The 72,089-nt window shown below is 32.2% G+C and overlaps 2 protein-coding genes and 1 pseudogene across 2 annotated transcripts; 2 read left to right on the top strand and 1 right to left on the bottom strand.

Moving 5' to 3' along the window:
• Positions 1-4,424: 4,424 nt before the first annotated feature.
• LOC146888700 (uncharacterized) lies at positions 4,425-4,994 on the top strand. Its single transcript, XM_085665838.1, has one exon. It carries the CDS (start codon positions 4,425-4,427, stop codon positions 4,992-4,994), a length of 570 nt encoding a protein of 189 aa, XP_085521964.1.
• Positions 4,995-21,402: 16,408 nt separating this feature from the next.
• On the top strand, positions 21,403-22,806 carry LOC114188206 (aspartic proteinase CDR1 pseudogene; annotated as a pseudogene).
• Positions 22,807-38,290: 15,484 nt separating this feature from the next.
• On the bottom strand, positions 38,291-40,953 carry LOC114162847 (uncharacterized). Its single transcript, XM_028046829.2, has 5 exons — positions 40,157-40,953; positions 39,977-40,034; positions 39,796-39,879; positions 39,572-39,707; positions 38,291-39,174 (listed from the first exon to the last, which is right to left on the bottom strand). The coding sequence occupies exons 1-5, from the start codon at positions 40,794-40,796 to the stop codon at positions 38,884-38,886; spliced, it is 1,209 nt and encodes a 402-aa protein (XP_027902630.1). The 5' UTR covers positions 40,797-40,953; the 3' UTR covers positions 38,291-38,883.
• Between the last annotated feature and the right edge of the window lie 31,136 nt (positions 40,954-72,089).

The raw sequence follows: 72,089 nt of genomic DNA, 5'->3' as shown, positions 1-72,089 counted from the left end.
TATCTTAATAAATATTTTTACTTGATTTATTATTTATTAATATTAAATTTTGTGTTATAAAAAATTAAAAAAAAAATACCTATTTTAATTTGCACCAATTTCTAATATATAAACTACATTATACTTTAAAAAAAATTAAATATATAAATATATTAATTTTAAAAAATTTTGGACGGGCCATGGCCCCCTAGTCTGATAAGTATTAAAAATACTTATTATTCTTATTTGATTGGACCTCTTAATTGTATTTATTCACGTGTTTTGTGGAAAGTTTTAGGTTGTTTTAAGGTTTCTTTTAGGTTAGATATATTTTGTGTTTTATTGAAGATTATTGTATAGGAGAATGAAGGATTGGAGAACAAGTGTGGTTGTTCTGTCAGGACCCAGTTGCCCAGCGAGCATGCCGAGTCGCCCAACAAGATAGCCCTGATCGCCCAGCGATTAAGTCATCTCGCCCAACGAATGGACGGTTTTCTGAAGTGGTTATAGTTTCGAAAGTTACACGAAGCTGCAGTGTGCTAGAGTGTGTGAATGCAACAAGAACAGGAAAAATACGAAAAACGCCATTCTAGGCCAAGGAGAACTCACATCAATTCATCCATTCCATCAAATTCATCCATCCTTCATTCTCTAGATGCCTAGGAGTGACTAAACTTCTCTTTCATTGGGGTTGGATGTAATGAACTTATACTCTTTGTAATTTTCCTATGCAATGTGATCTCTTTCGTTGTTCATATGTTCTATCTCAGATTATTAATGTGCATGAAGGAAATCCTTGCTATTTGGTTGTATCTAATTATTGGAAAATGAATTGGAACTTAACCTTGGATAGAACAACCATGAGATTGGGTTCTAGGAATAGACATAATCTCTAGGTCATTCTATATATCAAATCTTAATGCAAGTTATGTGTTAAAATAATTAAGGAATTAATGTTTTGACATATTGGACTTAAAACTTGCTTCTAAGGAATTAGGGGCTAGTATGCTTATGATGAGGATGTCTAAGCAAGATAGAGAAATTGTGTAGGAAATATTGCGTTAGTATGGTTTATGAAATCCAACCTTGGTGAAGTCTTTCCTAAATTCTTCTATAACTTTAGTGTTTATTAAATTTGCATGTTGTTCTTAACTTAAATCTTGCTAAAATTAGTAAATAATCACACTTAGACAAACGAACACAAATCCCTTGGGAAAAGGGTACTTGGACTTTCATTTTTACTACTTGTAACGAATTGATATACTTGCCAAAGAGTTAACAAGTTTTTGGCGCCGTTGCCAAGGATCGAACCAGGGTCATCCGCGTGACAGGCGGAAATACTTACCACTATACTACAACGACCCGGGTTTGATCCCCGGCAACGGCGCCAAAAGCTTGTTAACTCTTTGGCAAGTATACCAATTTGTTACAAGTAGTAAAAATGGAAGTCCAAGTATCGTTTTTCCAAGGGATTTGTGTTCATTTGTCTAAGTGTGATTATTTACCAGTTTAGGCTTTTACATTCATTTATACATTCATCTTTGTTTATAGTTTGTATATATTTAGTTTGTCTATGCTTATTTGTCTTTTCTAGCGTTTTTGTTCTGTATGAGAAGAAGGACTCGAGTTGATAATTTACTATTTGATCCTGAAATTGAAAGAATAGCTCGGAGGAACAACAGTAGAAGACGAAGAAGGCAAATCCAAAAAGTTAAAGAAGAGAAAGAGGCAACATCTACATCTAAACAAGCTATCTTCTCCTCAACTGATCAAGAGGAGGTAGAAATGGCTGGTGAAGGACATGGTGAAAGGCATGTTCGACGTACTCTAGAAGATTATGCTTCATTCTCTGTAACGTCCCTAAGGAATATTACTTAATTAAATAAATAAAAAGGAAAATGAATTTAAAACGTCGTAATATTATTATTCCCAAAACGAGGGAAAATTTAAAATATTTAAACATCGCACCAAAATTTATAAACAGTAGTAAGAGAAAACATTACAATCTCCAAAATCCAAAAATCATATATAAAACATAGTAAAATCTCCTAGCTCTAATCCCAATTAGCCCTCACTCTATCGCCTGAGCATCCTCAGCATCACCTGTATCATCATCTGCTCCCGTGTGACGAATCACACGATCATCACCAATCACAAACAGAAAAGGTGAGTTGATAAAAATAGAAATAACATATATAATCACAACATAGAAGTATGACACCCATCTTATTTACTCCTAATAAGTTCTTGGCTAAGACCTTAAACCCCAAGGCTTTTCAACCTTCAATCACACAAATAGTTAGCCTTGGACTTAGGAATATAATGCTCACACGAACTTTCCCGCTCGTGGTCCTGCCTCTACGAACGTCCCCGCTCGTAGTCCTGCTCTACGGACCTGCCCACCCGTAGTCCAACACATGTGTTCCACCAGCCACGTACCTCCTCGCACGTAGCATCTTTCAAGTGTGAGCACGAAACATACGAACCTACCTCGCTCGTATCCCCACATGAGAGTAACTGGATATGAACCTCCCCGCTCATATCATCAGATGTTCACCACCATCCATGAACCTACCTGCTCATGGCACAACATCCTCTAATCCAAGTATAGCATCATTGCTTAAACGCAACACGCACACACAAGTCATAGTCTACAACATTATCGCCTGGCGCAGCCCCAAGCGCCACCAGGCGAAACTAGTATAGACCGCTTGGTGGAACCTTCTCACCGCCAGGCGCCAGACGCTTCCCAGACCCACTGTTTTACAAACACCGCCTAACGAAGCACACCTTGCCGCCAGGCGCCATGCGGTGCAGGGACCTCCCACACTGTTCCTATCGCCTGGCGGGTATCAGTAGGCTGCCAGGCGCTATACTAGAGGGACACTACTGCTGGTTTTGTCACTCAAATTGGTTGGTTCTACAATCCAGATTGCTCTAAGGTATATTGCGCATTTGCTTTTCAGGACCTGCTAGTTTTCCAACCATCCCACCATCACTTTAATTTCCTATATCTCATTCATAGGTTCTTTTATTCTCACCATTTGATTCACCAAAATCTCCCCTCAAGTATAATTGTTCAACCAACTTAATAAAATTTCCTAATCCATGCAATTGAACTTACTCAATTATGAAAGATATAATTCCTTCACCACATTAAGCTATACAACTCATATCAAATAATTTGTTAACTCCACAGTCACATACGTCCATTTAGCTCCAATTCCTATGCTTAACCCATTTAATTCATTCTTTCATCCTTCAATCCTTATTAATCATCATACCAAGACCCAAGAGCTTATAACTCGCTATTTAAATATGGTTATTCTCTCCTGCCACCATCTTCTTATATAAGATTATCTATCACCACCAAAGTTTTCATTTCCTAATTGACATCAATGCATTGCAATTTCCCTCTCCACATCATGCACTACCTACGCCATCACTAGTTTCCTATTCCTTCACTCTTATCGTCTAGTCGAACGGGAATTCCTCCCATTCTGGATTCACCACTCACCTCTCTCACAGCCACTACTCCAAGCGGTACATCAGAACATGGGTACAACTCCCAAATTTCTATACCTACGACGATCATCAATTTCCTCAAAACTTGATCCAACATCCAATTCTAACAGAATACAACCAGTCCCACATGGTTTACTAGTATCATTCCCAAAAGTATTATACTCTACACATCAAACACTTCTAATCACATCTTAATCTCTCATAAGAATCCAAAATTCAGAATGACCTCTTGGTCTTAACACGAACCCTCCTTGTCCATATTCCCGTTATACTCGCAAGCATCCAGACAGTAAAGATACCATGGCTTTATGCAATCGCACAACATAGTAAAACGATGGGAAGTTCATAACACAGACAGGGGAAATTTTCATACAATACAAATTGTGCAATGCAGTGCATGTTATATACGATAAAAACACACGAAAAACAACTCCCCTTACCTGGAATTCGTGCTCCAATTGAGTCTCTAAATCCAAGAGTTTCCCTTTTGTTCTTCACACAAAACTTCACTCTACCTCTCCCCAAAACGCCAATGAACCCACAACCCTTTAATCACAAAGTAAGTGTATAACCAATTCAACCAAATCATGTTTCGTGATAATTCCTATAATTTTAGGATTACACTATCACTACTCACATTCAAGTATATCAATAAAATAATGCATAAATTAAATAACACAAAATTGACATACATAGGACTTGAACCCAAGTCTTCTCACACAATAAAGTACTCTCAACCACTTGAGCTAGTACTTTTCCACATCATAGCATTATGCATTAAATGCCTTAAAGGCTTCTATTACCCGCATTTATTAAATAATTATTTAATTAACTATTTAATTTTCTCAAGTCTTACATTCTCTACTCCTCTTAATTTTAGCAGCATCGCACGACCTGTGGTGAATGCTGCCAACATAGAGATGAAGCCAACTTTGATTCATTTAGTCCAGAGTAACCAGTTTGATGGCCATTCACATGAGAATCCGTACACACATTTGGCTACTTTCTTGGAGATTTGTAACACAATGAAGATTCACCAAGTGCCAAATGATGCCATCAGATTGAGTCTTTTTCCTTTCTCTTTGGTTGGTAATGCTAAGGTTTGGTTGAATTCGTCCCCTGAGAATAGTTTGACTGATTGGGATGATGTTATAGCCAAATTCTTGAACAAGTACTTTCCAAAGTCCAAGGTTAATAAAGGGAAGCAAGAAATATCATCCTTTCAACAAGAAGATTTTGAGTCATTGAGCCAAACATGGGATAGGTTCAAAGGCTTGTTACGAAAAACCCCTACTCATGGTTTTGACATGCCTACGCAACTTACTCTCTTTCTTGGAGGATTGCAATCTCATACTATATTAATGTTGGATGTCTCGGCTGGAGGCAACATCAAGTGGAAGACACTCGAGGAAGCCCATGAAATGATTGAGAATATGACATCTAATGATAATGAAATGCAGAATGAGAGGGCTACTTCACAAAAGAAATGAGGTATGCTAGAGCTTCAGTCTCAGGATGCAATATTGACTCAGAACAAAATAATGACTCAAGAACTTGAATCAGTAATGAAAAAGCTTTCTCAATTGCCTAAGGAACTTCAGAATGTTTCAAAGGCTCAACACCAACAACTTGTGCAAGGATATGAGTTGTGTGGTGGAGATCATTCAAATGGACAATGTGTCATGAAGACCAATTCCCAAAAAGAGGTTAACTATATGGGTAACCAAGGCCGTCAGGGTAATTATGGTAACTACAACCAAGGTTGGAAGCCTCACCCCAGCATAGGCCAGCCTGGACCTTCTAACAAACCTCCACCTCAATCCCAACCATCTTTGACTGATAGGACCACTAAGCTTGAGGAAGCAATGCAACAGTTAGTGCAAGTGTCCATTTCCAATCAAAAGAGCACGGAGGCATCTCTCCGTAACATGGAAATGCAAATTGTGCAACTTGCTAAGAAGTTGGAGGACAAGCCAGAGAAGAACTTTGGGGCTAATATTGAGGTTAACCCCAAGGAGCAGTGTAAGGCTATTGTTACAAGAAGTGGTAAGGTGTTAGTGGAGAGAAATGTGATAAAAAAAGAGTGAGAAAGAAAAAGGAGAGATGAGTGGAGAGAAAAGTGAGAATGATGGAAAAGTTGAGGGACAAGATGAGAAAGAAGTGGAGAGAAAAAACAGTGAGGAAAAAGAAATTGTGAAGCCACTTCCTTATCCTAAAACCCATTTTAGAAAAGAAAAGGAGAAACAATTCTCTAGGTTTTTGGATATTTTCAAGAAACTAGAGATTACCATTCCATTTTCTGAAGCTCTCCAACAGATGCCTTCCTATGCCAAATTTATGAAGGAATTGCTCACCAAAAAGAGGAAGTACATTGAGGAGGAGACAATCGAAGTGTAAGGCAATTGTAGTGCAATTATTCTAAAGCTCTTGCCTCCCAAATTCAAATATCTAGGTAGTTTCACTATACCATGCACCATTGGAAAGGCATTAATTGATTTGGGAGCAAATATAAATTTGATGCCTCTTTCCATGATGAGAAGAATTGGAGATTTGGAGGTCCCACGAGGATGACACTTCAATTGGTTGATCGGTCTATTAAGTGTCCATATGGTGTTATAGAAGATGTATTGGTGAAAGTTGATAAATTCACTTTTCCACTGGATTTTGTCATCTTGGATATGGAGGAGGAAACTAAATTCCCTCTCATATTGGGGCGCCCATTCATGAAGACTGCTAGGGTGATTATTGATGTGGATGATGGTCATCTAAAAGTTCGTGTGCAAGATGAAATTGTGACTTTCAATGTTGTAGAGGCCATGCAACATCCAAGTGATAGTGGCAATTGTTTCAGAGTGGAGGTCCTTGATGAAGTGATTGACATAGCTAAGAGTCAGATGCATGTAAAATCCTTTCTTGAGAGAGTTTTGACTGATTCTTGTTCTAATTTGACTCTTAAAGAGGAAGTTGAAGAGGAAGAAGTCACTATGCAGTTGGAAAAGACTAGAGAAGTATCTTCCACTCGTGTTAAAGTGGAGAATTTGACAAAGGAGAAATCTGATGATCAAGGCAAACTTGAGTTGAAAATATTACCAGATCATCTCAAGTATGCCTTCTTAGAAGAAGATTGTGAGAAATCGATGAAAATTAGCAATGCATTTTCACAGTTTGAAGAGTAGAGGCTTTTGGAGGTTCTCAAGGAAAATCAAGGGGCTATAGGTTGGCATATTTCTGATTTAAAGGGGATAAGCCCAACCTATTGCATGCACAAGATCATGTTAGAGAAGCACTACAAACCCATTGCACAACCACAAAGACGTTTGAATCCCACTTTGAAAGAGGTGGTGAGGAAGGAGGTGCTGAAATTGTTGGAAGCAGGGATGATATATCCAATTTCTGACAGTTCTTGGGTAAATCCTATGCACATTGTGCCAAAGAAAGGGGGAATGATTGTTGTCAAGAATGTGAAAAGTGAGTTAATTCCAACTCGAACAACCACTGGGTGGAGGATGTGCATTGATTATAGGAAGTTGAATCAAGCCACTCGGAAGGATCATTTTCCACTCCCTTTCATGGACCAGATGTTGGAACAGTTAGCTGGGCAAGCTTTCTACTGTTTCCTGGATGGTTCTTCAGGATATAATCTGATAGTAGTTAATCTAGAGGATCAGGAGAAGACTGCTTTCACATGTCCTTATGGTGTATTTGCTTATAGGCGGATGCCTTTTGGCCTTTGCCATGCACCAATTACCTTTCAACGATGCATGCTAGCCATTTTTGCTGATTTGGTTCAGAAGAGTATTGAGGTATTTATGGATGATTTCTCAGTTTTTGGTCCATCTTTTGATTCATGCCTTGAGAACTTAGATGTGGTTTTGAAAAGATGCATTGACACAAACCTTGTGCTGAATTGGGAGAAGTGCCATTTTATGGTGAGAGAAGGTATTGTGTTGGGCCATAGAGTCTCTTCTAGGGGAATTGGTGTTAATCATGCTAAGGTGGATGTCATTGAGAAATTACCACCTCCATCAAATGTCAAAGGCGTTAAAAGTTTTCTTGGTCATACAGCTTTCTATAGAAGATTCATCAAAGATTTCTCCAAGATTGTTAAACCCTTGTGTAATCTCCTTGTTAAAGATGCTCCTTTTGAGTTTGATGGTGAGTGTTTGCAAGCTTTTAATAGCTTGAAGGAGAAACTAGTTTTTGCCCCAGTGATAACTGCACCAATTTGGACTCAAGAATTTGAGTTGATGTGTGATGCTAGCGATTATGCCATTGGGGCTGTTCTTGGCCAGAGAAAAGAGAAAGTTTTTCATGTTATTTATTATTCCAACAAGGTTTTGGATGGTGCTCAACTTCATTATGCCACAGCAGAGAAGGAGTTTTTGGCCATTGTCTATGCATATTGAAGTTTAGACCTTACCTTATTGGGTCTAAAGTGATCATATATACAGACCATGCTGCCATAATGTATTTGTTGTCCAAGTCTGACTCCAAGCCACGAATGATCAGATGGGTTCTCTTATTACAAGAGTTTAATTTGGAAATTAGGGACAAGAAAGGGAGTGAGAATGTTATTGCAGATCATCTTTCTCGGTTGGTAAATGATGAAGTTACAAGCAAAGAGAGGGAGATTTGTGAGACTTTTTGTGATGAAAGTTTGATGCTCATTCAACAAAGGCCATGGTTTGCAGATATGGCTAATTTCAAAGCTGCAGGTGTTCTCCCTAAAGATCTATCATGGCATTAAAAGAAAAAATTTTATATGATGCAAAACAGTACCTTTGGGATGACCCTTTCTTGTTCAAGCTTGGTGCTGATAATCTTTTGAGGCAATGTGTCACTGCAGAGGAAGTTGCAGGTATCCTATGGCATTGTCATAATTCACCATATGGTGGATACTTTAATGGAGAAAGGACAACCGCCAAGGTGCTCCAATCCGGTTTCTACTGGCCCACTTTATTCAAAGATGCCTACCTCCATTGTACAATAATGAGTATATATTGGTTGCAGTGGATTATGTCAGCAAATGGGTGGAAGCAACTGCTTGCCAAAACAATGATGCTAAGAGAGTTATCAAGTTCTTGAAGAGACAGATTTTCTCAAGGTTTGGAGTTCCTAGGCTCCTTATAAGTGATAGTGGATCCCATTTTTGTAATGCTCAGTTAGCCAAGGTTTTGAAACATTATGAGGTTAGGCACAAAATAGCCTCTTCTTATCATCCTCAAACCAATGGCCAAGCTAAAATGTCCAATCGGGAGATAAAGAGGATTCTTGAGAAGACTGTGGCATCATCCAAAAAGGATTGGTTGGTGAAGCTTGATGATGTTGTCACTTGTGGGGCTGTCACCGTTCCAATTAGTATATGGCAAATCTTGTCATCTGTCAGTGGGGATGGAGCATAAGGCTTATTGGGCCTTAGAATTTCTTAACTTTGATTTATCTTTGTCTGCAGAGAAAAGAAAGTTGCAGTTGTAGGAACTTGAAGAAATGAGATTGACAACATATGACAACTCCAAGAGATACAAGGAAAAGGTAAAACTCTATCATGATAGGAAGCTTTTGAAGAGAGAATTTCACCCAGGCCAGCAATTGTTACTTTTCAATTCAAGATTCAAGCTCTTTCCTGGCAAGTTGAAATCTAAGTTGTAGTCGCTTAGCGAGTATGTTTCTGCAGAATGTGGTTTTAAAAAATTATGCATACTTGCCCAACGACCACCACTCACCCAACGAATATTTGCGTAAATTGACATCTAGAGTAGTAGCTGGGCGAGCCACTCTCGCCCAACGAATCTAGCAATCTGTGAATCCTAAAGTTATACAAACTCGCCCAGTTAGCAGTAGTCGCCCAACGAATTAGTGAAGAAATTTCACTTTGGAACAGTAACTGGACGACGCAACTTGCCCAGCGACCAAGCTTCGAAAAAAATAACAATAAAAAAATAAAAAAATAAATTTGAAATTGGAGGGAATTGGGACACTCGCCCAGCGAGCACCCTCAATCGCCCAACGACTGCGACATGCTTTAATGTTGTTAGGTGGTTGTTGGGTCAAATTTGACTTTTCTGAAAACGAGGTTGCTCGCCCAGCGAGTCGTGTTACTCACCCAACGAGTGCGTCTCGCTGGCCCTAAAATCTCAGATTTCCCCTCTTTTTCTTTCTCTTTCTCTTCTGAAAAACCCTAGCCATTTTCTCTTCTCTCCTTGGGTGTGAGTCGCGTTGCTCTTGTGTGTGCTTACTCCTTGCCATTCCATCTTCTTCTCGCATTCATCTTCATCCAGGTAGGTATTTCTCATCTTCTTTTTCCTTTTTCCTTTCAATGATTTAGGGTTTTAATTAGGGTTTTTTTTAGGATTTCTCATTGTTGATTTTGAATCTATGGATGTTTGTGTTACTAAGTGTAGTTCGAGTTTTGCATTTAGAGTAGTATGTGAGTATTGTGTTTGCAACCTTAATGTAGTTGCGTTCGCCTAGCGAGCTTGCTCGCGTTCGTGCTGCAACAGTGTATTTTCTGTTGTAGATTTAGTCACTCGCCCAGTGAGCTCACTCGCCTAGCGAGACTGCTACTACAGCCTTTATCGTCGCTGCTCGCCCAACAAGTGAACCTTTGCAGTAATGTTGTGTTTTGTTAAATATTGTTTGTTGAATTTAGCATTATTGTTTCTAACCTTGTTCTGTTGAAAGCTCTCTATGCTGGTTCTATGATATTAATTTTGCAGATGGCTCCTCCTAAGGCATCTCAGGATTCTAAGAAGTGGAAACTTGCTCGAGGGTCTACGTCCTGTGCTCCTCCCATTGATTCCATGGACGAAGACGCAGAGTTTGAGTATGATCAGCATAATTTTACATATGAAGTTGTTACAAGGAGATTTCTAGAGACCATGCCTGTCGGTATCTTACCGGAGAGGCATTTCAACTTGAAGGTGGGGGAGTTTGATGATTTCAGGTTGGAGCTGGAGAGACGACAATGGCATAGAGTACTGGGAAACCTTCCCAATGAGGTTGATGAGGTTCTTGTTAAGGAGTTTTATGCCAATGCCTACAATTCTAATGGTTATTTGCCTCGCCAAGCCAAGGTCTAGGGCAAAAATGATCTAGTTTGACCGCAAGGCATTGAACACCATCTTGAGGACTCTTGTTTTTCCTGCTGATAGGAACACACCTTATGGAGATTTTCTGAATGAAGATAAGGAATTTGAGGCCATTGCAACACTGTTGTGCATTCCTGGCGAGTCCTATGTGATTGGTGTTTTTGGAACTCCTGTTCGCATTTTGTGCAAGCATCTGAACTCCTTGGCACAAATGTGGAGTGTTTTCTCATATAACAACATATCTTCTAATACTCACACCTCAGATATCAATCTTGAGCGATCGTATTTGATTTTTGCGATCATGACCAAGATTGAAATTGATATTGGGGTGGTGATATCACAGGAGATTGCCCTCATTTGGAGTAATGCTACCAAGCTCGGGTTTCTAGCAGTCATCACGACCTTATACAAGGCGAAATGTGTTGTTTCAGACACACCAATACTGCTTCGCCTCCAACCCTCCATCAATAGTTGGTTCATTTCTAAACATTGTATGAACCCAGCAGTTGATCATGTTCCTGCACCTAGACCTGTTGCTCGCCCTCGTCCACTCAGTGTACCTCATGCCTCATCTTCTATTTTTGAGGCTACCTTCTAGGCAGCCATGAGTAAAATGTTTGCAAGGCAGGAGGACATTTGGGATAGCCAGGAAGTAGTTTGGCGTGGCACACAATGTCTCATGGACAACTTGCATAAGTTATCTTTGGTTGTTCCAGACACTCCAGATGATTATTTGATGACTGGTGCTGAGTTTGATGAGTATATTTCTTGGCCTCGGGGCAAGTCAGAATCTCAATGGGGGGTGGTGCTGTTGTTGACTCTGAGGATGAGGATGATGATGGTGCTGATGATGCTGATGATGTTGAGAATGTTGTTGAGGAGGAGGTTCCTCCTGATGATGATGCCTGAGATGTGTTGTGTTTAGGACTCTTTTTATTTGTTTAGTGATGTGTAGTTTTGTTATGGGTTTAGTACTTTGTTTTATCTAGACGTTATTGTTTAGTTATGGAGTTGAAGTTCGTGCTTATATTTGTATGACATTGTGATCTCTGTTCATATAGCCTTGCATGATTTTTGGTTATTTGCTTGCAACTTTGAATGATTGATGAAGTGTTGATGTGGTTGCAATGTGATTCAGTCCTTATCCAGAGTGAAATTTGGCTCAATGAATGAGATATTTGAGTGTTGACATAATGTGTTTAGTGAGAATGCTAGGAAGCTATCATTGCTATGAAGTTAATTTTTGCATGATTCTTTAAATGCAATCACACACACTTGGTTAGGGATGAAAAAGGCAATTGTTTGTTGTTATGTAATGAAGCTACTTGGCCAAATAGCTAACCTTTGTGCATAATGTGAAACCATTTGTGAACCCTTTTTTAGCCTTGATGTATTATTTCTCTACCCTAAGCCTTGTGAAATTTTATCTTACCTTACACCATGGAAGAAGAGAACAAGTTTTATGTTGTGAACATGGGTATGAGTTGAGATTAAGTTTGGGGGAAAGATGTGATTAAGAAATGAGAAATTATGATGATTGAAAAAGCTCAACATTCTCAATGAAAAAAAAATATCATAAAAAAAAAGAGAAAAAGAGAAAAAGCAAAGGCAAATTAATGAAAAAGGTGCATGAAATGAAATTGAGAGGTTGAGCTATGGAAAGGATGTGGTGGATTGTATTGTTGGTATATGGGGAGTGAGGATGTTCATGAATGTTTATGCATATAATTGTTCTCCTCTTCCAAGGTGATTTGATTCCATGAAAAACCATAATTCTTTGTAGCCAAGCCAAGTTTCATGCCTAGAAAGACCTTTTGATCTAATTCAATGTGTGTGAAGTGTGTGAATGAGATAATGTGCAAAACTTTGATGGATTAGTTTTATAGTGTGCTAGTTGTGAGATTGTGTGGCTAACACATGTGTGAGGAAACACCGACTTTTGTGTGACTTAGTGATTCTCATTGTAGGAGTCATATCTAATTCTGGATTGAGGAATTGATTTTCATGAAAGCATCATATCACATCTTCTTGATTTTGAGAAATGCAAGTGAATTGTCTTTGATATGTGTAAAAGGGATTATGTTATGAGATCATATGTCTTGTCTTTGGTTCATTTTTAAGTAGTGTGTTTTGTTTATGTGTTTGTACAGTTAGGTTTTCTTTTCACGAGGACATGAAAAAGTATAAGTTTGGGGGAGTTTGATAAGTATGAAAAATACTTATTATTCTTATTTGATTGGACCTCTTAATTGTATTTATTCATGTGTTTTGTGGAAAGTTTTTGGTTGTTTTTAGGTTTCTTTTAGGTTAGATACATTTTGTGTTTTATTGGAGATTATTGTATAGGAGAGTGAAGGATTGGAGAAGAAGTGAGGTTATTTTGTCAGGACCCAGTCGCCCAGCGAGCATGCCGAGTCGCCCTGATCGCCCAGCGAGTAAGTCATTTCGCTTAGCGAGTGGACGGTTTTCTGAAGTGGTTATAATTTCAAAAGTTACACGAAACTGCAATGTGCTGGAGTGTGGGAACGCGACAGGACCATGAAAAATACGAAAAATGCCATTCTAGGGCAAGGAGAACTCACATCAATTCATCCATTCTATCAAATTCATCCATCCTTCATTCTCTAGATGCCTAGGAGTGACTAAACTCCTCTTTCATTGGGATTAGATGTAATGAACTTATACTCTTTATAATTTTCCTATGCAATGTAATCTTTTTCGTTGTTCATATGTTCTATCTCAGATTATTAATGTGCATGATGGAAATCCTTGCTATTTGGTTGTATCTAATTATTGGAAAATGAATTGCAACTTAACCTTGGATAGAACAACCATGAGATTGGGTTCTAGGAATAGACGTAATCTCTAGGTCATTCTATACATCAAATCTTAATGCAAGTCATGTGTTAAAATAATTAAGGAATTAATGTTTTGACATATTGGACTTAGAACTTGCTTCTAAGGAATTAGGGGCTAGTATGCTTATGATGAGGATCTTTGAGCAAGATAGAGAAATTGTGTAGGAAATATTGCGTTAGTATGGTTCATGAAATCCAACCTTGGTGAAGTCTTTTCTAAATTCTTCTATAACTTTAGTGTTTATTAAATTTGCATGTTGTTCTTAAATTAAATCAATCTTTTTATGTTGACATCATTGCTAAAATTAGTAAATAATCACACTTATACAAATGAACACAAATCCCTTGGGAAAACGATACTTGGACTTCCATTTTTACTTCCTGTAACGAATTGGTATACTTGCCAAAGAGTTAACATAGTCCCTCCTAACATCCGCCATTGTATGAGTCGGTCACCACACGAACCTTCAACTCTGATACCTCTTTCGAGAGAGGATCAGTGGAGAGATGCACACCAATGAGACATGAGCCCAATATAGGACTTAGACTCACACTTGAATTTCCAACAATCTCCTTCTCAAGTATGAGTCCCTTCACATTAGTATTTCCCTCTCAAGCAGAAGCATTTCATGCCACAAGTACCCCTTCCTTATATCGCTATTCATCTTAATGTGACACCCTTACCTGACCCTTTGTTAGAAAGACTTTCGATATAGTGACTCGTTTGAGTTGCTCACCACACGAACCTTTGGCTCTGTTACTAGTTATTGGAAATATATCAAAATTAACAGATAAACAAGCGGAAACAAAACCCAAATCAAATTTTCCCTAAATAAATAACATGCAAAATAATAAAATGCAAAGAACAAAGAAGGGAAGAACCCGCAAACACCAAAACTTTTAAAGTGGGAAAACCTCAATGTGGAGAAAAACCCACGAGACCTAGTCCAGTAAAATCTTCCACTAATAATAACTAATGGGTACACCACAAGTACTCTTCGAGATTCCGAGAATCAACAAAGCCATATTTTCTTCACTAACATGGTGGATAACAAACCCCAATAGGTACTTTAAATAAACAATAGAAGGAATCCCACTATATGAGAAACTTTTTTTCTAAGGTAGCTTTTCTACACAGACTTATATAGGACATTCTCTCCAAGGTAGCTTCTGTGCACATACTCGCACAATATTGATTGCTCTTTTCTTCTTCCTCACTCTCTCTGATGGGTTATGTTTTATTTTCTCACAAGAGTCACTCACAACTTCTATCTCTCACTCTATTTTCTCTTAACAAGTGTTATGTAAGAGTTGCATATTTAAATTACATAATGGGCTGAATGGAGTTGCATATTAAAATTGCATAATGGGCTGAATGGGTTAAGAGCCCATACAAAATACCTCATTTTTAAATTTTTCTTAATTAAATCAGTGTGAGCTCAATAAATTAGTGATTCACCTGACAAATCTCTCTCTCAGCAATCAATTGGGCAATTGGGCCATGTAACAACAATATATGTAGAAGATAGAACAACACACTTGGATTCCCCAACAATAATTGTCACTGTCATTAAAAAGACGGTTACTAGATCTGCCAAGCAAATGAAATTTATCTTTAAAATAATAAATGTTTTCAAGGAGAGGACAATTATTATAGGACAACAGTAATGTGACTCACTTTTTTTACTCTCATCTTTTACTCCTTGACGGACGTGGTTTAGTGTAAGTCATTGATTAACATAACATTATCTTTTCTTTTGAAGAATTAATAATCCACACTAAGTCACATCAAAAAATAAATGATGAGAATAAAATAATGGTAATCATAATATAATTTTTCATGTGTCAGGGAAGAATATAAAAACTGAGTAAGGTCAAACAATCGTTACTATTAACCATTTTTAGTTGTTTATTTATTCTGATCCACTTATATTTTTAATTTTTTTTTATATATAAGAGTACAATCAATCCATTCAAAGACTTGCTTATACACAGAACAAGTTGTATAGAGGAGGCTTTTGGGTGAAAGATTTTATGGTACATCTTCCAATGTTAACATGAGTAAGTTGATATTAATTTTTTTAACCATATGTTATTGATCTGAAATATTCAATAAGTTTATTGTTGACTATTTTTATTAAAATTTTGATTAGTTATTTTTAGTAAAGTATTATCTTTTAAATCATATTTTTATTTATAGTATTAGTTTAGTTTTTTATTTATAAATTGATATTTGAGTTAAAGTATTAGTTTTATTTTTTTTATAATTCGTTTAAATCTTTTTGAATTTATATTATTAGCTTTCGAAAGTTGTTATTTGTGCATGAGTTTTGGGTTAGTCCTTCATGTTTTTTATATACTTTTTTCCTTATTTTTATAAAAAAAATATATCTTATTAATGAAACTTTAATGTTCTAACACAGAGATGCCAAAATTTCATAATCTCACATTTACTAAGGTTTATATTAAAATTTTAAGTGTTGTTGAAAATGTGGTTTTCATTCTGTTTTTGGGGTTGTTTTAATAATTAAACATTTAATCTATTTTTTTTTTAAATAAGTTAAGGTTTAATTTTATTCCCTAAAAGTCATGAATGTTACATTAGTGGCTCTTCATAGTTTATTGTGTTACACTTAAAATTTACTAAATATAACTTACACTGCTTCCCCACATTGATTTCTATATGTGTCTTTTAGTTTATACTTAAAAGCAATCAAGTTGGAAATGCCCCTGTTTTGTTTAAAGATATAAAACTGGCTTTTCACATCAATTTACTGATTTTTATGATATAACAAATTTGGCTATTATGTTTTCATGCGACCAGTGGCCACTTTGATGTTAAGTTATTTACTTTTAAACCAAGGATTCGTTTAGTAATTTAGATAGCCAAAGATCGAATATAAGAAGAGTTTACTTTATAGGCAAAATATAGAGTTTTGAAAAACCAATGTACTAATTGATTCATTTAAAATATTGACTTAATGGTTGAGCGTTGAAAGTTAATTAGTTGATTTGGTATACATTTAAAAACATAATTAAATATTTTTTTCCTTAACTTTTAGAAAAAGTTGAAATTAGTCAATTTTCAAAACATTGATCCAATTTACTCTCCTTACTTTATAAATGCGTGAATTTAGTTATTTTAACCAATTTTGTTAAGTTTAGTTGGCGTTTCAAACGTGTTTTATGATAATATTTGAGTTGTTTATATCTTTTAATATATTTCTGTTTCAATGTTAGTTAAAAATGTTTCATGATAGCATTTGAGTTATTTACATCATTTGACACATCTCAGCTTCAATGTTAGTTGAAAAACGAATTTCAAACATCAAATAAATTTAACAAAATTTGATTAAAAAAACTTAATTCAAGTATTTCTAAAGTTGATATTAAATTAGATCAAAGTTTTAATTGCAATTTTCATTAAAAATTAAGGAATAAAATGTAATACTTAAAAATATAAATATATGTGTTTCTAATATAGTTTAAATAATATAAATATTAAATTTTTTATATAATAAAGTACGGGTGTATAAAATAAGAAATAAAGCTAAAGATATATAACCTGTTGTACTTTAAATTTTAAAACATATTTAGTAAAATAACTATTATGAAATAAAGTTATTTTTTTTTTATTCATGTGTTAGTATGTACTTGGACATGTAAAGTAGTGACACTCTAAATCACGAGATAATCATATACTATCACATGAAAATATTATTTGAAGGAAATAACAAAAACGATAAATATGGGGAGACCAAATCAAATGGATGTCAATATACAAAAACTTCCATTAAAACTAAACTATCTTAAAATTGAAAAATCTATGACGTAGAAAAATTAAGAGGGATCCTAAATGATATAATATCATATTATTTATATCAAATTTTGTTCTATAAATCAAAACAAGTCAATTTATTTGCATAATAATTATGTCTAGTAAGTTGAATATTTGAAATTCGTACTTGAACAAATATGCAAACACTTTTTCTATCTTACAAAATAAAATAGAGTCACTCTCCGGCCAAAAATAAAATAGATTATTTTTGCATATAATAAAATTCAACGTCCTAAAAAAGCAGAAAAATCTCCAATATACTACTCCTAAAAAGACCAGTCCATGCTCCAAACCAGAATTGCCACATGTTGCATAATCTGTATTAAGCTCAATCTAACCAACCATGTAAGAATCTCCTGTATAAAAAATGTATATTTTTTTTTCCTGTTTGGTATTTGTATAAAATTACTTCAAAATCATAAGTTATCATTCTGGGTTTATTTATCTCAATTCATATACAACACAACTCCACAAAAACATTTAAACATAAAAAATATATAATAAAAATTAAAAAATAAATTAAAATTTATAGCAGATTAACCGAATTATAGTGTTTTTACTCAATAATATCAAACCGGGTCGATCCTTTTCCTGTTTGAACATCAACTCTAACTGCTCTACCCACTTAGTTTGGATAAAATTAGTTTTAATTTTGGTCTATCTAAAATATTGTTTAGAGGCTTTTAGTCCCTTAAGATTTATTTTTTTGTGTGTTTTGTCTTTACAACACTAAAATGCGTACAATTTGATTTTGGGTAATAATTTAGTCAAAATAGTGATTTACGTGATAAAAGGGTAATTAATAAACATTTGAGATAAAATACGTCTTTCTGTACCTCAATTTTTTATCCTTTTTATCATATAAAACTAAAATATTTGTCAACTTTAGTTTGATGTTAATAACTTTCTTCCTAAGGTCCAACTTGACAATTAATGATGTCATACGAATATTATATTATTACTTATTATATTAGTAGTCCATATTTATTAGTTAATAATTTTTTTTAATACTTTATCGTATATAAGATATCAAAACTATATTTGTTTAATTTTTAAGTTTCCCCTTTATAAGTAATTGTTGAATATCTTTCTTCATAATTTTACTTTAAATGTTTTTAGTGTAAAAGGTGACAGATACAACATGATTAAATTAAGAGGAGAAATAAAACACATACATAATAAATTTTTGTTTTATGTTAGGAGGGTATACAATGAGAGCAATTTATCTTTTATAGACACTGAAATAACGGTATGTTTTATTAATGTGAGAATATAAAAAAAAAATCTCATACCAAATAATATTGTTTAAACTTTGGTCATCGATCGAGTCAAATACCTTCATGTGATTTATATTGTAACGTCCCAAAAATTGGATAACCTCAAATTAATGAAACATCGCGTACATAAATATTTAGAGAGTATGGAGTTTGGAATATGAAGGTCTACATTATACCAAACATATCCATACAAAAAGAGGCACCACACTGCCTAAAACAAGGTACAATAGTTCAAAGTAGCACAAGGTCTTGTCTAGGACAAGGGAATCATAAACTAATAAAGCTCCTCCAGCTGTGGGCTCCATAATGAGCTCAATACCTGTCTATAATCATCAAGCTACAACATCCCTATTGTTATTACCACTGTCAGGGATTCTCACATCTACTCACATCAACAAAATTGATGATCATCGCAAAGGAAAAAAATCACACACAAATATACAAACAAGCAGAAGGGTAAGCTAGTGTAAAAGATTCTTATATCATAACACTCAACATGCAATTTCAAAGTCAAGCATAAATAACAGTCATCCACACATGTGATACCAAACCATTTAAGACTCCAAGACTTGAGTATCTGGATACATAATGAGGCACCACCACGAGATCCGTGGAATTACGTCATAGCAGTGCGGTACCACCACGAGGCCTTTGTGGAATTACGTCCTTACATGAGGCACCACCATGAGGCCTTCGTGGAATTACATCTTGGCCTTGAGGCACCACCACGAAACCTTCGTGGAATTACGTCCTTACATGAGGCACCACTATGAACTCTCGCCACGAGGTTTATGGGATTACGTCCATCTGATGAGGTACCACCATGAACTCTCACCACGAGGTTCATGGAATTATGTCCATTAAATGAGGTACCACTATTAACTCTCACCAGGAGGGTCATGGAATTACGTTCTATCCATACCTTATCCATGTTTCACCAATCAAATATCGAGTTCTCATGCATACCAGCTTTATACCAATATTCAATCAACCAACAAACCTTGATTCACACATTTTCTCATGTTAAGCTCATAAATTCCAGCCCATAACTTACATAATACATGCATTTCACACTTTTCATGTTTTATATAGGCCAAGTCAAATAAATCATGCCATCAACCACTACAAACATGAAAGCATACAATTCTCCAAGCACACTACCGTCAACCTCACTCAAGCCAGCAGCTCTCGCTCAGGCGAGAGGGATCCCTCGCTCAACCTAACAGCTCTCGCCTGGGCGATATTTCGAACAGGGGGCACTTCGAGTTCTCGCTCAAGCTAGCCCATCTCGCTCAGGCGAGATTGCTCTCGCTCAGGCGAGAGGCCTTCGCTCAGGCGAGAGGCCTTCGCTCAGGCGACAACTCGAAAAAGAAGAGGGGCGAGCCACTGTTATTCTCGCTTAGGCGAGAGCTCCTCGTTTGGACGAAAGGCCCACTTGCTTAGGCGAGTTTAACAGGTCTCCCTGTTTTTCACGCGAGCAACATTCAAAACACAGTTCCAGTCATACCCAGCTCAGATTTCATGCAAGCACAACATCAACCAAACATTTGAAACACGATTCACCAATCAAACAAGCAATATACTACAAAACTTAAAGAACTCTAACTTCCCTTACCTAGAAAGGGTGAACAAAGGACTTTGACACCAACTGCGGAGCACAACAACTCCTGGAATAGACTAAAGAGATGGAAAAGTATAGCGGAACAAATTTAAATGGGTTTATTAGTACGAATCCTAGTTGGAACCATGAGAATAAGTTGAAGGGAAAAGAGCATGAGCTGCGAATTGACTAACATGGAGTAGAAAATAGATTTGAGCTAGCTGGAAGAGGACTAGGAACCAAACCCTAGTAGAGCTTGTGAAAGGAACAAAAAGCATATGAGAAGGGGCTGTTTTGCAAAGTGAGAGTTGAATGAGAGACCTTGGATGCTTTAGGGGCCTTGGCACCCTGAGACCTTGGATGCTTTAGGGGCCTTGGCACCCTATGGGCCAGCCTTTAGGCCCAACTGGTTTAAGACAACTTTAAAATATTGGGGAAAAAATAATTGGGCCTTACATATATAATTAACTTTATGCAATGAGATACGTAGTTAGTGTAAAAGCAAAATGATATTAAGAAAAAAAAAACTATAATTTGATTTTTACTATAGTAAAAATTAATAAAATTATATATGGCATAACAAGTATTTTTTGAACATGTACATGCTTATTTATAAATATTTTTTGAATTTTCTAGTATAAGTTTCTTAAATTCTTACTTTAATTAATTTATAAACTAATTTTTGTAGATTATAAAGAAACCCATCTCCTTTCTTCTTTTCTTTTTTACTTATAGAACTGTTCATAGAAAAATTGATCCAAATATATCCAATAATTCGTAATTAAATCACTGTAGAAAATTTCTTCAGGCAGTTTTATTAACTCCTCATTAAAGTAAATTTCTGTTTGCTATACTAAAAAAAATTTCATGATACACCCTTTTCTTTGAATTTGATATCAAAATTCTCTTTTATTTACTTCAATTCTCACAACTTTGTTTTTACAAGACCTAACACCGAAATCGAAGAATCTCACCGCTCGGTGCCGTCCACACAACGAGACAAGAACAAGACAAACTAACTAGTGAACACATTTAAAAAGTCACCGTAAAATGTAACTCAACAATATTGCACGAATCAAAATTTTGTTTCATTAAACTATAAAACTATCTTGTCACTTCGAAACAGAAAAAGCTTTCTTGATAGATACAACTCAAAAACTATAAATAGAAGCACTACAAGGTACTCTTCCCCACCATCCATTTCCCACTTTCTTGCTCTATCAATCATTTTCCTCTTTCAGTTCGCAGACATTATGCATCCCTTTGTGGTCACAACGTTAATCTTTTCATTTTGTAGTGTGTTGTTGGTTGATGCTAGCAAAACCCTAATGGGTTTTAGCATTGATCTCATCCCACGCCACTCTCCCATGTCCCCTCTGTACAACTCCAAAATGACTCAAACCGAGCTAGTGAAAGGTGCTGCAATGCGATCCATTGCAAGATCAAAACTACTTGACTTCATAGGTCAAAATGAATCTTCACCACCATCACCACCATCACCATCTTCACCTTCACCACCTTCCTCCTCCTCCTCCTCATCTTCCTCTGCTGAAAGTGCCATAACTCCTGTTCCTGACCATGGTGAATACCTCATGAGATTCTCCTTAGGCACCCCACAAGTTGAAAGGCTTGCAATTTTTGACACAGGGAGTGATCTCTCTTGGGTCCAATGTTCCCCTTGTAAAACATGTTACCCCCAAGATGCACCTCTGTATGATCCAACTCAATCTTCCACGTACATGGACGTTGCATGTGATTCACAAGCATGCACACTCATCCCCCAAAACCAACGTGATTGTGGGAACTCTAAGCAATGCATTTACCTTCAACAATATGGCGAGAGTTCAATCACCATTGGGAAATTGAGCTCTGACACTGTTAGTTTTGGGTCAACGGGTATGGGCCAAGCTGCAACCTTTCCAGAATCAGTTTTCGGATGTGCCTTTTACAGCAATTTCACCTTTGAGATAAGCAGCAAGGCCAATGGCATTGTGGGCCTTGGCCCAGGCCCATTGTCACTTGCCTCACAACTTGGTGACCAAATTGGCCACAAATTTTCCTATTGCATGGTTCCCTTCAGTTCAACCTCCACTGGGAAATTGAGATTTGGGAGCAATCCAAATCAAGCTCCAACAAATGGGGTTGTGTCCACTCCCTTCATAATCAACCCTTCTTTGCCCTCTTATTATCTCCTCAACCTTGAGGGTATAACTGTTGGTCAAAAAAAGATGTTGACTGGTCAATCTGGTGGCAACATAATCATTGATTCAGTGCCAATACTGACACATCTTGAACAGAGAATCTATGCTGATTTCATAAGTTCTGTTAAGGAAGCATTTAATGTGGAGGCTGCTGAAGATGCTCCAAACCCATTTGAGTTTTGTGTCAGCAACCCTTCCAGCATGAATTTCCCTGAATTTGTGTTTCATTTCACTGGAGCTGATGTTGTGCTAAACCCTAACAACTTGTTCATTGCCTTGGACAACAACATGATTTGCATGACAGTGGTTCCCACCACTGGTATTTCTATCTTTGGAAACTGGGCACAGATTAATTTTCAAGTGGAGTATGACCTTGGAGAGAAAAAAGTTTCCTTTGCTCCTACCAATTGCAGCAGCTATTAACTGGCTTTGTTATCCTTGCAGACCCTACACTGTTTTCTTAATCTAGGTTATTTCGATAAGAAAAAGGTTGTGTTCTTTGTTTTATAGTCTTTTACTTAACTAGGTAGGAACTCTGCTCGTAGGGTGATATGTGATGCCTCTACTTATATGTCTACTATAGTCTGAATTGAATTTTGTGTTAATTTTGGAAATGGTTTTGTTTATCAGCTCCTATGAATCAACTAGTTCTATATGTTCAAATGATTTGTTATATAGGAGTTATTCTTTAAGAGTTAACTTTTAGAAGCAACAAACTAAGCTAATATTGGGTTAATTTCGAACAGAATCCTCTACAATTTTTCTCAATAAGAAATCTTCATATTTAATATTTTATCGTGTTTTGTACATTATTTATACTTTTGGAAAAAACAAAAATATATGTTAAGATATGATAATTCTCTAGACTTTTCATAAAATTCAGAAAATGTATAAACACTTCCTTTTTTCTTTTGTGTTGGGTAATTAATTAAAAATATGTAAACACTTTTTTTTTTCTTGTTCGCTTAATGAAAAATATAATTTTTTTTTTTTAAATTTCTTGTTCGCTAATTCATTAAAAAGATGTATTCTATTAAAATTTAAAAGTCCAAAAACTGCTAATTGTACTTATTGTTTTTAAAACATTTCGTTTCACATTTTTTATTCTACTTATTTATTATTTACATTATATTAGTATATAAAGTAGATATTTTTCTCCTAAAATGATTTATCTCATATTCAAAGTATTTTTCCACATTTTATATTACATAAAAGACTAAAAAGCATTATAATTGCTTCATATCTATGACATATACACAAAAGCTTATAAAAGGAAAACTTTTACTATCGGAATTGAAATATTGCTAGACAGATATTTACAATTGAATTTTATATCATATCTATTTATCGATGTTGTTCAATTCTAATTGGTTTAATTTTTTTTTATCTTATATTTTCATTTCCATCTTGATATATAGTTAAATTTACACATATTATTAGTGCACACACTTTTACAATATTAACTAACAAAAACATTAAATATATTTTTCAAAATAATTATTATAAAAATAAATAAATTCATTCGTATGCCTCATTAAATTGATAAAAAAATAAAATAAAATAAGAGGAAATGTATTTTTCAACGTTTGGATATGTTACATTTCCTGGCCATTGGGAGAGTAACGATCACTCTACTATCGAAACAAGAGATTAGAAAACGCTTATGATTCGATTATGCTGCACGCCAGCTTACGTTGAGCTTAATAATTGAATCAGGGGTCTCTTCAACAATTCTTTTATATATATATATATATATATATATATATATATATATATATATATATATATATATATATATATATATATATATATATATATAAATTTTTAACAATTGGATGTTAATAATGTTTTTCTATGTGGAGATTTACATGAAATTTTCCTTAGGTTTGAAACATAACAAAAAATCAAGTTTGACATTTACATAAGTCTCTTTATGGTTTTAATTATGGTAGTAGACAATGATATGCAACGTTTTTTATTTTCTTTTCACACATAAGTTCAATAAAGCCTATGTTGATTTATTTCTAAAAATTTTTGGCTAAAAAATAACAGCCTTATTAGTTTATGTTGATGATGTAATTATGATAGGAAATGACATTTCTGCAATAACATTACTTTTTTTTCTTTATCAAACTTTTAAAATGAAAAATCTAGGAGATTTAACATATTTACTTGTTTATTTACTTGGTTTTGAGGTGACAAGAACAAGAATGGAATACACTCGCGTTTGAGAAAATACACCCTTGTTCTCAATAGTGAAGCAAGAATGCTTATCTCTACATCAGTTTTTACTCTACGTATCGATTCTAGCACTATTGAATAATTTTTTATTTTTTATTTTATAAAAGACTCATAGAAAAACTTGTCTACATAACTCATGTTGTTCATCATCTTAATTAATTTGTTGCAGCTCCTACTACTTGGAATCATTAGGCTTCTTTTTGCATCCTTTAGTATCTCAAACAAGTTATTGGATGAGGAATTTTTCTTGTTAATAAAGTTCAATTTAAAGCTTTCAGTGATCCAGATTGAATCAAAATGTCCAAATTCTTGTCGATTTTTTAAAGGCTACATCATTTATCTTTATAATTCTCTCATGTCTTAGAAGTTAAAGAAGCAACGAAATGATGAGTTTGATAAATGAATTGAAATGAGTTTTTTTATGCATAAGTCTCACAATTTGATTTAATATTACTTTGTATATTTGATTATATAGTTTACAATCTTTAAATTCCTCTAAATGAATAAGATTAACATCAATACAATCTAAATCGATACTTAATCATTTTACACTCACATATGTCTCATACTTTGTTTAAGATCCATATGCTAGGAACTTGTCACAACATCTTTGCCTGTGATAGGAGTAATATATAAGATTATCTATACATAACTATTAGATCTATAACCTAGACTTTAGGGTCTAGAGTGGCTTGTTTTTTGCTTACAGGTGGTCTTAGCAAACGCATTTTACAGTTGAGTTCATGTTGATGACTTTTACACAATGGGGCTAGAGGCCCCTACATTGTATTAACAAGTTATTTTTGAATAGCATAGAATGAAGCAATAATTCCATGAATTCACTCTGGCTATATTCATAGAGTATCAAGTTGAGTTTTTTTTTGTGAATATTGATTTCAAGATTAGCAAAGATTTGTTTGACTGTGTTGGGATATGTATAAGAGTTGGAGCATCCTAAGTGCTCCGCAATCAATATATTTCTTTACCGATAAAAAAACGATAAAAATTTATTTAACGACATATATGTTTTAATTTTTGTGCAGAAGAATTTATCAAGTTAAATATTTAGTCGGTGGATAAGAAGAATCAAATCACAATATTACTAAAAAGTCGTCCAACATATTAACCGAAGAGAGTATTAATAGAACAATACAAAATAGTGTAAAATCTTTGTATAATCTTGTACGTGAACAATTAACATAAAACTTCTTAAGATAATGGACTACCCTTGGAACGGCATAATATTATTAGCTATGGCAATTTGCTCAAAGTCAAAAATTGAGACGTGTACTAAATTATAGCTTCGGTAGCGTAATTCATGGACAATGCTTTTGGAAGAAACTTTGAACACTATCTTTAAAAATTATCACCATAAATTATAGTGATATAATATAGCCTTCGTTAAATCATTTAGCAGCACGTCCAAAGCGAAAGGATAAAATAAAAAATAATTAAACAAATTGTTCTTCATGGTCTTTTAGAGTTTCGATGGGCTATATCGTTTAATATACAAATTGACCATTCCTTGAGCATGGAGATTGGGAATTCATAAACTGTGGAAACATAATTTATTAAATAAAAGTTGTATATTTTTAATGGAAAGCGTTATTTACGTTGGTTCATAAAGATAAATTCATTTTGACCAAATTTACTTACATTATTTGTATCTTACGTTTATATGAAAATAATGTGGGTCATTGATTTACTGGTAGTCTTATTTAATTAAAGTAGTTAGAATAATAATTTTAATGCATGTCGTCATTCGACTACGATTCAATCAATTACTAAAATATCGTTTTAAAATGTGTGCCTAAACTAATAACTACATCGTGTGAGTTATGATATATTTTATTGGACTGTATAAGTTCAGCACACTCCTTCGCCTTTCAAGATACTCAGCTTGGACAAATACATGTCGATCCTCTAGGATGATATGCATTCGATTTACACCAACTAACCAAGATGAGACCACTCCTATTAAGAACAATTAAACCCAAGATTATTTGCATTAATCCAATTATAAGGTAATTAGTGTTTTGGATCAAAGTCAAACCACGTAAGGTCCATGAATAGTGGTATAAGTAACATGTTTTACGAAGTACACTAATGACGTATCACTACAAGAAAACATGAAAATAACTTTCATATATTAGTTTGGCATGGTGTAGGAAGCAAATAGCATTCCATTAACATGGTTTATAAAGAAGCAAAAGAAAAAAATAAAATACAAAAAAGTTAGCATGGGCCTAACACACCTTTAACCCACTCTAAAATATTATTTAAAATTTTAAAATAATAGAAGAAAAAAGTGCGGATGAAAAAAAAAGTGCACCACGTGTAGTTTTTTTAATGACCTACATAATAAGTCGCACATGTAAATTAAATTTCAAAAAATTCATTATTAAACCACGTGTCATTGTATAAGAAATGCATTATATTAGGGATGGTATAGCGTGGGCTCAACCCACGTTACTATTAATTTGGGTATAAGGGTTTGTCTGACGCAAAAGGGAACATAAAATGGAAATATTATTTTATTAAAGAAAAGCTGAAAGTTGTATTATAGCAAACACGGTGTATTATTTTATTCATGAAAGTTGCACAACTTTCTCTTACTCCTTGCACTTTGCTGCCTCCCATCTTTTCGCATTCCACTCTTTTATCTCATTTTTATTCATGAAAGTTCAACCTTTCCCGCTCCAACTTTTAGTCTTCTTCGCGCAACACAGTCTTGAATAGAGGATTCATGTTTTGCCGTAGTAGGTCGCAGCTTCGAGTTTCGAAGACTGGTTTACGAGTTGTGTCGTTGTGATGTATCAGTTTGGGTAAGCATTATGTCCCCTAAACCCTCATTTTTCTTTTGTTTCTTTTGGGGTTATGATGATCAACCATGAATCTGAATGTTGTTTTTCATGTTTCGAAATTATTGTTTGAAGGTATTGTGATTACCATTTTTTTAAGGGTGTGTGGTTTGTGTTTGACAATGTGCGAATGAGAAATTTAGTGTAGTCTTGCATTGTTTCTCCGTGATAGGGAAAAGTTTAGGAAGTAGTTTCAAAAAAGAGAAGATTTTTTATTTATTTATGGTGAATGAATGAGTGGGTATTTAGAAAATCGAGAGGAGTTGTGTGGATGAAAGAGAAAAGGTGTGAGACTTATGTACGAATAGTGGTGTGATTTATTTCATTTGTTCTTACATATTCCAAACTAATAATTGTGCCATTTCACCCACAAGACTATTGATAATGTTAATTTTTTACCATTATCTAAGTTACATTTTATTAACAAAATCAACTCTTCTATGACTTTTAATCTATTTAATCCTCAATTTTACCTTACTTTTGTAAATAAATACATTTTGGGTTACATTGATCTAAATATACCACTAATCTCCATTTTTTTGTCTATTTATAGATTAGAAGCTTTGTTCCAAAAACCCAGACAAATGAGTGACCCATAATAGCAAGGAGAAGATAAAAAATGTCATAAAAAGAAAGCAACATGTAGTGTTGGGTAGTTTAGGGCCAGGGCCAGGCGCTAGGCCACTTCCAGGCAGTCAACGCCTAACGGACAACGTTCAGCGCCAGGAGCTAGAGAGCTCCAGGGGCACACCGCCTGGCGGCACCTGGGGGCGACTCCTGCATGATTTCACTTTCTCCTTCTTTGCTTACGCCTGGCGATGGGAGGCTTCCGCCAAGCGCCACTTTCGCTGATGTGGCAAGTTGGCCCTTTTTTCTTCTGTTTTTGTAAGGGGAAAATCATCTTAGACGTTTTGGAGGTCGAGCAACACATTTTGGAGCGCTTGGAGGTTTGCTTGGGCTAGTGAGAACTATCCCTTCTTCCTCTTTGTATCTCCTCCCTCTTCCAATTCCATTTTGTAAGCTTGGGCGCTCCATGATTGTAACATCCCTGTCAGGGATGTTACAATGATAATGGAGAGCTAAACCCTTTTTTTTTTGGAGTTAGATGTAACCACTGAACTTTCATGTATCTGTGGATGATTTATATATATATATATATATATATATATATGTATATATATATATATATGTATATATATATATATGTATATATATATATATATGTATATATATATATATATGTATATATATATATATATATGTATGTATGTATCTATATATATATGTATATGTATATATATATATATAGATACATACATACATATATATATATATATATATATATATATGTATGTATGTATATATATATGTATGTATGTATGTATGTATGTATGTATATATATACATACATACATACATACATACATACATATATATATATACATACATACATATATATATATATATATGTATATATATATGCTTCTTCCATTAATTGCTAGTATTTTTGTTTCTTTACTTAATGCTTGCTTTGTTTTAACCATCCATTGCATGATATTTGGGTCATTAGGTATTGAAAAATATATCTTGAAACCTAGAATTGGAACAAGATACTTAATGGAACTTGTACCTAGGAATGGAGCTTGATCCATTAGTATTCTTAAACCCTAGTGCATAAAGCGAGTTTGCTTATTTAGAGATTCAAGGAATTGACTCTTAATAAGGAAACTTAGGCTCATTCAACTAAGGGATTAGGGTTTGAGTAGACTTCTGAGTTGACATTAGTAATTTAATGGAGAAGAATTTTAGTGTTTTATATACATGATAGTGAATTCGGTGAAATCTAACCCCAACAATTTCACTCAACTTCATTTCTAGTCTTTTCTAGTTTCTAGAGTTTCAAATATCCAAGTTCACCTTTTACTTGTTTATGCAATATTTACTTTCTTGCACACAAAAACCCAAATTATGAATTCATTCTTTAATTTAAATTAGTTATTAATTGCACGATTATTTAGTATACATGAGTCTCTTGGGAAACGATATCCTGGTCTTACCGGTTACTACTTGCGCGATCTGATATACTTGCCAGAGTCTTAACATTTATTTAATTTGGTCCTCATTTTCGTTTTGTGTTCAATTAGGTCCTCATTTTCGTCAAATTTTGGTCAATTTATGTCCTTTTTACTTATGATGTTTAAATAGTTAACGTTTTTGAACAGTACATGCCTCGTGTCAATTCCTGGTTTTTTGCTTTTTTTAATATATTTATTTTTTTAGTTTAAAAGCAATTCAGAAACAAAAATCTTGATCAAATTGATTAAAAGCAGGTGATTTGAATACAAAGTTTTTCCACATGACAACTACATGGAGGACAATGAAGAATATGGTTAAGGGAATCAGAATTCAGGATGAGTAGTGCGAGGTACCAAGAACAGTCAAAATAGAGGTCAAAAAGTGTTTTCAAAATAGATTGACTGAAACTTCAGGGAAGAAAGTCACACTGAATAATATGTTTCCCACCCTTAGCGAGGATTATAATGTTATTCTCGCAAGAAGATTTTCTGAAGAGGAAATTAAGAAGGAAGTTTAGAACTGTGAGAGTACTAAAAGTCCAGGACCTACTGGTCTCAATTTCAGTTTCATAAAATTTTCCTAGGATATTATTAAAGATTAAGTGGTAAAAGCAATAAATGTAACATCGTAGGTGGATATTACTTAATAACAAAAAATTATAATTTAAACTAAATCTAAACATAAATATTATTCCCAAAAAAGCGAGAAAATTTAAAATCTTTAACCGCGAATAAAGTAAGGATACTTCAAAAATGCTTTATTACAATCTGAAAACTAAAATCCAACATAAAGAAAAATTATAAAATATCCAAAATCAATTTCCTTATATAAAAGCCAATAGCTATCCCTCACTCCATCTCTATGCATCGCCATCCTTACCTAGAAAATCACATATGCTCCTGTGTGACAAGTCACACGATCATCGCCAAACACAACTAGAAGGTACATAATAACTCCAATCTCATAACCTATATAAGATTATCACATACTCAATCATTGTCTTAAGGATTCAATATGCTTCCACAAACCTGCTCGCTCGTGGTCTAACTCTACGAACCTCTCAGTTCATAGTCCAACCTTTACAAACTTTCCCACTCCTAGTTCAACATGCATGAACATATCCTGTTATGAACCTCCCCGCTCATAACATCCTCGAGTGTGAGCTCAAAACATACAAACCTCCCTGCTAGTATCCCCACACAAGAGTACATCCAATACGAACCTCCCCGTTCGTATTAATCACGCGTTTCCAACTCCATCACGAACCTCCCTACTCGTAATCCATGCAAGCATATCCCAGACCAAGGACCACTACCATGAGGCATGCAAAACTCAACACAAACATACACTGCCACTGCATTATCGCCTGACACAGCCTAAACGCTGCCAGGTGAAGTTGTAGTGCAGACCGCCTTGTGGTCCAAACTCGTCACCGAGCGCCACACGCTCTAGGGACATCCTTGGTTACCCTATCGCTTGACAGTTTCTTCTGCACTACCAGGTGCTACACCAGTAGCATGGCAACTTCTAGTTTTTTCACTTCACCACATGTTTCAACACCTCAAACGTTCTAGGCACACATCCAAAATACGAAAAAATGTCCATAAAGTTAAACATAACTCAACTTACACTATCATACTTCATATGCATCAATCCCATATATTTTCACTACTTATTAGATGCCAAAAACTGACTTTGACAAGAAATAGAACATGCTAAAAGAACTTTCAAGACAAAAGCTAAACAATGCATACAACTCATGTGAGACCAAAACTTATGCTAAACATCACACTACAACGTTCCATTTATTTTAATACTCCAACCCCTTTCAAGACAACCATCATCACGCCTTCAGATTTCATGTTTATAAATCACATATTAAACACACCACTTCACAATTCCATACATTTTATCATCATACCTTTTTTCATGATTGAGAATGAACCCCAAGAGAACCCAAACCAACAACCATCACAACCAACACATAAAGTGCCTCTATGCACTAGCTGTCGCTTGGCAACAAACAGGTGTTGCTAGGTGGTGGATTAGTTCCTGGGTAAAAACTTAGGCTTTCCTACACCTACGAGAATCCTAATTTACCCAAGTCTCGATCTAGTTGTCCAAATGCATAAAATCACATCAAACCACGTTTCCAGCATACACACACTCAATTAAATCATACAATGATGAAGGATTGACCCCAACCAAGGATGAAGGCACATGCTTAAGAAGACTAAGCATGTTTAGAAAGGAAGTTCATTAATCCTTCATCCCTTTCATTTGTGTTTGTTATTTTTGATTCCCTAAGTTGACTTAGTTGAATCAACTTTAGTTGACTTGTTGACTTTTGACTAGGTTTGACTTGTTGACTATAGTTGACTTGATTTAAGCCAACATGCTAATCTATGTTTATTTGCTTTGTAGGTTAATTAGGAGTAAGAAAGCAATGCTAGGTGGCGCATGGTGATTGGGGAGCATAAATGATGTGGATGAGAGAGTAAAGCAAAGGCATAAAGCATAAAGTAAAAGGCATAAAACAAGTGTACCTATGTACCTTTGGTCTCCTTTGTTTTTAGCACACTTTGGCACTTTTTGGAGACATATGAGACACATTCTTTATCTCCTTTTGTGCTAGAACGAAATTAGCCTTGCACACACCATAGTTGGCTCTTTTGTCTCTCATTTTTGTAACCTTATTTGACCTAGTTTCTAGAAGCTAGAGTTAGGTTTTTGTAGAGACATGCTTAGGTATCTTTTATTTGCTTAGAGGCCCCTAAACTCTTCTATATACGGGGTGCTCCTAGACATGTAAAAGGGTTGAACATTTTGAAGTAAAAACACTGTTGTGTCTCAACCATTTGTGAGAGTTTCCTCCCTTGGGAGAGAATACTTTTAAGCCTCATCTTGCATAGCAAGTGGCGGCACACATCCACTCATCTTCAAGGTTGCCATGGCTTCTAGCCTAGCCTTGTAGTGGCGTGCTTCTTACATTTTTACCATTTCTTTCCTTTCCATTTTATGTTTTCTTCTTCCTTTAATTGTTCTTGGTTTTCTATGGTTTATTTGCTTTCCATTTCCTTTTTGTTTTGAATCAATCCATCATCTTCTTCTCTTGAGCTTTGTGAAAGAAACCTTCACATCTAGATAGCTTGCTATCTTAATGTCCATTGGGGATTTCACTTAGCTTTCTTAATCAACTCACACCATATTCAATAATCTTAAAAGAACAAGATAATCCTTCATCATACAATTACAAAAATCACCATCATTGGTATCTGAAAATCATATTTCATATTCATCCCAACCCTTATTGAAACCACATGTTGATATAATCATTCAATAATCAAATCACAATCAATAGTGGAATTCTCAATCAATTATATAAATACATAGTCACATAAGAGTATAGGAATTTATAAGACACTCAAAGATACCACAAAGCCAAAAAAATGAAAAACACGAACCAACCTAGTTCGTGTCACCTGGCAGGCCTTCATTTTCGCCAGGCGGTTTCTGGACAGAACCCAAAAACTACGCAAAAACGGCATGCATTGCTTGGCGATGTTCTTAACCCACTAGGCGGTTTCTAGGCAGAAACCCAGAAACTTGATTTTTCAGTGCGAAAAGAAAGAAGAACTAGGCATCCATGCTTCATCATATCACGAAAAACATAAATTAGAATAAAAACATGAATTACAACTTCCCTTACTTGGAATTCCCATCCAAACACACTCTTAGAGTTCCTTCTTGCCTAGAAATTGATCTACCCTTGCCTCTACCAAAGAGAACTTTTACCAGCCTTCTATACTCTCCTTAGGTCAGGTTTTGCTACTCTATAAAATTCCTCTCAGTTGCCACACGAATTTTCCCTCTTTCCCTCACTAAAATAACCCTTTATTTTTTTTAGCCCTAAAATTAATTTAATAAAAATGAAAACGAAAATGGCTTAATTGTCATTCAAGTGACATTACTTGGAGGTTTTTCTACCCATCCAAGTCTTATAACTACTACTTCTCTACTCCTTCAAGGACGACTAGGTTTGCTAGTCATCTAGCAACGTAGCAAAAATAATCAACCGTAAAAAAGAACTATTTAGTGCTAGCCAAGGTTCAAATTCTCAACCACACAATAACTAAGCATATACACAACCAACAAGCCATTACATGCTTCCTAACATTTCATGCACACATACATATATAATGCCACCTCACACACTCATACATACATACAAAAATAAAATAATAATTAAATATCCCACTACTGGCATACGTAAGACTTAAGCCCAAATCCTCTCAACAACACCCAACACACTCAATCATTTAAGCTATCATTGTTCCTTGTTATGATTAGCCCATTTAATTCCTTTAGGTGTATCCCTCATCCACAATTATCGTAATAAAATATTTATTCTTTATTAAATTTTCCTAGGTCTTACAATAAACAACTTCCATAGTTGGGGAAACTGGCCAAAAGGAAGTAATGCATCATTCATTACACTCATACTTAAGGTAGAAAATCCTCAAGAACTAAATGACTATATGCTTATATCTTCAGTGGGTAACATGTAGAAGATAATATAAAAAAATTTATCACATAGACTAAAGGAAGTCTTTCATAAGATTATAAATACAAAAAATAATATGTTTTCACAAAGGGTGGAAGACTTTTGGATAGTGTAGTTGTAGCAAATGAAGTGGTGGATGAAATTATAAGGAAAAGACAGAGCGAGATCATAATGAAAGTAGATTTGAGCAATCATCACTACCAGAAATTTTCATATTACATGAGATTTTTCTTGCAAATTTGTTAAAAATATTTGCAAGAAAAGATTTTTTTTTGCCATTTTTCCTAAGAATTTTAACTAGCAAGTAATTCCTTCGTGGATAATTATTTTGTACAAAATTATAAAATTCACAAGTATTTCCTACATGTTTTTTTTTTTTTGCAAAAAGTGTATTGTACAAAATATTTTCCAAAAAGATTGGTAGGAAATTCTTGCATTTTTTTCATAACAAAATTTATATGTATTTCTTATGAAATTTTTTTTAAACAAAATTGGTAGAAAATATGAGTTTTTTTTAGTAGTGCATATGATTTAGTCTATTGGGATTTTCTATATTACATGTTAGAAAGATTTGATTTTTTCTCTAAATGGATTAGATGGATTAAAGGTTGTTTAGAATCTGTCTTAATATCCATATTGGTTAATGGGATCCCAACATAAGAATTTAGTCCAACCAAAGGACTGAGAATAGGAGATCCACTAGCCTCATTCTTGTTTCTGATTATGGCAAAATGGTTAGTAGAACTAGTGAGGCAAGTAGTACATAAAAATAAGCTAAAAGGGATAAGGGTCGGGAAAATGAAACATAAGTGAACATGTTACATTTTGCTGATGATACTTTGTTTTTGTGTCAAGTTGAAACACACAATATTTTGGTTATCAAAAGCATTATCCGTTGTTTCAAATTTGCATTGGGGCTGAAGGTTGATTTCTACAGATCTAAGCTTGGGGGGATTGGGGTTGATCATTATACTTTAGATAGATTTTCAATTATGGTGAATTGTAACAAAATGATGAAACCATTCACATACCTATGAATGCCAGTGGGGGAGAGGGGTGGAATCATAGGAAATATCAGTTTTGGAATGTTATTACTCAAAAGAATTTAACAAAAGTTTATTTGGGGTTGGGACATAGTGGTAGAAAAATTGCATGGATAAGCTGGGAAAACTTATGCAATAGTAAGGAAGAGGGTGGGAAGGTGTGAGAGACTTAAAAGTGTTTAATCTAGCTTTATTAGGTAAAGGGAAATGGAGACTAGGCAAAGAAAAACATAGTTCGTGGAAGGATGTTTTTGAGCCTAAGTACGGATCTTGGAGAAGTTTAAACAACAATAATGAGACTAAATATGAATCCTTATGGTGGAGAGATCTTAGAAAAGTATATAAGAAGTGACAAAGAGGGAATTGGTTTGATAAAAACATTTCTTGGTGTAGAGGAAAAGGAAATCTTATTTAGTTTTAGGAAGATAGTTGGCTTAGCAAAGTTCCTATGTTATAAAAGTATCCCCGAATGTGTGCCAATTCCACTGCTAATGAGGCTAAATTAGGGGAGTTTGGAAGATGGAATGAGGAATCTTGGGAATGGAAATTACAATGGTGAAGAGATTGGTTTGAATAAGAGAAAGTTCATGTATCTAACTTGATGTATGAGCTAGGAAAGTGTACACTGGATAAGGGCAAAGAGGATGAATAAGAGAGGAAGGATAATGAAACTAATATTTTTACTAAGAAATTAGCATACAACAAAATTAGAATGGGGCAAGACGCTAATATTTTTGGACAATTTTGGAATATTAAAACTTTACCATTTGCTTTACAATTTCCATGGAAACTACTAATTAATAAAGTTGCAACTCGTGACAACTTGTCCAAAAGAGAGGTGGATGTGACAAGTTACGTGCATGTAATGCGTGGGAGGGGTGAGGAATAAAAGAAACACCTATTATTTGATTGTTCTATAGTAGGAAGCTTATAGAAGTTGTGCAAAAAAATGGGTTGGAATTGTCACAACACACCAAAATATGTGTTTTTTTAGTGTTTAAACCTTCTGTGTGTTTTTTAGTGTTCCAAATTAATATGTTCTTGATAAGAAAAAAGAACTATCAAATTTAATTTTAGTAAAGAACGTTTTTTATTTATATGAGCATGTCAAAGATGGGGAAGTACAACTATTTCAATAAGTTTATACATATAATAAATAAAACATAAGTTTTTAAGCGTATTATCAAATTTTATATAATATATTTAAAATAATAATTTAAGATATAAATTAATAGATGGTATTTTTTTATATATTTATCATTACTGATATATACATTACTGTAAATTTTAAATTTTATTTGTGTGTAATAGTTATATTTCTCATGGCAAATAAAAAATTTGAGAATAATTTTTTCTTAGCGGTAGTTAACAAGGTAATAGCTTTAGCGAACTTTTAGTTTTCGTTGTTTGTTTCCTTTCGATGTAAGCTTCCCACTAAAATAGACGACTAAGGTAAAACATAAAGTAGTTAATTTTGTAAGCTTTAAAACATAGAATCTTTAGATATATGAAAATAAATAAATAAGTAAAAGGTTAATAGAAATTAGGAATGCCAAACGCGTTTATTTAATCTAGCTCGTTAAAAATGGATTAGATTGAAGTTGTTTGTTTATAAGACTGAAAATCTTAACCTAATCCGTAGTGAAATTAGGTTGAGTAACTCCCAAAATTATAAAAAATTATATTGAAAACGACAACTCGTGAATGAATTATCCAAATAAACAAGAATATTAAAAATAAAAATTTACTGCTGGATTTATGTATAATAAATAAAATACAAATAAATTATGTCTGCAGTAAAAAAAAGCAACTCTTTAAATAGTTTAATTTAAAACTTGTAAGAAAATACATCTTATTTGGACATGTGAACTCAACCTACTCTGTCATTGTTCCATTGAGTTGGTTAATTGGGTTGAGTTAACATCTATTTAGAATTTCCCAAATTAGGTAATAATATCTGTTTCTTTGTTTAAATTTTTATACCGTTCAATAGTTACACTGTTTTTGTTTCGTTTAGATCAATTATCCTATTACACTTTTTTGCCTATTTCTCCTGTCTGTAATATATATTGTATAAAAATTATTTATAATCTCTTAAATTTGCAAGAAATATTATTTACAAATTAATGCACAACAATATTTTTTGAAGAAATTAGATTTACCTATAGTTATTTTCCAAAATTATTTATTGATGCACAACGACATTTCAACAACATTTGCCTATTATCTAGTATGAACTCATATTACCCTAGCCTGAAACTCTATACAAAGCTGAAAGTGCTTGATTTTTTGCTACAATAACTTCACCTAGGAGTTAGAAAAAGGGAAGAAAGAACAATGAAGATCACTAACGTAGAATAACACTTCTGAAAAAAACAGAGAATATGAAGGACATGGGCTTATAACTTTCTGCAGAATCTGCATATATATCATCCTACATAGCCTAGAAAACAATGAGGAAAAACCTATCTGCATTTGGATTGATGAAAGAAATGCATGAATATTATATTTCTCACTGTGTTCTTAATGTATCTGTTATAAGAAGATAGAGACATAATAGTCAACTTATTATTAACTTCTGAAAATTAAATAGTTGGTACAATGTTCGTTGGCATGGTTCACGAAGTTGCTTACACCTTGCAATAAAGAGATACTTGGTGAGTACTTTAGTGGATTCTCCTTGTTTTACAGATTTTGGTATTGTCAACTACCTCACATTAATTGCCCATTTATTCTTTATTGGATGCTCTTTTGTCTAGGATGTTATACTAGCCTTCATGTTAGGACCAATCCCACTAATAATAACACTCTCATGCATTTTCCAAGTCCTTGCATGCATGTGTACCATGTTAAATGCTGCTACAGTAGTGGTGGTAGCAATGAGTTTCACTATCTCTCAAAGTACTATCAGATAGGAGAAAATGAAATCTTGCTATCTCTGAAATCACATTTGTGATCTAAGTCTAATTCACATAAGAATTAACATCGATTCCTATTCAAAACTTTAAGAAAATAAGTGAATGAGCACATGGGGGAGGTAGTAAGATACTTATCTTATCTGGTTAACGTTTTGAAAAGTATGTTAGGGATGAAACAGTAGAGAAGCACATGGGAAATGTATTGAAGGGCACTCAAAACATCACACCAACTCCAAAATATATTAGGGTATATAATTTATATGAGGCAAGCCAAAAAGTTAGAGAATACAGTAAAGATAACAACCCCATAAACAAAGCAAGAGAAGAAAAAGGGAAGGGAGGGTGGTCCTACACTCCCCTCTTACAAGTATCACAAACAGGCTGTTAAAGGGAACCAAATAATGCAAAGTCTGATGGGTCACATGGTCTAGAAAGCAAACTGACACCACACATGCCCTTGCCTCCCAATTGCACATGCACATGCTCACTGTTCCCTAAGCCTCCTCCCACTACTAAATAACACCACCCTAATCCTTTTTTTCTTCTCTCTTATAATCACTTTTTTTTTTCTTTTCCATTAATCATGCAAAGAAAATCACACCCAAACTGTCATCAAAAGTTCTCACAACATCTCACAAATCAGAAACCCTTTTTGTCCTATCTAATATTATACACAACATTAACCGAAAAGTAAACTATTGTTAGCCACATTATTATATATGCACCATCTTCAGCATACATAATAACTCTTAATTTATGTCTTCAGCTCTTCTGGGTCAATCTCTTTTTCCTTATTTCTGAGTTGAAATTGGCTTTATTGGGAAGAGTCTATGGTACAATGAGGACGAGCTGCCAATAGGGTGCACTGCAAGTGCCTGTGGCATGTGATTAAGTGGTCATTGGTTAGACCACTTGCTTGCATGAATGAATGAACCACTGTTGGACCAACGTTCCTGAACCCTCTCCTCACCATGTCTTTGCTTATGCTCTCTGATTTTGAGGTCTTCACTGGGATCTTATGCCCAAACTTGTATTGTGTGGAGATGGGTTTATGATTCACAAACCCCCAAATGTACTTGTCAAATGATCCAAAGTCTTTCTTAATCTGCAACACCCCAATTTCAAAAACCTGATATTATTACCAGCTAAATGAACAGTAAACAGTAATTGTTAGCTAGTGTTAACAAACACCAACTAAAACTTTGTAATTTATGAAAAGATTGATGGGGAAACCACTGTGTGAATCAACTGGGTAGGGCCAGAATTAAAACTTGTAATCTGTTGGAAATTTCTTGTCATTAGGTACATTAAAGAGATAATAATAAGATGTAGCTGGAGAAGCCACCTTACCATTAATTAATACTCTTTAACTATTCTGTTGTTTCATTACAGAATATTCAGTTAAGCCAGCTCAAACTATAATTTTGAGGGACATAAGAAGAAAAGAAGAGAGACTAAGTTGAAAAGAGAGATGAAAAGTTACAGCTTTTGAGTTTCGTTACCTCTAAAATTTGGTTAGCATTATCTACTACTCCTCGGACTCTGCTTATGTCAATGCCATATTCAGAACTAATTGACATCATTTGCTTATCAGTTAAGTTGGCCACAGTTTCCGCGTCAAATTCTGAAAATGCAGCTCTGTCACATAATTTAAAAATATCAGTTTCTTCCATCCAAAAAAATTCATGAAAATTATGAATATGAATGTCTTTAAACAGAACTCAACCTAAAATCTTGGCGTTTCTTCAAAGTTGAGGTCCAATCAGATCCAACTTGAGCACCACTCAAGACTAAAAGCTCAAATAACATCCTGGATGGAGAATAGTGATTTTGTCAGTCATCATTGTCAGTTTCTGCATATTTCTGTGATGTGTTTGAGACAGAAAAAGAAAGAAGTGGTGGCTTACTTGTCATCGTGAACTGGAACTCCCCATTCCTCGTCGTGATAAGCAATATAGATGGGATCTATTCATCAAAAGACACATTTTTCAGTAATATGAATTTGAGTTAAAACTTAGTAGAAGAAAACTTTTGTTACATAATAGAAAATCCAATTCTAATGAAGAACAACATTCACTAGGAATTACCAGAATTGGGTGTAATAAAGCTGCATCTCTTCTCCTCCTCAGTTGGCTTTGAAGGATCAAGAGGAACAACTCTTTCAAACTTAGCAGACTTTGATCTTCCATAATGGGCAATCTTCATTTTCCTCTGGGCCTGCTGGAGTGCCATCTGTTCCCTCCTCACGGCAGCTATGCTTCCTGGGGAGTCAGTGATCAAAGAGGAGGAGTAGCTGAATGAAGCGTCTACAGAGGCTGGCGCACAGGACCCTTCCTTGAAGCTCTTGGACTTTTTTCTCTCCAAAGTCGGAGCTTTTGAGGAGCTTTTTGGGATGGCAATCTTTTCATAGCTAGTGTTGAGTCCATTGTTGTCACTGCCTCTCTTCACTGCAGGAAGCCTTGGTGACTTAGACTTTGGAGAAACTGGGGGTGTCAATGAGGTCTTGCTGGGAAGAGGTGGTGATGGTGGAGAAAGTGACTTTGGTGGCTGCACTTTCTTGATTGAATTCCTCCTTTCAAGGTTTGGGACACGGTTGCAAGTTGGTTGAAGGACCGGCCTTCCATTGATTCTAGCCACTGAAGAAGGCATCACAGTGGTGGTTGCAGCAGCAGCAGCAGCAGCAACAGCCTCTATGCCTACAGTAACTTTTGCCTTAGAGCTGCACATGTTGGTGCCTTTTGTTATGATATGAGTTCAGATTGAAAAAGGGTGTTTTGATGAAGAAACAGAGAAGATGAACCAGCAAAGCTACGAGGCAATGAGAATGGCAGAATGAGAGGAAATGAAGGGTGTGATGAGGAAGTGAATTAGGAGAAGGAAGAGAGGGTTATGGGTTTTTATAAAATGTGGGGAAGGTAGGGACAGGTTGAGGAGAAGTTGTAACATGGGGAGGTGGGGATCTGCCATACAACCTCTTGTGAGGGGCATTACTTTTTGCAAACTAAACCACGAGGGATGAGTGTGACACGCGCTTCTAACTTTTGCCACTTGGCAATTCTCAACATACTAATATGTTATTATTCATATTATCGAGTATATAACTGAATTATAAATCTATTTTACCAGATTGAGTTACGTTTAAAGTTTATGTATTGATATAGCTTAATATCAGAATTATAACTTATATAAGGTTAGAGAATCAAGGAAGCTTGTTGGAGGATTCGTTGGGTGGGATATTGTGCTGTGGCTGAATCATATGATGTATGTATGAACCATGTTAAAAATTTCTTACAGAGTGTTTTATGTATGCAGCATATGTGTGGCTTCCCATGGGACTTTTATCAGTGTTGGAGTGATGCATAAGAAAGGTCAAAATGCAAGGAAAAAGATCAATCATTGGGCCCATTCCTTTTATCTGTATGGAATCTGTCTTTTATTTATTTATTTTTTATGTTTATCTTCCTGTGAGTGTGAGAATGAGAGAGTGGAAACGGATTGGTAGAAAAAGTACATACATGATATCCGTTGTAAGCAACATTAGAAAGTGAGCATTGAGAGCGATGAAAGATTGTTGTTGGATTGAATAAAATGGTGGTGCTGTAGCACAAATATGAGAGATATATTGAGATCAAGTGAGAAACTCCTTTGTGAGACTTTGTTATGACACTCAACTCAGATCGTTTCTCTGGTTTTTTGTTCTTATATTCCCGGACACCAGATTAAAGGATTTTTTTTAGGGTAAACATAGTTTCATTTGCTTTTCACCAAAGTGGGATACTAATGATTATTTAAAAGAGAGAATTTTCTTTTCATGTTCTACAAAACAAACATGAAATAAATCCACTAAAGGCTCTTATGTGGGTTAGTTTCAATTTTATAACATCCTAAAAGAAAAACTATTTACTATTCCACCTTAGACATACGCATCACTACTTTGATTTACAAACCAAATTAAGAATAATGGATTAGGGTAAGAACTCTCCAACCTTTCACCACCTAATATTTTAATCTACCACTTAATATTTTAATCTATGTGACTTAGACCTGGAGGTGTCAATTTGTCCAATGATCCATGCGTCAGTCTTAGTCCACCTTTGAATAAGCCCACCCCTACATGAGAGGCCAGAAAAAAAAAGCTTCAATTTTCAAAGTTCCCTCTAAAGTGGGTTAGGGTTAGGGCTTATGTGCGCTTACCCGACTAAAATACTTCAATTAACTCTTAAAAATAATATCTTGAGTCTGAGTTAAAGATCGAGTCAAATCGTCTCGAGTCAAAGGCTAAGACGGGCAGACCAAACTGAAGGTCGAGATAGGTCATTTTGGACGGAAATTTGAAATAGGTCGTCATGGAGATGAGTTGTCTCAGACCAAGGATCGAGATGGGTCGGTCAGACCGAAGGTCGAGATAGGCCGGCCCGAACGAAAGGTCCAGATGGGGTGATCATGACCGAAGGTCAAGGCGGGTCAGTCTTGAAAGAAAGTCGAGATGTGTCGGCTAGAGTCGAAGGTTGAGATGGGACGACTTAGACCGAATATCAAGACGGGTCGACATGGGTCGAATGTGAAGGCATGTTCGGCCGGAGGTCAAGGCAGACCCCTACTCGAAGGTCAAGTTGGACAAGCTAAGGCGAAGGTCGAAATGAACTATTTTGAAAGAAAATTTGAAACAGACCGTCATTGATGGGTTGTCTCGGGCCGTTATTTAATAATTAATGTAATATAATATTTAAATATTTTACATCTTTAAGAATTTTGTGAACCAAAAATTGATTTATTTTTCTATCATATTACCCTTAAGAAGCAAATTATACAAGGATATGCTTTCACACAAGTGATTGGTATGTCTAGTAATGACCTTTCGACTTAACAATATCCCCACAAACCTTTCAATCCTTTGAAAGATTTGCTCCATAATTATCTTAGATGATATATCATGTTTTTTTTCTTGATATTTTTCTAACTTATTTAAGTCTATTTTTGTCACTCCTATTGTGGTCTATCTTGGTCATATCATTCTTCTAAATGAAGTAAAATCGAACCTAGAAGAGATTTAAACAATTATTGCATGCCTTAGTCCACTTTCCTCATTAGCTCTGAAAACAAGTCACAACATAAGAAGATAGGGTTGAACCGTGTTTTAAGATTTTTCAAAAACTTTTCACAATCTTTCATTTGATAAATACAAATAGACAAAGTTTAATATTGTTTCTCTTGAGAGATGCTTTCCAACTTAAGTTAGACGTAGATTGATAACATGAAATATAAAAGCTAAAAGATAGAATGACTTATGCAAAGTAGTTTGATACTAGTTTGTCTGAAACACAAATATTACATCCACTTCTTGATCTACGCAATCAAGCTTCGTTAAGATAGACTACCGCTAGAAGATACAAGTATTATATAAATGCAATTACTTTTTCCTAAACAACAATTATATTTTGGACACAACCACTTTTGGTTAACATAAGTAGTCTAGACATAACCATTTCTAGCTAAGCTACAAATATTGTATTGGCACAACGACTTTTGGCTAGGCACAAGTATTGTTTTGACCCAACCATTCCTAGCTAAACACTTTGATTACAAAGGGTGTAATCTATAAGATCACATGTTTCACTCACTAAAATAGATTGTCATCCTTAGACAAATACAATATAGTAACCACTCTTGTAATTGATTATAAACACAAACAATGTTCTTCTAAAAGATGATGTTCTGATGATGATTATACACAATATTTTTTTACTAGTAAGACTAATGTACAAAAACTATGTTTAGTTCTCAATCAATTGATGAGGTCCACTAAGCAGACTAATGCTGTGAACTTACAATATGAGTATTACTTAGGTTGTAGCCACTCCTAGTTAACCCCTTGAGCACTCTCTAGAAGTCAGTCCTAGCTCAATTAAGTATTATTTTCCATGTCCTTCTGACTCAACAAGAGTATTCTTTCGTCTTTTAGCCACTCCTAACTCAACTAACTATTCTTTTCCATGTCCCTTCTAACTCACAAGAGTATTCTTTCAACTCTTAGCCACTCATAACTCAACTAAGTATTCTTTTCCAAACTACTTTTGGCTCAATACAAATATTCACTAGGTGATAACCACTCTTAGTTGACTTCATTAAAGTATTTCACATGTCACTTAAGGCTTAAACATGAGTACTCTTTGAACAATAGCCACTCTTGGTTAATAACTAGTATGTTCTTTCTCTAACACTCACACCTAGCTAAGAAAAATAGGTTGTGTGAAGAGTGATCAAAGGATCACGTGTTTGCTCACTAAAGAGGTTGATCATTATAGATGCAAGTAGTAGCTTGAGCCTTCTCTACTAGTTTGCTAATTTGAACTACGGGTGAGAAAAATGAACTACATTGAACTGAACTATGTAAAGCTACAGTGAACTTAAAAGTTGTTTGCCTGAACTAAACTGAAAATTAGTCCAGATGAAGTAAACTGAACTATCTTTTGTTCTAACAAATTGAATCGAACTGAGCAATTTTTTAAATCCTTGAAAAAAGGAGAAAAATTAACTAAGTAGATAGCAAAGATTTGTCTCTACTCAAGAACATAAGTCCTCCCATAAACAACAAAATCAAAAAATTATTACATCATAAAATACACTACAAGAAAATCATTGAATTATAACCAATTTTAGTGACAAAAAATAATTATTCACTTTAGTGACCAATTTAGTTACCAATTTATAAACTAAAACATTATTAGTAAGTAAAATAGTTTCTATTATGAATTGATCTCTAAATTGGTTATTAGAATAATTTCTAGTATAAAATACAACTTAGTGACACATCTTCAAACTTAAAATATAAATTAAAAAATATATAAATTTTTCATATAAACTCACTCTGCTCAAATTTATCAAGTTCTTTAGTATCTTCATAAAAAAATATAGAGAAAGGTATTACTTTCAACCAATCTTGTGTGCATACAAGTATGAATATTTTTAGTACAAATTTGGGAAAACACAATTTTTCATTTATAATAATAATAATAGATTATTAAGTCTAATTATAATTTTTACTAATCTACATATATGATATTTAATTTTATAATACATAATTAATAATTGTATATACTTTCGAAAAGTTTTCTATAACTTTTAATCAATTTATCTTGTATTTTTTCCTTAAATTTATTTTCTTCCAATTGCATTTTTAATTGTTTCAATCTTGCTAAACATGCAAACGTGTTTCCATTTTATTATTTTTTAAATATTGGAAATATTTTTTACTTTAAAATAATAAAAAACCTTTTTTATTTTTTATTTGTGAATTGGTAGAAAATGAATAAAAGAAAAATAAGTAGTTTCAATTATTTGAGCAGTTAATTGTAATCTTAGAGATACAATTATTTAAAATTGAACTATAAAATGGTTCAGTTCAATTTTTACCTTAAATAATTCAATTATTTTAGTTTAATGTAGTATAGTTGATTAATAGGTTAGTGTAATTCAGCTAATTTTACTCACTTTTAATTTGAATATTGTAGTGTTCTTCTATGAGTAGCGTTTCAACACTTTACAACATGGTCTCTTGTCTTTCTTCTTCTTTCTTGATTTGCTTTATATAGGTTTAGAAGAAAGTATCCTTTGTAAATTTATTTTTTGTTATTGAGCATATTTATCTTTTAGGAGTGCATGTCTTTGTTTGACTAGTTCGATAATGATGGATGCATTTAATGCACTTCATGCAACTTTAATTTCCCTCCTTCTTTATTCAACAGCTAGGTTAGCTAGCGATACTTGGCTTCCTTGGTAGTAGAACGTTTTGCAACAATGCATGGCAAAAGTGCACACCAAATAGGATGGATAATTGAGCTAGAACTTGAATAGTACTTGTGTTAGATGTTGTTGAAGAAAGTAGCTTCAATTTTTTATTCGAGAGATCTTCTAATGTATTTTTTTTCTTTACTAATAAATCTCTTTAGTTAGAAAGGAAGAACTAGACATTGCCTATAACGTAGAATGAGCATCTATATGTTTTCATTTAGTATGATGCTAGCTTACTTCTATGTGATTATTGTTTAGAGACATTTGTATTATTTAAAGTAAACTAAAATTGCTCTGTGTTGTTGTTTATTTAAAACATCTTCTTTCCGTGAAGCATGATTATGTTTTATACATGTTGTTTTTTAGTACCTAATTTAAATCGTAGGGTGCTAGAATTTTTGTCCAAAAAAAATTCTTTGAAAGCTTAAAGGCATTTTTTCACAAGAGCGGTAAGTATTGTCAGCAACATGCCAACCTTTCATTTTCAAAGAGAACTTCTTTATATAGATCTGAGAAATAAAGAGTTATTGCAAAACCTTTCTAAGTCATTGTGAAGTTAACGAGTCTTTGATCTTTGTTGGCTTCGTCTGACCATGTTTAAGCACGTAGATGAATCTAAATACTCTTCAAGTAACATTAAATGCATGTGGCTTCTATGTGCAACATGCAAGGCATGGCATACTAACTTATTTTCTCTTTGGCGTAACGTGCAAGGCTTGACATAGTTAGTTGACTCTCTAACACTAACATTTTGCCCTTTTAGAAAATATGTGTGTGTGAATCGACATTAAGTAAAATATTAAAGGATCTCAATGATGACAAATCATTTTCAAATCTTGTCAAGAGAAACAACGTGATAAAGATTCCTTGCACAGAGAATAATCATTTATAAGTCTTCAATAAGTACCATTGTTGGTATCCATGATAACATTGTCATTGAAGCATTCAAATTAATACTAGTTATAACAACTTCAGTATTATTAAGAAAGTAGCCAAAAATATTAGTATAGATAAAGATAAGCCAAAGTCGTCTCCCAACGAACACAAAATTGATTTCTAACAAATTAGTTCTTATAAAATCTATGCAAAAGGGTTTGTCAAATAAAATAAAAATAATAAAAGACCATAAAGATAAATAAAATACATAAAAGATTAAATAACAAAATAATAAATGATAGAAAGAAATAAAATAGAAAAAAGATAAAAAGTGATTAAAATAATAATAAAGAAAATATGTTTGTTTTTTAAAAATATGATTCATCATTGGTTTTCTAAATGTTATTGCTATTGAATTTTTGTCTAAGATTTCAAGTCAATCTATGTAACTTCCCAATTAATTTAGTGGTATCCTCACTTCTAACCAAAGTAACTTCTCTGTCAAAAGCAAAAACTTTTTAGATAATCATAACAAATTTAACAAAAAGTAACATCTCGATAAATATTACTATATCTAATCATGTTTATTCTTTTACCTCTTATATCAAGTAAAAATCCAATTAACCAAAGTGACTTCATGGTTCATTCTAATTAAAGTTTTCACCTTTAATTGAAGTAACTTCTCAATTATTGACAAAAACCCATTCAATCATATGAAAGTTTCTAACTTTTAACAAAGTAACTTCTGAATTAAAATTAAAAACCCTTTGACCCTATGATTGTTAACTTATGTAGATTTAACATTGTGCTAACTTGCTACAATATAAAAATCATCACTTTTACTTGATTAATAAACAAAAGACTTAAATAAACATAAATCAAAACAAGAATTAAAAAAAGAAACAAATTTATTCAACCTAACTTGGGAATCCAGTTAAGAAATTGCAACAGAATAAACCCAAGAGGCTTAGCACTCCATTAATGGTAAAAATAACATAAAAATAGGAGAAAATATAGGGGAGACACTAGTGCAAAAATCACTTTTTATGACAGTTATAATCCATCGGGCATAATATGTGACGTGATGCCATAATTGTAAATATTGTAAGACTTTCTATACCAGTTATCTAGAACCAACATAGAAAGTGGGGGTGGTGACAAATTCATAATAAAGTACAATTTTTTTATACCAGTTAAACATAGAACTAGTATAGAAAGTGATGTGGTGACACTTTTGTAATAAACCAGGTTACACAGAAACCTTTTCTCACTTTCCAAATCCTAGCAACCACACATATTCTTGCATTCTCCAAAGATGTCAAGCGTTTATGTGTGTGTGTCCATGCTCTGTATGTTCATGCGTGTGTCTAAATATGTGTGTGTCTGTGTGTATGCCCAAATAGTAAGATACCAACATAAACATAGTAGTATCTAAATCAAATCATTAATGAGTCATATGCATACAGTTGTAATAATTTCATAATCCAAACTCCTATTTATCCCATAAACCATAAATCAACACATGAATCTAGGTATCAAAATACACACACAAGGAATATCAATTTACGCATTATTCAAAAAACTCATATTAAGTACATCCTACCACATTTTAACACTTAACTCATTCTAAGCTACTCGGGTATGAAAACCTTAGTTTCATAGATCAAGGTACGTTTAAGACATCCATGTGCTTTAGGTGTGTAATGATAGAACAATTGGCCTTGGAAAAAGGGTTGAATAGAGCCTTAGGCTTTTTTTCGCATAGCACTAGACTAGATTTTCTAGCAAATGTTAATCAAGCAAACATAAAATTTTATGCTAATCCATCCCAACTCACATATTACGTCCAATTATCGGTGAGCACCTTACATAAGAGGTTCTAGTAATCAACCAAAGATTAAAAATAATATATAAATCTTTGCAGGTTACAACTAGTAGACAAGTCTCTCCGGGTTACCCCTTCTTAACCTCCCTTGCCCCTTCTTAACATCCCTTGATACTGAGAACTCTTAAGAATAATGAAACACACTCTCATAGAGAGTACAATTTAAGCTCACTCTGAAAATTTTGTTACGTGGGAAGAATTTAGAAAATTTTCTCACAACCCAATAAAATGAACAGAAGTAGTACAAGGCTTAGAAAAATATATCAATGTTGTGTTCTTAATTCAACTTGATCTCTTTATATAATTTCTTATAATTTCGTGGTTACTTGTATACAAGGTAAAAATTTGATCTTGCATTGTCTTTGTGTGAAGACTACAAGTTGTATCTCTACTTTTATGATTGTGAACTCTTGCTTTTGAATGTTCTTATATCTAAACCTATTAAAATTTAGCCTATAACATATAAGCATAAGCATATAAGATCATTTGTTTATTAAAAAACTTATCATAGAGAAGTTGAGTCATAAAAACAATTTGAATATCAATAGCATAGAATAGCATAGCCAATTCAATGTAACTTAATCTCTAATAATTATGGCTTAATTAGATTTTATAGAGTCACTTTATGATCTATTACACAAAGTCTTCTGGATTGTCTACTGAAACATTAGACAAGGTCAAAAGATTTTCTGATCAAAGGAAAATATAACTTATGTGAAATCTTTTAACTACAACAAAACGTGTGTTAGTAGGTTCATATATAAGAGTCCATAACACTTAGAGTGCTTGTTATTATCAAAACTATTTAAAGACTTATATGGAATAGACTATCTTCTAAAGTTCATAGGATTAGATGGTTCAGTCTTCATATTCAATAACCTCTTCAATTTTTCACCACTTTGGGTCTTAATGTATGTCATATACAGAATAAAAAAGTATTGATATCTTTGCTAATTCATAGGTTCATATACTTAAATATACAACACATAAACTACATCAATATATTGTCCTAAGTATGTGACTTAAACAATCAAGTCCAATGTACCAACATTAGTTCAATAAAATTTATCATATAAAATTTTTATATTCATGTACATGCCATATATTATTAATTACAATCACTCACATGTAATGTAATTACATTCATCATACTACTCAACTTATTTACATCACACAAGTTTCAATTTCCTTATAAAAGAGAAAGAAAATGCATGATAGAATCAATTTAATTCACTAATATTCAAAGAAAAATAATTGAGGAAGTAAATGAAAACACATACTGAAAGTATGTATTTCACATATCACTTAGCTCATACATGTATTAAAATCATTTTGTTGAAGTAATTAAGTTATTTATTTCATTAAATCTCCAACTTGTTCTTTCTTGAAATTCGTTAACCTTGTGTTTAGATGAGGGATTTCAACAATTCTAAAAAATTGAAATACATAGTTTTTGAATTACTTATAATTGAATTCTATTCATTTCTTAAATAATTTTTTGGATGGAGTAACTAAAATATCATAAATTTCAATTTTGTTTGAATTAAGTAATTTAATTTATATTTTAAGGCACGTTAACCTCTATCCTTAAGCTCGAGTTAATATAGCTCGACCTTCAATCTTGGATCACTCATCTCGACTTTTGATTTGAGTCGACTCTAGAAGATTCAACTTAGGTCGGCTAGGCTCGACCTTTAGCCTGGGTTGACTCATCTTGACCTTCAACTAGGGTCGATTGATTTGGCTTACTTAACTAGACCTTGAACGCGAGCCAACTCTACTCGAATTTCAACACAAGCCAACACAACTCGACCTTCAGCTTGGATCGATATGACTCGACCTTCAGCCTGAACCATCTTATCTTGACTTTTGGCCTTAGCCAACTCGGCTCGACATTCGGCACAACTAAACTATGCTTGTCATTTGTCTTGGGCCAACTCTTCTCGACCTTTGGTCAAGGCCGGCTTCGCTCGACCTTTAACCCGGATCAGCTCTGCTTAACATTCAGCATGGGCGGGCTCAACCATTGACCCGAGTTGACTCAGCTCGACCTTCAGTCTGAGCTAGCTCGACTTGACCATCAGTACGGGCCAACAAGGCTTGGCCATTGGCCTAATTCGACTATATTCGACCATTGGTGTCGAATCGGCTTGACCATCGGCCTTGTTGACTTGGCTCCACCTTTGGCCCGGGCTGACTCGGCTCGACCATCGTTGACGGATCGACTATTCCATCAACCTGTCCTAATTGGCTTGACCTTCTCCCAGTGCCGAGTTGGCTCTACCCTCAGCCTAGGTCAACTCGACTCGAACTTCGGCCCAGGCTAACTCAATTCGACCTTCAGCTCGGACCGTCTCGGCTCAACCTTTGGCTCGAGTCGACTCGATTCGAACTTCGGCTCGAGCTTACTTGACATTTGACCCAAAACGATTTAGTTGGAGCCTTCACCTCGGGTAGACTCGGCTGAGCCTTCATCCTAAGACGACTCGACTCGACCTTCGTGTGTAGAGTGATAATAAAGTGAAAAGTAGTGGAATTTCAAATTTCTTATACTTTTAAGGGGTGTTTGAAATTCTTCTATTTTATTCATTTGAAATATCTTCTGAAATTTCTTAAATTTAAATTTATTTCTAATTACTTTATCAAAAAAAAATCATTTTAATGTAAAAAAATTTAAATTATTTACACAAATGAATTATCATTCTAAACACAACATAACTAAATTTAATCATCATTGAACGAATTTCGTAGAACCACTAGTTCAATACTCAACACTATAATAATCCAAACAAAGCTATCATTTAGTTTCTAAATTTATACATGCATGAACTTATCAATCCATTTTATTTTCAATTTAAACCTAAACATAGCCCATCATTAATCTGTATATCCATTTTGTTTCCAAAACAAACCCAACATGAAATACACATCAAGGATAACTTTCTTACTTGATAGCTAGTTATAGTTCTAGAAATTACTATAAGAGAATAAGATAGCACCAAAATATTAGAAATCTAGTGCAAATTAATAAAATAATTCTAAATTTTAGTATAAATATCTAAACTAGTTAATAGAATCACTTTTTTGTAACTAAAAAAACTAACATAAAGTACAAACTCTAAAATAAAAAAGAATTTGAGAAATATTTTATTGTAAAATTAAACTTAATCTAAATTTTGATTCATTTAGGTAAAGTGTTTTATACTTTGTTGCTTTTATGAACAATATGGTCTATTGTTGAGAAAAAAAAAAATGAGAAACGGAAATGGAAACGTAAAGAGATAAGTGGGAGATAGAATAAAGAAGGTCAAGTTTAAGAAAAAGTAAGAAAAATAAAGCACTTGGGGAACTTAAGGCACGGGGCTTATATATATATATATATATATATATATATATATATATATATATATATATATATATATATATATATATATATATATATATATATATATATATATATATATATATATTTAATTTTAAATGAAATTTTTGAGAATTCAAAAGATAAATCAAAAACACGTTCAAAATTCATTATTGGAACAAAAAATTTTGCTCCATAAAAAATAGCTCGAGTTTGCTTTTCGGATTTTTTTTTTCCACTTGGATTTATTACTGAAAAATTTCTACATCCTATCTCCTTCGGTGGAAAAAAAGATTAGCTATAATATATTTTCTTAAGAAATGTATAGCTGTTATATCAATGTAAAAATTAAATTATCTAAACTAAAAATTTGAAATTTAAATTAATTTATAAAAACATTTGAAAATACGCAAAGTTTAAATGAAACCAATTTAAATAACAAACATACTACACTCTTAAGAAAAAAAAATCCTTTTACAAACACAAACGTTGATTATCAATGTATATTAATCATATAGTTTAGATTCATAGTAATTCTAATGGCCGATATTTAAATACGTGCTAATCATATAAACCATACATAAATATAATAAGATTTAAAAGATAATAATTAATTATTATATAACTACTGAATAAAGTATACACATTCATATTTTAATGAAATGACACCTAATGTATTTCTGATTTTGTTTCTTAAAATAAGCATGCATTCTCTTATTTTGTATTGTACATAAATACATGTGATGTGGAAATAAGAGAATCTGAAACATCAATTTTACACTCCTTTCATTTTTGCTTGTCACTTTTCAGCTCAATAATTGGAATTTGGAAGAAAGGTATAGTTCAAGTTTTTGCACATTATCTTTTTATTCCAAAACATCAAGCGATTTTCACTCGACAACTAAGTGTTGTATTGACATTAAAGTCAAGGTTTGGTATTAGTCACTCTTTCGTGGACAAAATCAGAACATGAATTTCTTTTCTTCTTTTTTCTAGTATGGTAGCGGAAACGTGGAGACATCATATTTTCGCACTAAAAGGTATAGAAACCAAGTGAATTTAATACAAACTAATAAGTCCAATAAATTTTATTTAGAACAAATTATTAATGACTCTTGAAATCATATTAAGTAAGTGAAATTTAAGTTTAAGATAAACTCTTATTTATATACTAAAAGTTAATGTAAGATCTCTACCATTTTCATACCTAAATGTAAAATATATGAGTATTTAGGTGAAATGTAAAAAGTAAATAATTTAAGTATTTAGGTGGAGTGATTTGATTTATAAATTATAAAAATTTATTTTAACATGTAAATATAAGTTGTAATTAAGTTTAATTATTAATTTGGTCTCAAATTGGAGAGGACACAATTAGACCGTTTAAAAAAATAGAAAACTAAATTTAATCAAAAATTTAAATAAAAGGAACAAATTAAAAAATTTCAAAACATTGAACCTTTTTTAAACAATTGGAGGACCAATCTGAACCTTTTTAACAAATTGGAGGAGTAAATTAAATCAAAAAATAATAAGGTGACCAAAATGAACTAAATTAAGAAATTAGATGACTAAATCACTAATTAAGCCTTAAATCTTCTATATTATTATAATTTCTATGAAAGTCTTCTTAAAATTTATAATATTAGATAGATACATCAAGACTTTATTAAAAGATTGTATCATTAATATGAAAAGAAGTAATAAGAGATGATGTTTGATTCATTTTTATTATTAAAATGTTTATTAATATTTTCATATATCTAAAATTATTTTTTTTTCATTATTACTAACTGTCACATGTTACTAACAATGTCATGTGACACAATTTTAACCTAACAAGTGGACAAGAAAAACTTAAATAACTCTAAAAAAAATTTAAAAAAAAAACTACAAACCGATATGTGACATGACTTTAACGTCATTAGTACAAATTTAATATAAATGATCTAATTGAATCATTTTTTTTAGATAGAACTTAATTGAAACAAAAAAGAAGCAACCTTCTTGGATTATTCCAACAAAAATTGGGATATATGATGCACCGATACTTCAATTTGGGTTACGTATCCGTGTTCGATACTTTACGATACTTTATTCATACTTATCAATGAAATATCTAATTTATGAAGTCGTAATACACTATAAGAAAATCTTTGAATAATGATAAATTTTAGTGACAAAATAATTAATCACTGTAATGACCAATTTATAAACTGAACATTATTGGTAACTAAAATAGTTCAAAAAATTATAATTGCTGTCTAAATTGATAACTAAAATATTTTATATTATAAATTGGTTACTAAATTGGTCAATAACATTAATTATCAAGGTTTTAATTTGGATTCACACAATAACAATCATATATTTATTACATTTTTAAGAATTGTTGTACACTTTTCAATAATTATGTTAATAATAATTGTGACGAGAATTAATAATAGTGTTAATAATAATCGTTGTAAACTTCCATAATCATTACAATAACTATTATGATGAACTTCAAGGTTATAACAATTATTTATTTTATAAAGTCAAACCGTTATTATAATTTCTTTATTTTAATTTTACCCTTAATTATTATTTTAAAAATTAATTATTTTATAAATAATTTATCTTTAACCGTTATTTTAAAATTACAATTATTTGTTTTATGAAAATTAAAAAATATAAACATGAACGTGTGTGTTTTCACTGGTTTAACTATAATAAATATAAAGATTTGATAGATTTCATGTTCTCAAAATAAGGTCATCCAAACAATATGCTTCCCTTCTTAAAGCCCTGCAAATTTTGTAAGGTCCTACCTATTTAGGTGCTAATTTGTCATCTCTTGTTGCTTGCATTTCTAAAAGTGGTCCAAGATTGATTCACCTCCTCACAATAGATGCTAAAATGTGCTATATAGTCAATAAGTACGAAGACTTAGGCTAGAACATTTAGTGTTTTATCTTCTTTTTCATCATCATCCGTATTTAACCTAATGTTTGGTTCTTCCATCTCATACCTATAATCTCCTATTTATTGTTTTGATTATTATGTTTATTATCAAAGATATTCCTTACTTCTCTAATAATACGATGATTTCATATGTTTGGTTAGCGTGCTTTAATGACATTATTTGGTTTAACTATTATATGACTGATAAAATATTTTATAAATCTAGTTTTTTTTTTTCTTTTAAGTATATCTAAACTGAATATATTTATTGTTTGATATCATTACTACTTAAGAACTTATTTATAATTGAATATATTTTTTCAAACTTAATCTTATGATCAACCTGAAAACCTGTCAATGCACATCAATATATGAGAGTAAGTATTGACTTTATCCTCAATTATTTCTTATATTATTCATCAAAACTTGTTACTAAGTTGAGGGTTCAAAAGTTTTCTACCATGAATTTCTCTTAGGTCTTCGATATCAAGTTGGAGTTTGGTTACAATAAATCCATAAAAATTTCACAACCCAAAACATTCCTTCTCACACCTCGAAAAGGTCATGTTCTACCTTCCCGAAGTAACACGTTTTATAATTTTTAATCAACATTTAGCACAATCTATTTTGTGATTATTTTTCTGATTAGGGTCTAACCTATTTTCTAATGGAATTCTCCAAAAGTGAAAATCATTGGCATGTGTTAGAATCCTACAAGGTGACAGAATTAGACGCTTAACCAAACTTGATTTTAATTCATCAACCTCTAATGACAAACATTGGTGGGAATAGATACATGCTCGTGTTCTATATATGCCTCGTTTTCCAATTTCTTAGAAGGGATCGACATAATTAAGTTTGAATCGGTATGATAAATTGATTAATTTGAATTAGGCTGAAAAGATTATCGGTTTTCGTTTTAAAATTACTATTCAATATCACATTAGTTTTAGATTTGAATATATAAAGTCAAACCCAAAATGATTCATATTATTATAGGATTTATTTTTTCAATTTTATTGAAGCCCTAACCGCTTTAGGGTTTCTCTTTTTCCCTTTTTGTATAGATTGATTATTCATTCAATCAGTAATCTAGGGTTTCTTTGTAATCCCTTTCCCTTTTCCTATAAAATCCTCTGGGTTTTCCCTTTAAGTATTATAAAGAACAACAGAAATACATTGTTTTTCTTACCTCTTTACACGCTACTTCTCTCACAAGAGCTTTGCTCTACATCACGCTCCAGATCTGTTGCATCCCTCTACTGTTGTTGTCTTCATCTTCTCTAAGCTCTCTCTTTCTCGCATTCTCTGCCATGACTGTCACTCTCTCTCACGTAGATATGAGACGGAAAGTGGTTGTGGTACTCGATTATGGTACCAGAGCAGGTTTTTAACCTGCATGCTTTTGCAAATTTCCTTCTTTCCATCAAGAACGTGATTCTAGGCATCTTTCTTGAAGAATCATGGATGGAAAATCTGAAACAAAGCCAGAATACACCAACCAAAAGGCCAACAACTTTGATCTTAATCAATCTCTCATACCCATCAGTCCCTACTACCTGCATCCTGGAGAAAATCTAGATTTTGTTCTAGTTTCTAACATTCTAAATGATACTAACTATGTTTCTTGGAGCAGGAACATGCAACGTGCCTTGCTCTCTGAGAACAAGTTGAAGTTTGTTAATGGTAGCATTAAAACACCTCTTCCCACTGATCCAAATTATGAAGCTTGGGAAAGATGCAATGCGATGATCCTTTCATGGATTATGAGAACACTCGCAGTAGATATTGCAAATAGTGTAATAATGTACATAGATTCTGCTAAAGAACTATGAGAGGAATTAAGGGAAAGATTTTCTCAAGGGGATTACTTTCAAATTTCTGATCTACTACAAGAAATCCACTCTATCAGATAGGGAGATAGAAGCATAAGTCAATTTTTTTTTTTTTACAAAATTAAAGAAGTTATGGGAAGAACTGGAGTTCTTGAGACCAGTACCCAACTACACCTGTGGAAAGCCTTATGAATGTGATCTGCCCAGATTCTTCTTGAAACAGAGGGAAACTAAACATGCCATTTGTTTTCTAAAGGGATTGAATGACAGCTACAACAGTGTTAGAACTCATATATTGCTCATGGAACCCCTACCTAGCATAAACAAAGTTTTCTCTCTTGTCATGTAGCAAGAAAGAAAGGGTAATGGTTTTGGAAATATGGCTAATGAGAACAAAGTTCTCATGAATACAACTGACATAGGATATAAAAGCCAAGAACAAGCTTATTGGAGAGGTCAAGGAAAAGGCAATGGGTCTCGAACACAAGGAAGAGGCAGAGGCAGAAATCCTAACCAAGGAAAGCAATGTACCTATTGCCACAAGATGAACCACATTGTAGAGGAGTGTTATTCAAAACATGGATATCCCCCATGGTATAAGCAAAGGACAAAACAAAACAAAAGGTCTTATAGTAATAAAAATTCTAGCACTCAACAAATGTGCAACCTTAATGTCAATTCTGAACCTAAAAAATACTCTTATCATACTCCAGAGGAAGGTGCTGCCACTAAAACCTTGAGTATTGAGTAGATTTAGAGGTTGTTGAAACTTTTGGATGACAAAGATGAGCCAAAGCGCACTGTCAGCCACATCCAAAGCTTCAACAACAGTGCCTCAACTCACAAGAATCAGCAAGGTAAGGTCTGGATTCTTGATACAGGGGCCACAAATCATGTGACCCATGACTTAAGTCAATTTTCTAGTTTTTACAAAATCAAGCCGATTACTATTAGATTGCCTAATAATTCCACTATTGTTGATGAATTTGCTGGAACTAAGATTTTTTCAGACTCTTTAATCATTTTTAACGTTCTATACATCCCTGAATTTTCTTTCAATATAATATCTGTTCAAACTCTCACAAAGGACTCAAATTGCAAACTAATTTTCTCTTGTGAGCAATGTTAGATACAGGACAATCATTCATCCAAGATGATTGGACATGCTATCATGATAGAGGGGTTGTACTACCTTGATGAAAACACCTCTACTTCACAAGATCATGTTTTTGTTAATACTATTGTGAATTACTCTAAGAAAGACATAAATGTTTGGCACTACAGACTTGGACACCCTTGTAATAATGTTCTAAAGCAAATTTATAGAACTTTTCCTTATGTTCATGATTCTTGTAAAAACATATGTGATATATGCCACTATTCGAAGCAACACAGGTTGCCTTTTCCTGACAATACCATTGCTTCTGATAGTTGTTTTGATTTAATTCATGTTGACATATGGGGTCCTATCTCTATTCCTTCCATACATGGGCATAAATATTTTCTTACTATAGTAGATGATTTGTCTAGACATACTTGGGTGTTTCTCATGCATTCTAAAGGTGAAACCAGAAACCTTCTGTTAAATTTTGTTATCTACATTAAAAATCAATTTAAGAAGGATATTAAGACCATTAGATTCGACAATGGTCCTGAATTTGAGTACGTTGATCTTTATAATAAATATAGCATTATTCACCAAAAGAGTTATGTTAATACTCCACAACAAAACTCTATGGTTGAAAGAAAACACCAACATATTTTAAATGTTACTAGGAGCTTGCTTTTTCAATCAAATATACCTAAATGTTATTGGTCTTATGTTGTTAACCATGTTGTTCATATAATAAACAAAATACCTTCTGCTGTTTTGAAAAATAAATCCCCCTATATGAAATGCTTTACCTAAAATCTCCTACTTATCTTGATTTGACAACCTTTGGATGTTTGAGTTATGCTTCTACCTCTGATGTTAATAGAAATAAACTTGATCCTAGGGCAAGAAAATGTGTTTTTATGGGTTTCTGAAATCACGCAAAGAAATTTGAGATTATTTGAAATGAGAATATAAAAGGAAAGGAGAAGATTTGATACATGCAAGTTTTATACTTGAAAAGGGAGTTTGAGCTATATATGATGAAAGAGTATGAGACAATTAAATAATATTTAAACAAATTGTTGAGTATTAGTAATAAGATAAAATTGTTGGAGAAGGAGTTTCTAGATTCCAGACTGTTGAGAAATTTCTTGCGATGGCACTAGAGAGATATGAAGCATTCATTGTTTTGTTAGAAAACACAAAAAAGTTTTGTCTATATTACTTTGACATAAGTGATACATGTCTTACAAGTACAAGAGCAACGAAGAGATAGATGCCTTGCAAGCACAAGAACAACGATGATTAATAAAGACAAATATGCAGTTAAAGGTGCTTACTTCATACTAGAGAAAATGCTCTCATAGTCAATAACAACAAAAGGAACAAATACAATACATAAGTTTTTTCATCTTGTCCCTATTCCAAGAAAAATAATTACCAACCTAACAAGTGTTGGTGGAGGCCACATGTAAAATGCCACAAATGTTGTCAATTGGGACATGATGCAAATTCCAAGATCCTAAAAAAGATGTCAAGATTGTAGAGTAAGGACTAGGGAAGGAAATATTTATTACGACATAATATATTACAACAAACAAGTCTACAAAATGTTGGGTTATAGATAATGGTTGTACAAACCACATGTTATGATTGAGAACTTTTCAAAAGGCTTAACAAATCAAATATTTCCAAAATAAGAAATGGAAATGGAGAACAACTTGTCTGAAAGGTACATGAACAATTTCAATTAAAACTCCTTCAAGTATCAGATTAACTTTTGATGTCTTATATATTCCTGAGATTACTCAAAATTTGTTAAGTGTTACTCAAATGTTAGAGAAATGTTACAAGGTCTCTTTTGAAAGAAAAAATTGTGTATTCAAAGATGCTAATAACCTAAAAGTATTCAAAGTTCATATGATAGACAAAAAATTGATTTGTGAAACAATACTTAGACTTTTCACTTTATTACTTGTACAATTTGATACACTTATCAATCTCGTAACAATGTTTCTTATAGAAAATAAGAGCATTTAATGCATCCATGGAGTGCATTTAGTGCATGTTCTATATGAAAGATCATTAGACCCAAGTTAGGTATTCAAGTAAGTGTGAAACTTTTAACAAATAGAAAAAGTTTTTGCAATGATTTTTTTCTTACATATGCCTATGTTAAACCTTTCATCAAGAAGAAGAAGAGCGGAAGAGTTCGATTTGCAAAAGTGATATAGTCAAAAATCTTTTTGCATCCTAAAATAACTTTGTATAGATAATATTGTATTCGCTTCAAAAGGCAAGCATAAACAATTTTTAGAACAAGTGGCGGGGAGGAAGACAAACAAGTCGGGGAAGGAGAAGAAGAATTAGAGAAAAGAAAAAGTAATGACACATGAAAGAAAAATGTTCAAACACTACTATATAAATTGAGATATGACAATAGTTCAAAAGCAACTATCATTGTAGAGTGGAAACAACAACACTTTAAAATGAATAGTCGTTATATAGTTAAAGAAAATATTAATAGTACCACTAGCCACTAATCAAAGATGGTTGTAGAGGAATTGACGATAGAATTGTGAAATTATTATTTTACAATTGTATCTACTTTTCTACTGTCATTGTATATGGGTAACTTGTGTAAGGTATTTGAATGATAGTCACTTCGTGATTCAGATCGATTGTATCACCAAAGCTACTATTGTACTTTCTTGTGTATATATACAAGAGATTCTTCACTTTTTCAGTGTGTATTATACATTTGTTTCTTTTTCATTTCTTATTTATTTGGTTTGAGTCTTTTGCTGAATACTTTAAAATTTAAATATGTAAATTAATTTGTAAAATACTTTTATTTTTTTATCAATATATTTTTGTTTAGTTACACAATTAATTTAAAATAAATTAATCTTTTTTTTTTCAAAACACTTATATCTTTAAAAGAAAATTTAAAACTAAAAAGATCATTATTAAATAGGTTTTGTTTTATTTATAATGTTTTTAATTTGTGTGTTAATGCTAAAGAAAATTTTTTTCCTCTAAAAAGCATAAAAGAAACTTCTAAGAAAAAAAAATCAAGTGAAACATAGAGTTATTTTGGTTTGTAAGCTCTTGTCTCATAACTTCTTAATTTACATAGACACACAAGCATGTACGAACAAACGCACGCTCACACGAACAAACGCACATATGCACAAACACACACACACACACACACGTGCACACACGAACGAACGCACTAACGCACTCACACACACATACAGACACAAATGAATGCACACACACACACATGTAATCTCCTATGTTTTGTATTCGTTTTTAATAAATTTTCGGGTGATGACAAATTATTAATAGGTTTTTGGGTATCAACATTGTTGAGATGTCAAAGTTCATAATGCCTAACATGATCTTATTTGGACATTATTTAAAAACAATAGTATGTAATCACATAAATAAAATTTTAGATATATAAATATTTATTTCTTATTTTATGAGAAATAAAAAATCATAAGATTAATGATATAACCGATTTGAATTAAAAAAAATAAAATTTGCTAACATTAAATAATAAACTTTCTTTTAATAAACACCTTTCAAATTATATAGTATAATATTTAATCAATTATCAATGTAAAACATATTACACTCCTCACATGCCATAGAAACTAAATTCATTCATCAATCCTACTAAAATCTAAAACAAAATAAAACCTTTAATCTGTTGTAACTAGGCAAAAGTGAAGTTTTGAACTCCACACACAATTTTAAACTTTGACTATGCACTGACCTTGAGTAGCATCGTTCTGAACATTTGAAAACTAGAAAGCCACTTTAATTGAAGAAGAAACGGTTCCTCGTTTTCTTGTTCTCATAATTCACATTATAGTATATTTTATGGGTGTCAGGTAGAAGCATGAAACATAACTAATAATAACAATAGGCTCTGTGATAGGTCATTGATGGTTTGAAAGACTTTTAGACTTTACAAAAAGTCCTCAGTGTCCAAGAAAACAACGCTGTTCAATTCAAAATTAAGGAATCGTGTCCGAGATTTCAGAAACCTGCGATAACACATCATATATCTTTTGATTAGGATCATGAAAGCACACTTGGACCAATTGTGATTAGAATCATTATATGATTATCTTTAGATAACAATTTACAAGTGTGAAATAAATTTTCTATTATGAACTCTTGAATTCAACTAGTGGTGTCAATAATTTTTTTTGGTTGAACTTAAATTTCATTTGTGTTGTATTATTAATGTTGTAATTTTTCGATGATTCTCCTGTCAGATAAAATAATGTAAGTAAAACTTAATTTTCTTTCTCAATCATATTATTTATTTAGAAGATTAAATTTAAAATTTTATTTGAAAAATTGAAGTCAATTTGACTCAAAAGAACTTATTCCAACACTTGACCTAATAATTGAAGTATATCTCCTTCACTTGTTTATCTTAATTATATTTTTGAAGATTACATTCAGTCATTAAATTGATTATGGTTTATAATATTGCCATTTATAAACGAGTTAGATAAGAGGTTATGAATTGTAAATCCATCCCAACTTTACTCAATCATATATTACGTAATAAAACAACATCATGTGTCAAAAACTTGAATTATAAAAGTAATTTTATATTTTACCATATGAATTTGTTTATATGTATTTCAAGTATTATTGTCATTTTATAATCATTAAAAAATATTAAAATTATTTTTTCAATATCTTTCAATAAGTATTTTTTTAAATGATATAGTTTGATGATTTAACTCATTTTTTAGATTAGATTAATAGTTAAAAAATAATAAGTTTAACTTAATTAAACTTAATTAAAAATTAGAGTAATCGCTATTAAAACCATAAAACCTTATTGATGTACGTAAGCAGAAACCGAGGAAAGGGATCTGCCTTTATAAAATTCTCTGCCTATATATTCCTTTATCTTTTCTTTTTCACAGTGCGCCACTGATTATTCGCTGACAAATGCTTTTACTTTTCAGCTTATTGTTTTTTAAATAATGTGTATTTATTCAGTGATTCATTCCCGTCACAAGCAACGTGTTACACAACTATTTCTTTTAGTGGTAAAAAAAAATATATATATATATATATATATATATATATATAAATTATTTATTCTTCTTTTAAACATTTTTATGTGTTTTTTAATTATAAAAATGTGACGAAAAGATCAAACTCTAAGATACCCAATTGTTTTTCCGAGAACATATGTTTTATCTAAATATATGAAAACAGATGTTTCATATATATATATATATATATATATATATATATATATATATATATATATATATATATATATATATATATATATATATATATATATATATATATATATATATTTAACTTTTTTATGATAAAAATGTGACGAAAGAAATCAAATTCTACAATACCCAATTGTTTTTTCGGGAACGCTTGTTTTATCTAAATATCTGAAAATAAATGTTTCGTACTTTTCTAAAATTAAAATAATAAATTTATGAACTTTTAGTTTTATTTGATTCTTAACTTTTTTTATTTTTATTTAATGTGAAACTTATACACATTTTTTAATTTCCAACAATAATTTAATTTGAGTTACATGTCTACCTTACTTAAAGAAACCTATCAATTGTTTAATTAAGTATTTGTCTATATACTTTTAAACTTTTTATGTTTTCATCAAGTGACACTTCTTTCTCATATATTTTAAAAAAGTGATATTCACTTTTACTATTTTATTTAAAATGTTATATTAACATAAACTTTTATAAAGTGTTAAAATAGAAAAATAAATATTTTTTTATTAAAAAGTGAGTGATTTCATTATTTTATATTTAAAATATCATAGAAACATATCATCATAAATATTTTATAATCATTTTGTAAAAAATAAAAACTTGTATCTTTAAGAAAGTGTGTTATATAAAAATAAATTCACTTAAAATTTATTAATGCATATAATATATGTGAACTTGTAGTTTATATTGAAGTGGTGATATTTATGGTGCATTTAAATTTGCTTAAGCTTCGAGTTCAAAGTGATATGAGACTATTAGATATGGTAGAAACATAAGTCCATATTCGAGGTCTAAAGGGAATGACAAATCGTCATGGAAGGCTCAAGAGACCAATGGTTTTGTTATCGACCCCACGGTGAGGGTCAATGTTTCGATCCAAAGTCTGATGATAGAATCACTATCAATCACCATACATTTGAGGTATTGGACATTTTGAATTGTGTTCTCCTTCACGATGACCTAGAGGGCTTAAGGGACTCATGGTTCCATTATCAGTCTTACGATGGACACTAATGTTCCTGTCCTAAGTTCGTTGATATAATCATTGTCAATCACCATACATTTGATGTATTGTTCGCTTTGGAGCATGTTCTCTATCATGATTTTTTCATTAAAAGGTACCCTAGAGGGTGGAAGGAGGAATGAGTATTTAAACTGCCTTAGGCCTTGACTTCTAATTGATGTGGGACTACTGGATGTAGTAGGAACATAAGGCCCCAAATCGAGGTCTAAGGGGAATGATAAATAATCCCCAATGGAGGGGTTAATGTACCGATGGTTCCGTTATCGACCCCATGGTGGGCGCCAATGTTCCGATCCCAAGTCTGATAATGATAGAATCGTTGTTAATCACCATGCATATAAGGTATTATCCATTTTGATCATGTGCTACATCTCGGTTTTATCCTTAAAATTTGCCTTGGAGGTGGAAGGAGGAAGGGATATTTATACGCCTTAGGTCTTGACTTCTAAGTGATGTGGGTTTGGGTGTGGTAGGAACAAAAGCTCCCTAGTCAAGGTCTAAGGAGAATGACAAATTGTCCCCAACGCAAGGCTTAATGGATCGATGGTCACTAATCGAACAAATTTTGAAACTTTTTTTTTGTAGCTAATATGTTAGTGACCAATGTAGAGACCAATTCCATATTGTGATCAATTTTGAAACTATTTTAGTTATCAATAATGTTTAATTTATAAATTGGTATCTATATTGGTCACTGATAAAGAATTTTCGTGTAGTGTTCCTCTCTACTTCTTCTTACTTTGACTTGGCCACCTATATTTTCCTTCATTCAAGTTTATGTCTCCTTCCTTCTCATTTTCTTCCTCCTCCATTTGTTTTTCTCCTATTGCCTAAACCTTAAACCTTTATTCATGTTTGACTATATTTTTCCACAATGACCACCTACATTATTTCAATAACTTTACTAAATTTCAACTACCAACTTATTTCACTAAAAACCTATTTTCAAATAAATAATTAAAATAAAGATGATGGAAATCTTTTTCAGGTATACTGAGAAATAACTTCGATTTTCGCGAATTGCATTTCACAAAATATTGTATATTTTTATGAAATATAAATTTTAACTTAAAAAATTTCTTTTTGGAGTTTCCCATAGTTTATTGCTGATTCCCAACCAGACATACTCAATAATTTTACTTACTTTTTAAATTAAATTTATAGTGCTGATAACAAAATATTGTTCGATGACAAATTTAAGATCTTAAATCAGTCGATATAATTAAAAATTATTTGGTTCTCAATCAAATAATTTTTAAAAATAAAAGTAAAGAATTAAGAATAACAGAATAACAGAATTAAGAAACAAAATATGTTTTTTTTCCAAATATTTCATAATAATTTTAACAAAAATTTGATAAACTCTTATTACATTCAATTAATTACATGTAAGGCTGTTATTGTGTAAGTTCTGATCTTATATTTTTCCTTAAATTTTGATTTCTAATAAATCCTAACAATAATCTCCACAGTCCTGCATAATGTTTTTTCTCTTTCTTTCGCGTGAATCATTATGGGAAGATATTCTAATTTTCTAATTAGTTTTTTTTTTCTTCTGTAATCGTATTATTCTTTTGTATGATATGTTCATGAGTTTTGCACATAATTTACGTACTTTCCAAAATTATGCCTCTACTGACACACTCTTGCCCCACGAATAAAACACCCCATGTGATTATGAAACGCGTCTTCTAAACCCAATAATTATTAATTAATAATGACTGCAATGATAAACATGACAAGATTAAAATGCTAAATATGCATGACAGGCCAATTCCTAACACATTCTGCAATTTTTTTTGTTTAATTCTTTCCAGGGATGAAAAGCACATGATTCTCATTTCCTTGAGGCTTCCTCATGAACTATTATTATTGTAATCGAGAACTGAACAACAGAGTTTTCTATTTTGTTTTATTTGAATTTTACAGTCCATCAACTCGTGCAAGAATTATTGCTTCATTGCCGTCATCGATCAAGACACATGAACATAATTTCCCAGTGGGTTCCCTTTATAAAATAATGATGTGGTTTAGATTGTTAAGTTTTGTTAATTTTTATTTTAATGTTTACTTGGATTAAAAGTTTGTACAAAAGAATTTAGTTTTCTAGGGTAAGAGAAAAAGAGAGTTTCTCAATAATATAAAGTGCTAAAAATGTTAAACATTGAGGTACGCTTAATTTAACTATCCAAATCTAACACCTGCAAAAGTTTATTTCCATGTTTGGACTATCTTTTTTACAGAAATACTTACTCCTTAGAAAATATTTTGAAAGTGATTTATAAGAATAAATATGTTGTTAGAGATTCTACAAGACAAGAGATAAGTACGATCCTTATCTCATATTATCTATTGTAAGTATAAGTATGACTTAAATTTAAACTTCCTAACATAGTATAAGATATCCTAAGTAGGTTTGATGAGTTTTTCATGTCACTTGTTTTCAAAATATTCATAGATTATAAACAAATATCTATATTTTAATGTGAGTAAGGTGTGATAGAGATTCTACATTAATTAAAAGATAAAATTAATTTACTAATCTTAGTTAACATTTTTTTTTTTATTTTTTAAGACAGCCGTAAAAATGTTTTTATTTTTATTTTTATGAATGTTCATGTTAAGTAAATAATATACCAAACACCGTATGGTAAGTGATAAAATATTTTATATGTTAAAAGTTCTACATCAATTAAAGATCATGTCAATTTATAATATACAATTGAGTGCAAACATCAAGTTACAAGTTCATTTTACGGAATTAAGTTATATTTAATATCCAATTCTTAAAAACAAATATTAGTATCAATTATTAATATATTAATTTTTTCTAATGGAGATTATGCAATCCACCTCTTTTTCATCTTCCTTTACCCCAATTCTATCAAATATCACATCTTTCATCATGTTTTACTAATTTTTAGGGTAAAAGGTTAGATGATTAGAAGAAAGAGAGACACATGGGCACATATAGGTCATGATGTCCCACCCTCTTCATCTACATGAAGCCCTTTTACTATTTTGAATAATATGAAGTTGTGGGAGTGAGAGAAGAGCAGGGTATTAGGGGCTGGCATTGTTGGATGTACAAAGGTGGATTATGTTGTGGTGGGGAATATTTAGTTGTCTTGCTCAAAACAAAAAGGATGTTGTTACTTTGTTTTGTTGTTATAAGGGGTGTTCATGATCCAAGAAAAATGATAAAATTAAAAAAAAGAGCAAATAATACATAAAGTACAATCCCCTGCTATAGCTGCATTATTTGTACCTAGACTTTGTACGTACGATTGTCTTTACCCCCCATGTCTTTCTTTATCAAGCTACGCACGAGAACACAGTTAATTATTTCAACTTTTCCATCTTTCTCTCTTTTCTTTTTCGAATTTTGGTTTTACACCTTTCTTTTGGTGTCTTCTGCAGGGGAAAACCACATGTGTTCGTGTTGGACAAATTATTGTCTTGTTTTTTCTTTGATTCTTCTCGGAAGTAGCTACGGAGTAACCAAGAAACCTCATGTATTTCAATCTTTTTTTTTTTTTTTACTTCCTTATCTGATTTATTTTCAATTTATCATTCAACATAAATTAGGTTTCACTCCTGTGGTGAATCTCCAGTGTCAAATTCAATTCTATAACTTGAAAAGAATCACTTCATTAAGCTTGAGTTTAAGTTAATTCTAACATATAAATTGTTTTAATAATAATTTATAAACTATTCTATATTTTTCATCAAATATGTGATCATTACACCATCATTTTTGGTTAGTATAAATAGTAGCAACTTTTTCTTTTAACCAAATCATCTAGAGTTTGAATTTTATGATGCCACTTTAGATATAAAAATAAAATATGCTAAAAGAATATTATTTAACCTGTACACCTTTTAGGTTATGGAAATTGTTAATCATTGTTCTCGATCAGAAATAATTTTCACCAACGATAAATTCAAATTTTGATTGTGCTAAACATTTAAAAAAATAAGTTTTGCCCTATATATATATATATATATATTTGTTACAAGATTTTGGTAGTTTTAAATAATTTACTTCTGTTAATTTTCATTTAGAATTTAGTGAAACAGCAAGAAAAATGATAGAAAATTAATTTTCAAAAGTGACTGATCTTCAATTATTAGAGTTAGATTGGAAAAAAAAATTAATATAGTTCATTATAATTATAAAACAAAAGAAAGTCAGAAGAAATAAAATTCTAGTATGATTTAATATATATATATATATATATATATATATATATATATATATATATACTATTTTGAAAATTATAATTGAAGTAACCTAAAATCATAATTTAATTTTTTTTATCATTACCACTAAATAAACAGTGATGTTTCTGTGAGAATAAATTATAGTACCTGTCTAATATAGGAGTAAACAAGTTGTGCAGTTCTTAGCAGGAAACAAAGCAACATGTTGTGTCATATATACGTTATACGCGCACTACATGTTTTGGTAAGGTTGTGATTCTAAAGGAAGTCCTACATCTGGAATGGGTGCATACATGATTTATGCTTGAACTTGAAGCGCATGCAAGATCCAAAATAAAATGAATCCACTCTGACACATTCACCAACGCAACACGATATGATCATTCTTACTCAGAACAATTATCCAAGACGCGTCAACCAATCATCATGAATCATATTTCATTCTTTAACATAATTATATTGGAGTTTTATGTATACTGCCCGAAAATCGAATACTCTACTCTCTATTTATGTCATACTATGATAATAATATTATAATTATTATATAGTGATCGATTTTGAGGATAATTTTTAGAAGATCAAAATAATATATTTAAATTTATATATATTTTAAAGAGATAATTAATATGAAAATTTTCACCTACACATATAATTATTTGAATATTAAATCTTTAATTCAACAATTGAATATTTAGTGTAACATAAGTGAATTTTTTAAGAAGGATAAAAAAGAAATATACAAGAGAGATTTCTATGACTTTTTTTTTTGTTTAAGTTTAAAAATAAAAATAATTTATCAAAATCTAATAATAAATTGAGAGACGCAATTATTAAAATAACAATGTATAATAATCAAGTCACAATTAAAAAATTGTCATGAAAAACATATAGGATATGATTTTTTCTTTTTTCCTTCTATATTCATAAAAAAATAAATCTGCAAAAACTTATAAGATGAAAAAATATTATTTATTAAACTAATATTTCACTATCAAGTGAGGCAAAAAAAAAGTTATCCCTAATATCTTTGATAATGGAATAGAACATAAGAGAAATAAGAATGAGAAGGATGAGTTCGTGTTTAAATTCCTATTTTTCTTCCTTAACAAAAGAAAACATATGAGAGTGAGAATATGTGAGAAACTCGAAAGATAATAAAGAATATAAAAAGTATCTCAATAAATTTGTTTATTCTTTATTATATTTAATTTTATCACTCGAAGAAAATAATTAATTAGAAACCAATTTTAGAAATAAAAAAAATACTTAGTTGGTATAATCAATTTAAATACCAATTTACAAAATTAAAAATTATTGGTTACTAAAGTAGTCACTATCATAAATAAAAAATTATAATTGGTCATTAATTAATTTGACACTAATTTAAAAACTAATTCATTTGATAGTCAAAACCTTGATAACTATTTTCTAATGATAAATTTCCTTTAAAAGTCAAAAGAAATACAAATTTACCTAATTTATTTTTTATCTATATAATATATATTACATATAATTTTTTTAAAAAAATAAGAATCTAGGGGGCCATGACCCCTACAACAACACTAAAGTCCGCTAATATATATATATATATATATATATATATATATATATATATATATATATATATATATATATATATATTAAATTTATAGGTGGGATAAATGATTTTACTTCACTAAAATTAAAAACGAAAAAGAGAAAAAAAAAATTGGAAAGAAAGACCGTAATTTAATGAAAAAAAAAAGCATAATAAATAGAAAAAACTATGAAAGATGTTGAATCATATATTTAATTAGAAAAAAACTATAGTTAATAATTATGATGTATTTTTTTCTAATTAAAAGGGTTAAATATGTTTGTAGTCCTTCAACTTTTAGTGAAAATTGGAATTAGTTCCTTTTGGAAACCTTGAACCAATTTAGTCCCCTAACTCTGTAAATGCGTGAATTTAGTCATTTTAACCAAATTTTATCAAGTTTATTTGATGTTTCAAACACATTTTACGATAGTATTTTAGTTTGTTTACACCTTTTGACACATGTTTGTTTCAATATTAGTTGAGAAACGCGTAGAAACGTCAAATAAACCTATAAAAAATTGGTTTAAAGGACTAAATCTACACATTTCTAAAGATAAGGGACTTAATTGATTCAAGGTTTCCAAACGAGACTAATTCTAATTTTCATTAAAAGTTGAAGGACCAAAAACATATTTAACCATAATTAAAAATATAGCAGCCTAAATATTACCATAACTTTCACTTGATTTTCATTATAAGGCAAAAACAAAATGTAATATGGAATAATCTTCACTCAGTATATGTGTAATTGGACATCATTGGATTTTAATTTTAATTCCGGTTAAAATAAATGTTAATTCTAGAAAAGAGAATTGAATAAATGATGGAAACTCATCATAGGAATTGTAACATGGGTTAGTGAGAAAGCCCAATTTCATTCTTTGTTTGTAAATAGGTTATTGGTAGTATATTTTGCATAAGCCTACTCTTTTTTTTCTATGTGTAAATAGAAATTATATTGGATTTGTATTTTCGGTCCATTATTTTCTTTGTAATTTGTTAGGAATGGAGCCTTTCTCCTAATTGGGACAACATTTGTTGAAGAGTGCACACCATCTTCATGACCAAAACTAGAAGGCTCAACAAGAAAGAGGATTATCCCATGACTTCATATAAGAAGAACTTGAGATTGAACTTTTGACATTCAAAGGACATGAAGGAATGAAGATCATGACTTGAAGTACATTTGAAGAATAATTAATAGGAAAATTAATTTATGTTTCTATGTTTTTTGGGTTTTGGGTTTTTTTTTTTAGAAATTAGTTTATGTTTTTATGTTTTTGGGCTTGCGTTTTCTTTTACGACTTCTAGGTTTTCTTAAACTTATGTGTCTATATATATAGGTATCAAAAGCTTATGTAAGCACATTTTGGTCATATATTGAATTTAATTTATTAAAGAGAGGATTATATTTGTTCTTGGCTTAGGTCATCAGGTTCTTATCAAAGATTGACATCTTTGTGGCAAATCTTCCTTAACTTATCAATCTTATTGACATTGTCATGTTTCATTTTTTATTTATTTGTATATTTTATTGTTATTTTATTATTATCTTTTTAGATATTTTAGGTTTTATTTAATAAAATTGAAAAAGATAAGTATTTAGTTTATATATGTAATATTTTTCAGATAAGTGACAATATTAAATAAATTAAAAATAATATCAACAAATTTGATTATCAAAGTTATTAGCAAGATGAGATAATAATAAAGTTGGTTACTCCAATACAAAATCACGGACAAAGTTGCAGGCCTAATGCAATTGAAAATATATTTTTACCAAATTTTTCCTTTAAAATATATTTTTCACCATCACTTGTTGGGTGAATCCTCTGCATAAAGACCATATGGTCACATATTTTCATTTACTTGGCCTTGCAATTTCATTCACAAGCGAGTCTACTCGCCTAGCAAACGCATTGATGCTCGCTCAACAATTTTTTTTAGTTTGTGTCTGAACATGCTTAATTATTAAATTCTTTCTAAACTTTTTCTAATCATGTCCTCAAAATATATGAATTGAATGTATGATGGTCAATTGAGTTAGAATATGTTTGAGAAATGATTTTCTTGTCTCATAATTGTGATATAGTTGAGATA

This window comes from Vigna unguiculata, chromosome 1 (genome assembly GCF_037176805.1).
Source record: "Vigna unguiculata cultivar grain cowpea cultivar isolate G323 ecotype 2 chromosome 1, ASM3717680v1, whole genome shotgun sequence".
Lineage (NCBI taxonomy): Eukaryota > Viridiplantae > Streptophyta > Magnoliopsida > Fabales > Fabaceae > Vigna > Vigna unguiculata.
Note: the sequence above shows the minus strand (reverse complement) of the source record. Positions and strands in the feature narration are given on the sequence as shown.

What these genes read in the sequence shown, in the direction of transcription:
- LOC114162847 (XM_028046829.2), bottom strand. Translation starts at nt 40,796, where the DNA reads ATGTGCAGCTCTAAGGCAAAAGTTACTGTAGGCATAGAGGCTGTTGCT. An exon ending in GTTCCAGTTCACGATGACAA is followed by an intron (nt 39,880 to 39,976) that starts GTAAGCCACCAC and finishes TTCTCCATCCAG; the next exon opens with GATGTTATTTGAGCTTTTAG. An exon ending in ATGCTAACCAAATTTTAGAG is followed by an intron (nt 39,175 to 39,571) that starts GTAACGAAACTC and finishes GGGGTGTTGCAG; the next exon opens with ATTAAGAAAGACTTTGGATC.
- LOC146888700 (XM_085665838.1), top strand. Translation starts at nt 4,425, where the DNA reads ATGAAGCCAACTTTGATTCATTTAGTCCAGAGTAACCAGTTTGATGGC.